The following is a 72,089-nucleotide window of genomic DNA, read 5'->3' as shown; positions in this document are numbered from 1 at the left end:
ACTCGTTCACACATTCAGGAGTCCCATTAAAGTACATTAAAGCAACAGAGGACCTGGTGCAGACCCTGGTAGGCCTTGTGCATGCTGCTTCAGTCTCTGTGAGTTCATAGGAGCTTTGTTCAGCTGGTTTAGAGGGCCATGTCCTCCTGGTGTCCTCCATTTCCTCTGGTTCCCACACTCCTTCTGCCTCCTTTTCTGATGGGTTCCCTGAGCCCTGAGGGGTCAGATTTCATGGAGACATCCCATCTAGGGCTGAGTGATCCAAAGTCTCTCTCTCTCTCTCTCTCTCTCTCTCTGCATGTCTAGTTGTGTGTCTCTGTATTTGTTCCCAGGAAGAAGCTTCTCTCATGATATCTGAGTAAGGCACCAGTCTATGAGTATAGCAGAGTATCATTAGGGGTCATTTTATTGTTACTTTTTTTTTTTTTAAGACCAGTAATATTTGGCTTTACCTTAGGTCTCTGGGCTATCTAGTCTCTAGTTCATGGCCACCCAAGCACTGCTGGGTATGGGTTCCACCTCATAAAGTGAGCCTTAAGTGAAGTCAGACATGAGTTGGTTACTTCCCACAAGCTTTGTGTTGCCATTGCTCTAGCATATTTTGCAGGCAGGACAGATTGTAGATCAAAGGTTTTATGGCTGAGTTGGTACTTATAATTCTTTTTTGGTAGCTTGCAGAGTACCTTCACACACCAAAGCCACCAGAACAAGGGGTGAAGGTTCTATGTAGGCACCAGCTCTATCCCTCCATGTTAATGAGTTGTGTGGGTGTTGTCTTCAGCAATGGGGCCCTGCTGTACGTTTGCAGACAGAAACCTATTGTCTTGGCGATAGCCTGAACTGTTTGGGGATTTCCATGAGACCCTTTTAGCCAACAACTTAACTGGATGTAACCTAGTCCTGGTACTGGAAGTTTCCTTTGGTAACAAGAGATGGTTAGTTGGGACTCATCACTCCCATTATTGGGAGACCTCATTATGATCACTTTCATATGTTTTAGGGAGTTTCCACTGGACTGGGTTTCCATACCAATCCTAAAATGTCCCTCAATTCCAGCTGTCTCTCCCCACATTACCTCTCAATTCCATTTCCCCTTCCCCTCCCTACCTGATCCTCCCATTTCCACTCCCCTAACTCCCCCAGTTCAAGTCCAACCATAAAAATCTATTCTATTTCCCCCTCCCAGGGAGATCTAAGTGTTCCCCCCTAGTCCCTTCCTCTACGCCTAACCTCTCTGGATCTATATATTGTAGCTTGGTTATCATTCATTTAGCAGCTAATATCCACATAGAAATGAATACATATTTATCTTTCTGGGTCTGGGTTACCTCACTCAGGATGGTTTGTTTTCTAGTTCCATCCATTTGCCGGCAAATTTCATTATGTCATTTTTTTTTTTAACTGCTGAGTAATACACCATTCTGTAAATGTACCACATTTTCTTTATCCATTCTTCCATTGAGGGACATCTAAGTTGCTTCTAATTTCTGGTTATTATGAATAGATCAGCCATGAGCATGGAAGAAACCAACTTGTTTTTAAACAAGACAACTTTTTGTGAAATGCTACAGATTTTTAGAAATAAAAACCCGTACTGGGCTCATCCCTTTATTACGGCAATGGCTCCTTCCTAAGGTGATCATATAGTTCCCATTGTATATTTTGTTCATCCGTGTCTTCTGCCCTCCCATGGCATATTGTCTCAAGATGAAGAACTCTGTCTATGGCAGATGCTACTACCACCCCCAAATAAAAACTCAACCTTAATCACCTAACTTCATTGTTCTCTACCTCCTGACTACACTGGCCTGGTCTTCAACTCTGCTCCTTTATTGTACTAAAGGTGTTGAGGATTCTTTAGTCGCCACCAAAAAAAGAGGTCTTCCTTTTGTATATCTTTCTCTCTCACCATGGTTCCTGGTTGGTATGATGGCCTCCTCACAGACAGGCTCTGATTCCTAGTTCAACTGTGACAGATACTTCCTGAACTCCTACTATGGTCTGATACTGTGGTAGGAGGCTCTGGATACAAGGCTAGACCAAAGCCTTGCATTTGCTCAATAAACACCTCTTAAGCACCCACAGGGACTGATCAGGTGTGCGCTGCCTTTCTATGAATTCACCCGAGATCTCTAACTCTATACTATAAATCAATCTCATATTAAAATTTTAACACAACACCAATTTCTGATGTTTTCTTTTAAAGAAAAGCAAGTCATGGCATCTAGGATGCCAAAGTTTTATAAATTTATAAATACCTGACTTCACGTTACTGTAAATGGGCAGAGTGTGCATTCACTTCCCACAAGGCACAAAATGTCACAAGCTGCAAAATCTTGTTAATTCACGGAGACTCCTCCTACTCACACCCAATTGGATTATTATAGAATTCTGGAATAAATGCCTAAGCCTTTCACAAACCTGTCAACCTGCTTTCTTCTCACCATGCTGGCACACTATCTACCAATGCACAGACAGTTGTCCAGGCAAGTCACTGGAGGTTTTCAGTCAAAGTATAATTTATGTGCCAGCTCATAATATCTATCTTGAAAATATTTAAAAAGTCAATATAGTGAAAAGCTTTCCCTTGTCTCTTTCTTGAAATTCTTCTCCTGCTTAACCCAATTTTCTAAGTCACTTAGAGGCCTTTAAACAAAATGAAATCTTAATGATGGCTCTGCCATGAATAATTAATTGTTGGTGTACAATCGTCTCAACAAAATCCATTCTCATTAGATTAGAAGTTTCCTCAAGATGCATGAGTTCATTACGGGCATTTTTACATCTTCCTTGTTTCTTCCCTTCTTTCTATTTCTAGTCTGTGTATGTGTGATCTGTGATTCCATCACCCTGACAGCTTCCAAAGAGGAATCATTATAAGGCAATTAAAGACCTTGGAGAAGTGGTAAGATGCTTTCCTGTTCTGAGTGCAGCAGCTCAGCTGGAGAGTGTAAACAACAGAGCAAAGCTTACACTTGCTGTGGTAGGAGAGGGCAGTTTGTTCCTTCAGAGGGGGCAGAGAGTGTCTCAGCAAGATGTGCCTAACTATCTCTGTACGAACTGATCTCCACACCCATGGGACTTCTGCCTCTGTGTCTTCTGTCCTCTTGATGAGCAGAAAGTTCTGGGGAGAAGAGTCAACGACAACAGGACTTCTTGAGAATTCTTCTCAGATGATGCGGTGTAAGACCCCAGACACTGTGTGAGACTGGAGGTCATTTCCCACTCACTGGGCAGACAGCTGGGATCGCCACCTGTCACAGTGACACCACCATCCCCTCCTCCTCCTTAGTCCTCACACAAGTATGTTCAAGTATTTCACTGGATTGCATAATTGAATCTCATGAAACCTGTGGTAATTTTTAAAAAATTAACCTAGAAGAAGAAAAAAATTATATATATTACTTCAAACACGTTTACATTTTTCTTTCTAAATGTGGTGCATGATTTTCCCTAGAAATATGTGAACGAGCTTTTCACTGCAAACAAGGCATCAACAACAGAACAAATAAATTATCCCACCGAGTCCAGGATGGTGAGTCTATTAATGAGTCTATTGGGCTTACGTACAGAGGCATGGGTGAGGAGTGGCCCACGGGAGCCTGGGCAGCTGCATCACTGAAAAGCCCACCCCAGCATGGGTGACAACTAAGGAAAGCTTCATCTCTGGACGTCTGTGCCCAAGCTGTAGTCAGCTCCACTCAAGCGTCTCATCTGCACAGTGTATACTGCTTACACCTCACTGGAGAGGGACTAATGAATCTTGAACTGTCCATCCTTCCTGAGTTTCATGAATCTTGTTAGCTTCCCAAGTCTTCTGAGCCTTCCATCTTGTTCCAGGAGGGAGTGATTCAATCCAGAGGAAATAGCTACAGAGCAATAAGGTATCTACACTGGAGTATAACTAGGTCACTGTTGCTGCTGTTTTCAGAGTTAGGGTCTAAAGAACAGCCAGTGTGGACTGGATGCGGCAGTGTCAAAGGCTTTGGCTTCTTTGTGGTTCTACACAGCTATGATCCTCTTACACCATTGTCTATGCTGTTCTTCTCATTGAGCCTCGCTGTCATCTGTGAGGTTACATCATCATCTCTACAACTGTCCTTTGAAAAGCTGCTGGCGCCCCGCTGAGTAGATGGACTCCAGTGCCCACCTTTCTCTCCACTTCTCACCACTATTGCTAATGTTACAGGTGAACATGCTTCTACAGGAACTTTTATCCAAGTTTACTTTCCTAAGTTCAACTACCAGAAATGAAGTGACTCTAGGAAAAGAGAATGTTTCTTGACCTAGTTTGTGAAACAGTTTCAAACATTGTCCCAGTGTGTGCTCCCACATGCTCTCAGCTGGACCAAGATAAAATAGCCAACTCTCAACTCCATGATTTAAGTGTTTGTCATGAAATGCACAAGACAAACAGAAGTATTTTAAATGTAAGAAATCCAAAGAATAGTAAAAATCAATACCCATGTATATGTTACCCAGGTTAAGAAAAAGTAGAGTGTGACTACCTCAGAAGATCCTCATGTACATGCATTACTGTATTATGGCAGTCACAGACAGGTCATACAATCTCCTTTACTTAAAACTCAAAGAACAAAGTGTTATAATGAACCCACTCCTATGTGAAAGTAATATATGCTAACAATTTAAAAGCACATGCAAACATTTATGAGGGTCTCCTTTTTATGTGGGAGATACATTCCACATACTGTAGTGGATTCCTGAAGCAGCAGATAACACAAAGCCATTTATAGCTGGGTCCTAGTGTTTGAAGATTGGCCCCCACATGAAAGGTGGAAGAGAGACAGACAGATCTGGAATTATACAGAACAAAATGCCCCAGGGAATGACCAAAGTATGGTCCTAGGTGGACCACAACAAAATCAGTTGAATTCCCAATATGTGACTCAGATAGATGTATTTATGGATTAGACAGAAGCAGCTGTATCATCTCTGGGATGTACCTGGCTTATCTTACGATAATATGAAAGGGAGAAACAGATTTCTGGAGAAAGGATCCAATGGTAAAGACCACACAGGACTCCAAGGACCTATGTGAGGTTTTATCTATTTGTGGTTTGCTGCACAGCTACATAGGAAAACAGGCTAGGACTACTCAAGGGCAGTCCTGGCAGCGATGACTCAAGAAGGCTATGGCCATGTCAAGCTGCATCCCTATGGCCAATAAAACAAAGTTTATTATCATATATGCTGCAATGGAAGTTCTGTGGCTGCGCTTGCTCAGAATGTCCTCTTGTACTGTATGTGCCCCGCCTATGTGCTGACATGTGCTGATACAGTGTCTACATGATGAGACAATGTGGGGAAGATGGATGGCAACAGGCACTGTGGGGTCCCACTAAGCCATCACACACTGGTCACCTGAACACTAGCACTGCAATAACAACACAGAGAAGTACATTTGGGGACACTTGCATTTAACACTTTCAGTATACAGTAACTGAAACCACAGAAGGTAGAACAGACTATACACAGACCACACAGGCTCGCCTTCACACACCCAGTGGTATCTAAAGACTCTGGCTCAATTCCATCTTATAATTCTACCACCTTGGAGTGTTGTTGTTTTTTTTTTTTTTTTTTAATTCTATCAAAATAGGACAAATACGAAAGAGCAGTGAGAACCTTCACCCCTCTAATTGCCCTTATCAAAGGGAATACATCTATGGTTTATTGGGAAGAACTGCTGCAGGCTGTCACCTCTACCCTGAGGAGGCTGGCAATGTGGCCCTACCCTTGCACAGGACTCCTCATCACACATAACCACTGTCACAGTGCTCCATGTCCCTAAGAGATGGCCCATGCCTGCCTCTTGTGTAAGCGCTCCCTGGATTATCTGTGCAGTTTAAATAATATGGCAAAGAAGCACATAAGTAAGAAGAAAATATTGGCAATATTATAAAAATGCTCCTCAAAGAACATAAGATGACAAGTTGTCTGAGTGACAGCCTGGCTTCAGCCTCCTGAGGATTCACAAGCCCTTTCCAGGATGTCATTAGGCAAGGCCAGGAGTGAGCCTTGGAAACCATAGGTATCTCCATGGGGCATCCAGCAGAAGAGTAATTTGGGCAATCCGCTGCATGTCCATCAGAGAGAGGAAAATACTTTGTATTTTCTTATAAATTCACAGAAATTCTCTGTAAACTCTCAGAAGCTATTCAAAATTAATCCAAGCACCAAAAAGAAAGTTGGACTTTAATAGTACGACACTGACAAGTGCTGAGAACATGAACTAGTTCCCTCAAAGCATTTCATCCTCACGTGTAAGTATGGTACTGAGGCAGCGTCTTGGAGTGGGTATGCAACTGCTACTTTCAATGTCTGCTTCTGGCAACCATCCTGGGGTCTTCCTTCACCATTACCATGGGCAGTCCCTTCAACTCTCTCTCATATAAATCTCCTGGTCCAGCCACTATGGAAATCAGTGTGGTGGTTCCTCAGGAAGCTGAGACTCAATCTACCTCAAGAACCAGCTATATCATTCTTGAACATATACCCATAGGCTCTACATCCCTTACATCTACTACCCTACAAATAACTTGTGCATCCATGCTCACTGATGCTCTACTCACAATAGCCAGAAACTGGAAATAGCCTAAATATTTATCAATTGATGAACAAGTAAAGGAAATGTGGTACATTCACACAATGGAATATTATTCATCTGTTAATAAAAATGAAATTATGAAATTCACAGACAAATGGATGGATTAAAAAAAAAAACAAAACTTCCCCAGTAAGGTAACCCAGAATCAAAAAGGTAAATATTGCCTATTTTATATGTGGATGTTAGCTTTTAAGTTTTAGATATGTGTGCTACAATCTATCTAACCACAGAAGTAGATTTCTAGTAAGAGGCCAGGAGAGAAACATCTCAAGGAAGAGGAAATAGAACACAGGGTTGTGGAGAGATAAAAGAAAACTAGAACAAGAAGACTAAATGGGAAAGTGTGTGTCTCAGTTAGGGTTTCTGTTGCTGTGACCAAACACCATGACCAAAAAGCAAGCTGGGGAGGAAAAAAACGGTTTATTAGGTTCACACTTCCACACTGCTGTTCATCACTGACGGAAGTCAGGACAGGAACTCAAACAGGGCAGGAACTTGGAAGCAGGGCTGATGCAGAGGCCATGGAAGGGCCTATTTACTGGCTTGCTTTCCATGGCTTGCTCAGCCTGCTTTCTGATAGAACCCAGGACCACCAGCCAGGGATAGCACCACCCCACAATGGCTGGGCCCTCTCCAATCAATAACTAATTAAGAAAATGCCTTATAGCTGGATCTTAAGGCTTATTTTCTCAATTAAGTTTCTCTCCTTTCAGATAATTCTAGTTTGTGTGTCAAGTTGATGCAAGACTAGACAGCACAGGATGGGAGAGCAGGGATAGAGAGGGACATTAAAGGCCTTTGAAAAACCATATTGAAGAGACTCTAGCCAACCCATACACAACAAACATGGCTCCAGCAGGCCTTGCCTTCTCCCCGATTCCTCTGCCTTGCTAAAAAACATTAGATGACATTCCTAAAGCCAGTCATCAAGGTTTATTCCCTTATTTGGCCACTTCCTCCTTCTCAGACTGACTACCAAGGTCCAGCTATCTAAGTACTGAAGTCCAGCAATCAAAAGCCCCTTTGGCTCACCTAATTAACATGCCCAATTAAAATTAAACACCTCCTTCTAATGTGGAGTTTCTCCTTTTACCTTTATAAACCGCCCTTTGCCTATGGGTCGTGTTTGTCTCCTCTCTATTCAGTGGCAGTCCTTTGTTCTGCTCTGGGATAAATACCCCTTCCTCTCTCCCTTGCTCCCTTCCCCTTCTCTCTCATCCTCTATCTCCTGTCTTTGTTTCTTATTCCCTGCCCTTTGTCCCTCTGGAGCAAATAAATCTCCTTTATGCTGAGAACTTGGTCTTCAAGGTCCTGAGCCAATACCAGTCCCTACACATATGAAAACCTACTACTATAGAAACTTCCTAAAATATATACATTCATAAAAGGAATCAAGAGAGACAATGGCCCAGTTAGACATCCTATGCCACCATGCAAAACCTTCAGTGCCAAAAATGAGTGACATCTTATAGAATCATTGGCCATAGGTGTCCCATGGAACCTCCTTACCAAACATCATAGGCTGTTGGTGGCTTTCCACAACCTGATGATAAGGCCCTATTTCTGAAGACAACACCTGTTTATGTCATTGAACATGGAGGTCAATGTGCACATTAGCAGAGAAGAAAAATAATCATCAATATCACTGAGACCTACAGCAATGACCTGCCTGCAAGATAGACTGGTGCATCAGTGGCATAAATCTTACGGGAGTAACACCTTTTTTGTTGTTACTGGACTTAAGGCCCACTCCATGAGATGAAACCCATACCTGACACTGCTAAAGTGGCCAAGAATGTGAGACTGACAGATCATACGTTTAGGGAAAGACTAATACTATTATTCTGCTAATGGAACAGAGCAGAAAAAAAAAAAAAAATGACTCCCAATGACATACTCCTGTATCCATAGATCAGGGCCTCACTCAGCCCACATCAGAGAAGCTTCCTCCAAGTAGATGGGAATTAACACAGCGACAGACATCAGGACAATGTGCAGAGAGTGAGAGACTTTGGAGAACACAGTCCTAAATGAGATGTCTTCATCAAACCTCTTCCCTCGGTGCTCAGGGATCTACGCCAAAAAAGAGGTGGAAAGATTCTAAGAGCCATGGGTTGCTGGGGGAAGTCTTTCTGTATGTTGTGAATATATGTTGTTCCCATTAGTTAATAAATGAGCTGCTTTGGCCTGTGGCAAAGTAGCTTAGAGACAGGAGGGGAAATCCAAGCAGAGAGACAGAAAGAGAAAGGAGGAGTCTGGAGAGAGGCCAACCTGCCACCCAAGGAGCAACATGCCAGCAGACCACAGAACACATGGCAAAACATAGATTAGTAGAAATGAGTTAATTCAAGAGCTAGCTAGCAAGAGTCCTGCCATAGGCGATACAGTTTGTAAATAACATTAAGCCTCTCTCTGAGTGACTATTTTATAAGCAGCTGTGGGACTGCAGGGCCTGGCGGGACCAGAGAAACCTTCTGGCTACAGTGGGTGATGGATGACTCAAAAAAAACAGTGTCTTCTAGACACATAGCACTGATGTACACATGAACTCACAGAGACTGTGCAGCATGCACAGGGCCTGCACAGGTTCAAGCTAGACAGGGTCCCAGCACTAGAGGGTGTCCCAGCTTACTGCAGAAATGGCCAATTTAGTACTGGAGGAGAAAACACACAAGATGAGCCTGAAGCACCAGGACATGAGGAAGTGTCCAGAAGATGCTTCTCAGTGGATGCAGGAGCACATTGAAAGAGGTCCTCCTCATAAGCAAAGCTTGGGGGATTTAATAACAAAACAAAGCTGGAATTGGGTTAAAATCCCAAGTATAAATAAGTAGAACCAGTCCAAGTTGACACCAATAAATAACTAGGTAAAGAGGAGACAAGCTTCCCTGTGGGAGAATGGCTAATGATTTATGTAAACACACTACTCAGAGTGCAGTGAGCTTTCCGACTCCTGAAGTAAGAGCTGCACATACAGCCTATTTCCAAAGAGGCCCTATGGAAGGAGGGCAAGAACAGCTTCCCAGGGGAGAAACTGACTCTTCAGCGAAGTAATCCAAGTCAGTGTTAATAGTGCTAAGTCATGCTGACGACATGTGTCTCAAATGTAATGAAAATGGCACTTGACTTCTGAGGTCCTGGGGAAAATGTCAGCACAATTCAAAATGAGGGACAACTCATAAAATATCTGGCCCATAGCTCCCAAAATGAACCAGGTCTTCAAAAACAAAATGGTCTGAGAGAGTTTTGAAGCTGTGAACACACTGAATAGTCAAGAGAAGGAAACTTACCAGGACATGCAAAGGATTCTGGAACAAAAATGGGACGTCCGCTTAAGAGCAAGGGTGTCTGAGAAAGAATAAGCTATAGTTTTAAAATAATGTATCAAAATGGGTTTATTAGCTGCAACAACTGTCCCAAACTAACATAAGTGAGGCTAACAGGAGTGGGTCAGCCAGGACTGTTATTTTTGTGACTTCACTGTAACTTTCCTAAAACTTCCAAAATTATAAGTTCAGATCTTAAGAGCTAAAGAATGATGTAAAAAAACAGCATTTAGCAATTAAGACCATCTTGATTCAGATATTTTCATTTTAGGCAATAATGATTAAATCCCTGTATTATGGAATTAATAAAAAGAAAAACAAAAAAAAATCTCCCTAGGGAATTGCTAAATGAGGCATAAGGCATAGGATGGAGTCTCATTAAGCAAATGTTTAGCATATGAATAGATTTGTGCTATTAGAAAGGCTGTCTGATATTTAAATGACTCTTGCCTGGAAAACAGTCATCCAGTTCCACCACCAAGAGCTGACTCTGGGTGGAGACAGATCCTCAGACAGTTGCAATGACTGGCCAACTCCTCAGAAAGCATTTTATTTCCGGTGTGCCCCATCTACAAATCCAACACCTTTGAGTCACCTGTATGAGAGTCATCTCTATTTTCTCTATGTTTTTATGTTTATTTAAAATATTCTATAGTCATGGAAAGGTAAAATTTTATGTTACTTTCAAGTTTGAAATAATTTCAGATTTACAAAACATTACAAAAAAAACTTGATTGAAAAAAACCCTGTATACCATTTACCCATCTTTTCAAAACGCTGATATTGAAGGTAGCCATCGTACAGTAGTCAAAACCGTATGAACATTAAAGCGTTAGGTGACAGGCTAAGCTGCAGGCTCTGTTCAATTGCTAACGGTTGTCCCACAAGCACCCACACCAAAGTTGCGCTTAGGAGCCCTGGCTCCTTACGGCCTCCAATATCTCTGACAGGGCAGTTTCCAGCCTTTGTCTCTCGTGACCTTGATCCTTCTGAGGAGACTAATAAACCATGGAAGCCCCCAGAGTGGTTCCATTGACACACCTCTGCAATTGTTCCCAGGGTGTCCAGGAGGAGCTGGAGGAACCAGGTTTTCTTGCAGAAAGAATCTGCAATCACCAGCAAGCCCTCAAGCAGATGGGGGCAGGTGGGAACATGGCTGGTAGGAGCAGGCAGCACCTCTCCAACCCCTCACCCCCACCCTGGCTTACAGATGGAGGAATTCTTAAATCTCTCGTCTCTGAACACCTTCGACAGCACCAAGCTTCTAGCTACCTGGTTATCCCACCTCGTTCATTCACAAAACCCTCTAAGGGGGGTGAATGCCTAAGTTGACTCATCAGACCTGATTAGAACCAGGAGTAACTAGTAACCAAGGCCTTCAACCTTCCTGGAGTTTTACATCAAGACCACATTACCAAGGTTAAGAGTTTCCTCTCTTAAGTAAATGCTTACTCATGCTAAGGTAAGGTAGTATCCTCCGTATCAGCGTCCCCAAGAGCTGAAAAACTTTGTCAATAGCATAGATCTATGTGGTGCTACATCACCACCTAGTGTTCAGAGTAACACAGTGCAGCCATCTGCCCCTGCGGTTCCTGCCCATCACTGGGGGTGCAGCAATACACAAAGACTTGGCAAGTGTGCTCTCATTTCCGGTGTGACAAACCAGGTTCACCAGGGGAAAGCTCTGGAGTCTGACAATCCCTCCTTTCCTTTTACACACTCTCTCTCTCTCTCTCTCTCTCTCTCTCTCTCTCTCTCTCTCTCTCTCTCTCTGTGTGTGTGTGTGTGTGTGTGTGTGTGTGTGTTGTGTGTGTGTGTCTGTGTGTGTGTGTTTCGGCTACTGACCATTTCTAATACTTTTCTTTTCCTATATATGCATGAGTGCTGAATCCATAGCAGGTCCCAAAAAGCATGTGTGTTCCTTCTTCTCTGTACTAGCAGTCCTCAACCTGTGGGGTCACACATCAGATATACTTCCTATCAGATAGTTACAATTCACAACAGCAGCAAAATCAGTTGTGAAGTAGCATTGAAATAATTTTATGGTCAGGGGTCACCAAAACATGAGGAACTGTTCAAAGGGTCACAGCATTAGGAAGGGTGAGAACCACTGGTTTATATTCTTTTCTAAACTAAAATCTTCCATGTCAATCTGAAATGATCAGAGGACACTTCATGAAAGGCATGAGATCTGACAGAAATAGCTGCACTGTAACTTCTGGGAGCCACTTGTGAGTGGAAGAAGGGACTCTGACAACCAATCGCCTTGTTTTGGACACCAGTTCCTTTGCCCTCACCCTCTTCTTTCTCCCACATCCTGAGTCTGGCTCCTCTGAGCAGCTCGAGGCCAGACAGGGCCCTAAGGCCCTTCCTGTGCTTTCAAAGTAGCCCAGCTGCCTAACAGGCCGTGTTCTTCCCTAGTCCCCACGTGTGTGCTGCACACACCAGCTTCCGCTCAGTTCTCCCTTGCTTCCTGGGTCTTTCCTCGTGCCCATTTCCGTACTCTCACACTGGCGGTGCTCTTTATCCAGACTGACGCCGTCTTTAGACTGCAATGCTTAGTTCACATGCACTTGACATAGGTTGGCATTGCTGTTTGGAGCAATCAAACGTCTCCTCTCTGCTTCTATTTGATCTAGTTTCCTATTTCTCACTTTCAGCTGTTCTTTTGGATTATTTTCTATTATTCTTCCATTCTTGTGAACACACTATAGACATTGAAACATGCCACTGTTGTCATTAGTGTATTCTTTCATGTTTGTGTGCAGGTGTATGCACACATGCATGTGGAGACTAGAAGTTAACCTTGAGGATTGTCTACCTTGTTTTTAAGGCAGGGTCTCTCACTCGGGACCTTGGGTTCACTAATTAGTCTTAGCTAGCTATCAAGTGGGCCCCAGGAATCCATTTGTCTCCACCTCCACACCACTAGGATTACAGGAACCTACTACAGGTTTTTTATGTGGGTGCTGGGCATCAACCTCAGGTCCCTTTGTTTGCATAGCAAGTACTTGACTGAGTTATCTTCAATGTATCATTAATTTTTTACTAAATTATTGAAAATATTATTCTCTCACACAATACATTCCAACCAGTTTCCCCTCCCTCCACTTTTCCTAGCCCACCCCTGCATCATTAATTTCTAATGCAAGTTAGCATCTTTAATGGTTTCAAGACAATTCAAGAATTAAGATTAGTACATGGTTCCTGAACTCTTATTTTTGTTCTAATAAGTCTTCTAAAATTTCTACTCAGTATCCCAGTCCTTACACCAGCAAGTGCCAATCACTGTTCCCAGCTCTTGAACACTTACTTGTCTTTCTTTCTTGACAGCCCTGGGAACATGGTAATAGATGATTATACTAGGACTTTTCTTGTTTTCTCCACAGAAGGGTTGGTGTGAGACAAGCTCATCACAATTTTCTCAGAGCTAAGAACCCCCACAGGCCTTGTTTGCGTAACTGGCTAATTGAAAAGAGTGCAAGGTCTGAAGCAGAACAGAATGCTGGGGTATACTACCTTCATGATTTGGGGCAAGTTGTTTAACTAGATGTGTTCTCATGTAGAAAACAGAAATAACAATAAACATTACCTTGAGTTGTTTTAAACATTTTAAAACGAAGGTACACTTAGCACAGAGCAGGTGTGCTGGTTAGTGTCTTGTCGACTTGACAGGAGAAACCTCAACTGAGAAAATGTCTCCATCAGACTACCTTTAGGCAAATCCGTAGATTATTCTCTTGATTAGTGATTTGGAAGCACCCAGCCAAATGTGGGTGGTGCCACCCCTAGGCAGGTGATCCTGTGTGGTATAAAGCAAGCTGAGCAAGCCACAGGGAGCAAGCCAGTAGGCAGGCATCCTCTACAGCCTGTCAGTTCCTGCTTCCAGTTTCCGGCCTTGAGTTCATGCCCTGACTTCCCTTCATGATAGACTAAGTTTATCCTCTCCAAGTTGCTTTTGCTCATGGTGCTCATCACAACAATGAAAACATAACTAGGCAGCAGGAATATGGCATATGTTTGAACACCAGCAATAGTTTTGAAACATTCTAGCTGGTCATTTTTATCATTGTGTAACTGGCCAGGATGGCCCAACAGCAGCTTTTCTGTGTGTCTTCCATGAGAACAACAGTTGGTGAAGACCATCCATATTCAGTTTGCCCACCTGCCTCTTGTGTAGCCTTGGCTTACTCAGACACGAGCTGCTGCACATACTCGGTGAACAGTGTGTGCAGGAAGTGGCATGCTCATTTTGTAAAGTAGGTCAGTAAGAGGAAGAGTCAGAACTCAGCAGTAGGATTGGGAAGTAAGCTTTGACAAGGTAACTTCCAAACTGGTCTCCAAGACTGGGACCTCTGGGACATACCCGTAAGTGTAGAGAAAGGACAGCTGCACCCATGGAGGTTTGCTATAGACAGGTCTTCAGGGGGCTGCAGCCCCGCTGTGCTGGGCAAAGAGTTCTTCCCAAGAGTCCTGGCTAGGAAACAAGCCCAAAAGCCAGGAACAGAACAATGAGTGATGGCTCTGTGCTCTCTTTAAGAGGCCAACTCTTATAGGCTCCACAGAGGCCTTGAAGAAAAGGCTTGCACTACTCCATAACGGATGCATTCAGGAAGCATTGTCATGGAATTCTGTTCTGTATAAATGTTTCTCAATGTCTAAATATTGGCACACCCAAGTATAATGTATGTGTGAGAAATGAGACACAATGAATATGCTTTGTACCCACCACATAGAAGTTGCCACCACCTTGAATCTGCAAGGCTAGCCCTTTCACCTGTGGAGATGAGCTGGCCCTACTGACTTCCCAGACAACTTGCTAGTGAAGAACCCACTTGCCAGAGCCTGGTCCAGTTCTGCAGCTCCAGTGCCAACCGTTCAAGATTCAACAGATGAGAAGCTGCCTCACCATAGTCTACTAAAATGTGAGGTGGAAATCCAGTCTTAACTATGAGACAAAAACAAAAACAAAAACAAAACAACAATTAAAAAAAAAAAAACTGTCACTGAACTACACAACTGTGGCCCCAAAAATGGTTTATCTCCCACTAACTTAAACAATTTCAGTAGTGTTGGTGGAGAGAGCCAGAGAAACTAGTTAGTACACTGAGCTGTGGGTCAAACTATGGAGCAAAGATCTTCACCTCTCCAGCCCTCGGGCCTCTCTTTCCTGTTGCCCACACATAGACCCTTTCACTGGAGAAAGTTAATCCCTCTGTCAAGTGTAGAGAATATAAAGGCCTTGGAAGCACTCTAGAAAACATATCCTAGTTATCACTGGTCATGACTTGGCTTCAGACCAGTCTCTGGGCTTCCACATAGCCTCTTCTGCTATCTAAAAACCATCTTCAAGCACCATATAGGCTTCTCCAAAACACAGCTGACACTTGACTAGTTTTTTGGAGTTTTTTTGTTTGTTTTTGTTTTTTTACCAAGACTTATTGAAAGTAAGGCTGATATGAAGAAATTAACAACATGGAGAAAATTATTAAAAATAGTAACATATTTACCATTCCTAGAACCCACAGTTGTACCTCTCTCAAGGCAAATCTGAGCAGCAGTCTCCTCCTGAGGCTCTGCCTGGCCTGAGACACAAGAAAGAGGCTCATTTCCCCCTGCAGGGTCCTCTGTAACTACAACACCTGACAACAGTAGCCCCAAAATGCTGGACCCTCGACAGATTCCACAGCTCTTTTCTCTAGCTCCCAACAGAAGGAAATAAACTTATCAAGAGTTTCAATAGCTCTCCATTCTTCTGCCACTACCCTGTAGGTCCTCAGGTTCAAACCCAAGGAGCATTTCTGTCAGTGTTAGACTGCCTAGAAACTAAGAAGTGCCCTTTAGAATGGCAGAAGGCCAAACTGACCCGGAAGACATTAACCCTTCCAAACACTTGTAAAATTTAAATATATTTTTGCAGGTCAATTAGTATTGAAGAACTTGAATAAATATCCCATAAGGCTATTTATCATAATTGACTTTTTATTTAAAAAATTACAGGGAGCAATTTCCAGCATATTTTATAAAAGTTCTGCCATATCAAACATTTTATATCACTTAATTCCAATGAAGAGCTGCCTTTTGTTTCTTTTAAGATACTAATTCCAACTGATGCGACATGTGTCCTTAAAATAGAAAGTTTCCATCATTTATTCAAATGTCAAAATTAAGATTTTTGAGAAGTTTATTGCTTTATGGGTGGGCAAGATGCTACTAGCACATTTTAGGTAAATAAACTTCTTTATTAAAAACTATGAGGTCATTTCTGTTTAAAACTTTCAGGATAATTCACAGAAAATAGATATATTTTTCAAAGGATACATTGAAGGGCTGGCCATCTAGCTATGGACATTTAAAGGTGTAGCAGCTCTTTAAAGAAACAACACACAGTGGTTCTGCTTGGCGCACTACACATAATTGAAATGAATAAAACTGGAAGACCAGTACTGTTATGCTATGTTCTGTTAGGATCTTTAAACAAACAAAAAAAATCACACGCTTAGTAGTCCATTTGTGCTTAAAATATTCATATGCGTGAGAAGCTTAAAGAAAAGACCTCTGTACATGATCATCAAAAGAAAGTTATACATTTTTTTTTTTTTTTTGAAATTGCACTGTTATTTAAACCACTTTTCTAAAGTCAAACCCTCCTTTGCAGCTGGCACAGTTTTTCAGGTCTAATTGGCAACTTGGGGAGGCCCCTCTGGTATTAGTGAAGTAAAAAAAGTGGTGATAAAGGACCACGCTGAAGCCATTAAGCCGGGCCTGTGGACTGCACTGGCATCTTCACCTGCATCTTCTCCACTCTCGTCTTCAAGTCCATCATCCATAAGACGCTCCTTTCGAACGACATAAACACAGTCCTGAGTAACCGGTACCACAAACGCCAACTTACAGTAGCACAGGGGAGAGCTAAATATTTTCTATAGCAAGAAAAAATCTAAGTGTGCAGGAAAAAAGTTAGATCTGGGGCAATTAGAAGTCACTGTGAAGTCTAAAATTAATCATTTCTGTAGTGTGTAAACAACTGCCAATATAATGAATTCTTACTCAGGCATAGTATCTCTCAAGACTATTTTTAGAAAGATACTAATCCTTCCCACTTATTCTAACAGAGGATATGACTGACTCAGCATTACATGCTAAATTCCCCAGATGAAACCACCACCAGTTTCTACATCAGCTTTTCTTTGTGTGCCTTGGGTATCTGCAAAGCATCCAAGAGTCTATCGCCATTTCTGTCCCACATAGGACTAAGGACTATCTACATGTAAAATCCACACAAATGCCAATAACCTACCATTTCTTCAAGTTCTAGATTGTTTGCATTCTGCCCTTCGTTGTTAACGTCAACATTGTTAGGAACCTGTTGCTGACCGCCTTCTTGCCTGAAAGGGAACCATCCAGCCTGGTGTCTGTTCAGCAAAATAGAGAAAATAAGCCACAATTACTTGTGTTTTCAATACTATAAAACAGAGTCCCTCAGGGAAAAACTACTGGAGGCATTGTAATAAATGATAAAAACAAGTATCTTACTTCAAGTCAGTGGATTTCAAGTCAGGTAATAACAGCAGAACAAAATTCAATTCAAATCCACAAGCCTATCTTGGATATAACTGGCTCAAAGTGACACATTAAATCACAAAATCTTTTGGAGCTTTTTTCAAAATGAAATATAACTAGATACATTTCTTTGCCACTTGACTTAGTATTAATAAATATAACTTAAAAGTACATCCTTATGATAACATTTATCATATATTTGAGTTCTAAATAACTGAAAGTCTATGAATCATTGAATTAATAATTTACATAAAATACAAGAAACAAATACTCTGCTTTTAAACAATTCTGATAAATATTCTTACACAATACCTCTGCAATTACTTTTGACTAGCATCAACATGCTGGATAGCTGAAGGCCAATATTAAAAACCCTTCATTCTAACTAACTACATTATGCTAGACTCTGTGATAAACTGTTTTAGAAAGCATTAAAAGAAACCACAAACAGTTAATACCCATCACTCACAAATAAACCAGCAGCATGGCTCCCATTACCATGATAAACCGACTAAAAGAGGAGTAGAAGTATACGATGCTGAGCAGCACTGCAGCCCGAGAGAATGTGTACACCCAGTCTAGCCAGTCACGGTTGAAGTCCTCCTCGTTCAGCACTGGTCCCCCCTGCGCGTTCATTTGGACATTCTCATTCATGGGCCCGTTGTCTTGGGCTACTAGGTTGGGAGCTGGTGGAGGCTCTTCTCCAGGAACATGTGCCAAGTTTAGAGGTGGTGATGCAGTAGGCTGGGCTGGGCTGGCACTTGATGTGGCCTGAGCTGTAACTGCAGCTTGACTGAAATATTCACCAAAATATTAAAAGAAAAAAAAAAAAACTTTACCATACTATGCATTTTTAAAATGTCTTAGGTATTGTAAAATTTTTATAACCCTAATCTTGAGTATCACACTCTTGCTCTGTTTCTTAGGAAGCAGTTTCCAGTGGAATAGTGGGGCTAAGATTAGGACATTCTCTTAGCCTGGTCGCCTAAGACTACAGCAGAGAAGAGAAAGAAATAATAATGGCCACGTTCATGTTCTGGTAAATCGGCTTACAAGCTGATGGTAACTATAAAACTTTCAGTTAATGGCTCTTTTTATTATTCTACATGGGGTGAACACCTCAAAGCCACACTGTGACATACTTGTCTAAATATGGGTTTAAACATTAAATGAATCTTGGATAACCACTCAACTCCAATCCTAGTTTTCTGGCAACTCCATTTGAGGATTATTGGATTCTGTCACCTGAGAAAGAACCGTGTCCTCTACAGTGCTGACAACGTGACTGTGCAAGTCAGAACAGGGCTAGCAAGATGGCTCAGTCGGTTATGGCTCCTGCCACTGAGCCTGACCACCAACGTGTGATCCTGGAACTCACACAGTGGAAGAAGAGAAATAACTCTCATAAGCTGCCCTCTGCTTCTACGTGTGACACAGTATGCATGCGGGTACACACATGCATGCACACACTCACACACCACACACACACACAGCACGCACACACACAATAAAAATATGTAATTTTAAGAAATTTCATATTTTAAGAAAGAAAAAGGACTGGGGTTTGTAATTCAGTGAATACAGTACCAACCTACCATACACAAAAGTAAGTCCTGGGCTCCATGCCTAGCACCACATAACACTCGTATGGTGGCATGCATGTGCCTATAGTCCAGGATTAGGGAGGTGGAGGCTCTAGGAGCAACAGTTCAAGGTCATCTTTGGCTAAATAGCCATTTTGAGGCCAACCTGGGCTATATGAGACCCTGTCTCACAAAGAAAAATAAGGTCAGAATAAATTGTTTATTACAGGTTTCCCAAAACACAAAACATGGCTAGGATTTGTTTTTAAAATATAACAAGGAAAAGGAAAAGTTGTAGACTAAGATTGACATGATTTTGTAACTACTGAAGCTGAAACACAGGTACACGGGGATTTGTTTTACTATTTTGTATTTTGTTTTACTATTAAGTATTTTTAAATGCTTAAATTAATAAAGTTAGTCAACATAGCTAGTGAAAATTAAGGAAATGTTCCATGGGCTATAAATTCCTATTTAAACCAATGTGCTAATACCTTGTTTCTAAAGAAGCATTTTGTTTCTAAAACATTTCTTATGTCATGACTGTTCTGATACACAGGCGAGCTATTTTAAAGCTAAGAACCTGAGACTCAAAAGTTAAATGATGTACACAAGGTAATGACTCAGCAGTAAGCTACAGCAGAGTCCTACTCCTTTTATGCGGTTCTCATGGAGGTCACAAACAGAACAAAAGGTGTAAGGCAGAGTACTAAACACAGAGTCATCCCTGAAAGACAGCTGTCACCATGACACTGTAAAAATACAGTCTCCCGGAACCAGTAAAGTTTATGAACGAACATTAGCATAAGAGGTTCATTGAGCAGGTGCGCTTAGTACAGGGATATTTATATATCCTTCAGGCTGGAGGCAAGAAAGTCAGTAGACATTTGGAGCAAAAAAATAAAATAAAATGCCTGATGCAATACTGTTTGAAATAGGATAAGGTTATAGTATGGGATAGAAAAGAAGGCTAATGTGAAGTAGATCTAGCTGAAATTTTGGAAGCAGGATTCAAAGAAAGAGCAGTTCAATTATATCATTTTTTGTAGGGTACTGGGTTCAGGATAGCAGAAGCTAGAATCTAAATGGTTAAGGCCAAGAGCGCTCTTGACAACTAACAAGAGAAGTCAGAATGAAAAAGCATTTAAAGACTGGAGGAGCCAAAGTTGATATGTTCTGAACTTAGAACAAAAGCAATTACTCCACAGTCTCGCAAGTAAGCAGCAGCGACACAGGAAGCGGAGAAGGTAAAGAGTGAGAGTCCGCAACTGCAGCCCAGAAGACAGACATCTAAGAGCACTGCCCATGGCAGATTCCGGGGTCAGCAGGCACACAGCAGCCAGGTCAACCTGCCAAACTGAGCCAAGACTGTTACTGCTAAAAAGAAGGGGAGAAAATGATGGTAAGAGAAAGAGAAGGAGAAGGAAAACAGGAGCAAACACACCAGCAGAGGACAGGAAACGGCAGCAGCTGGACAGTGTGGGTGAGTGCACAGAATGAGGAAGAACGGGAGAACACAGCAGAGACATGACTCAGTATGGGACAGACGCCTAGTTCCTCTGCACAGTCCGGAATGAGGGCAGTGGCCATCCGTGCCACACTGGGCCCGACACTTCCTATGGCCCCTTTTCCTTTGACGTTTTGTCTCCTTGTAGAGCTGCAGCCTTTCAGGGAAACTCTCTTCTTAGACATCTATATTATGTTTAAAAAGTATCTGAATATTGCTAAATAAAATCAGGGCCAAGAAGAAGGGGCTAAGAACAGGCTTACTGATGTAAAATGGAGGGAAATGCCAAGTAATTTGAAATAAGTATCTTCTGAGAAGTTTATAAATTCCTTCTCAGTAATTCTAAAGTAACCGAGTAATGACAGCAGCAGATGCAACCCCAAAGCAACTTCGTTAGGGTCAGAGAACATTAAGTCATTAACAGAGTAGCTAAAACAATGACTCAGACAGACTTACTATTGCATATAATACTGATGAGCATACATCTGCTGCCACCACAGCATCTGCAGTGGGCTGAGAGCAGGGTACACTGGGATCCCCGGTGGCACAGCTTGCCCAGGAAACTGGTGGTCCACATTTCTGCAATAAAAAATAAACAAAGCCTTTTAATGTGTCAAAAGCTAAACAGCATTCCTCTGAATTATTTATGGACCATAAGTCAATCACTGACAGGGCATTTTTAAATCTTACTATAAAACACTGGTTTTCAACATTCTTCAAATAACACAATATGCCTTACCTAAGTTGGCCCTGGACCCAGGTATATAGACAAAATAAGTCATCCACAAAATATGGAGCAAGCATGAACAAAGCCAAAAATACTTTGACTTTTAAGTACATTCTCTTTAAGAATCAAAGCTATAGCTCGGCAGTGTTGGCGCACACCTTTATTGCCAGCACTAGGGAGGCGGAAGCAGGGAGATCTCTGTGAGTTCAAAACCAGCCTGATCTACAGAGTGAGTTCCAGGACTGCCCAGGCTGTTACATAGAGAAACCCTATCTCAGGAAAAAAAAAAAGATCAAAGCTATAAAATAAACTTTAGGTCACAACCAAGTAGTAAAATGTTATTAAAGATACAGTAGGCAATTTAAAATACAAAATTTTCAAATATAAACTGTCCTTTAAAGAGCCAAAAGTGAATAATATACTTCTGAATTTTTAAAAATAAGTTAAAATTCTATTAATTCAGTAAAACTTTTGGAAAGTCATCATTAACTTCCTTATGCTTCAGATTCCATCATTTTTAAATGGATTCTTCTTCAAAATGTTGTTACTCTATTCAGCAAACACTAGTGTTATGGTTTAAATATAAAGTGTCCCAGGCAGTTTTTGGGGTTAGGGAGAAACCTGGTGCCAGGGAAACTGCCAGGAATTCACAAGGATGATCCCAGCTAAGACTCCTAGCAATAGTGGAGAGGGTGCCTGACTGGCTTTCTCCTATAATCAGATTGGTGACTATCCTAATTGTCATCATAGAGCCATCATCCAGTAACTGATGGAAGCAGATGCAGAGATTCACAGCCAAGCACTGGACTGAGCTCCTGAGTCCTCCTGAAGAAAGGGAGGAGGGACAAGCCAGGGGTGTCAAAGTGGTGATACAGGAACCCACAAAGACGGCTGACCTGAGCTTGTGGGAGCACAGACTCTGGACCAACAGTTAGGGAGCCTACTGGGACTGACCTTGGGCCCCTGCATGTATGTGACAGTTTGGTCTGTTTGTAAGGCTCCTAGCAGTGTCCCTGGCGCTTAGCTGGCTTTTGGGAACCTGTTCCTCAAGCTGGATTACCTCAACCCAGCCTTTATGCAGGAGGAGGGCTTTGGTCCTACCTCAACTTAATGTGCCATGCTTTGTTCAAGCCCATGGGAGGTCTGCCCCTTTCTGAATGGAGATGGAGAAGTGGATGGGAAGGGGGGTAGATGGAAGTGGGGGCAGAGGGAATGAGAGAAGAGGAGGGAGGGTGCAGGGAAAAGGGGCCAGCCAAAGAAACCCACCCATGCCCTGATTCTGAAACCAGTGCCAAAGAAACTCCCAGAATCAGAGTCAGTGAAAGAAATATGCCCTGGCCTTAGAAGCCAAAAAGCTGAAAAGGGCCAGTGAAAGAAACATGGTTTGGTCCTGAAATCAGAGCCATCTCTTGATGAACCAATGAAACCAATCAATCCCTGAGCAGGAATACTAACCAATCCCTGAGCAGAAAATCTCCCTGGAGAAACTCTGTCCCTAAGAAGCCCTATATTAGCCTTTCTGCCTGTTCAGTTGTAGGCTGTGCTTTCCTACCCTGGCAGAGGCAGCCACTCTCCTGGACTCCTCCTTCCCAAATCTCTTTCTCAAAAGAGTCTTGGGTGAAGACTATTGCAGCTCCAGGTATAGCCTGACTTCCCGAACAGTCAGTATACCATCTCCTCCAGAGCTGTAACACTCACAGAGGAGAAACTGTGGTCAATATGTAAAATAAATGAAAAAATGTAATTAAATATAATAAAGTTTTTAAAAAATGTCCCAGGCAGGCTCATGTGTTTGAACACTTGGTCCCCTGCTGGTGGCACTGTTTTAGAAAGTTATGGACCCCTTAGAAGATGCAGTCTTGCAGAAGAAAGTGAGTTGGGGTGGGGGGGTGAGACCTTGAAGTTGAATAGCCCAGCCCCACTTCCTGTACTTCCTGTGTTTCCTGACCCACTGCAACCAGCTAACCCACACTTCTGAAACCGTGCTTTCCCTGCCATGATGGGCTGTATCCCTTCAACTGCGAGCCAAGCTAAACTCCTCCTCCCATAAACTGTTTGTCCAATATTTGGTCATAACAAAGAAGAAAGTTACAGTGAGCCAGCTTTGCTTTTATTAACCATCCCTTAAATAAGACTATGACCCCAAAATACAATGTAATATAAGACAGCAATAAAATGGCTCCTAATGACATTCTGCTATACTCATAGATCAGTGCCTTGTTCAGCCATCTCCAGAGAAACTTCCTCCAGCAGTAGATGGGAACAAACACAGAGAGAGACCCACAACAAACTGCAGAAAGGGAGACCATGGCACTCAGTCCTAAATGGGATGTCTTCATCAAATCCCTCCCTTCAGGGCTCAGGGAACCCTGCAGAAGAGGAGGTAGGAAGAGTGTGAGAGCAGAGGTGATGGAGAACACCATGGAAACAAGGCTTTACAAACACCAGGACTGACACACACGAGAACTCACACAGTCCCTACATGGTTCTAACCCAAATGAGGTCCAGTGCTGGGAGGGAAAGTGGACACAAGCCCCCACTCCTAACCCAGAAGTTGTCTTCTACAACTGAAAATCACTCAGTGAAAACTTAGTTTTCTCCACTGGAGCCCACTGGGTGTTCAAACAACTCTTAATGCCGGGCCCTATGCCCAGCAATAGAGTGCCAACACAAAGAGAACCCAATGGTATTTTGGAGGTTCCCTGTTTCACAATGCTTTGTCTGAGCATTGTATTTAATTTTTTCTTTCTTTTTTTCCTACATATTGCAGTTTCTAGTGTTGTGTTTTTATAGAATTTGTATGTGTGTGAATGCATGAGTCTCTGCATCTCTATGTGCTTCTTATAGTTTTTCTTTGGTAGTTTTCCTGGTAGTTTGTTTGCTTCATCCTATTCCAGTTTGCTTGTTGTTGTTGTTATTATTATTATTATTATTATTTAGATGCCCGTTTGTATTACTATGTCACACAAAAAGAAAGATGTGTAGATTTGGGTGGGTGGGAAGTAGAAGAGGACCAGGGAAGAGTTGGAGGAAGAGAAATTGTGATAAGAATATATTGCATGAAAATTGTAAATCTATTTTCAATTTTCAAAAAGACTCAAAGATATATACACAAATCAAAACAACTATGGGGTACATATACAAGTAAACACAACATTTGTAAATATGTTGTCTTTTGTTTGTGCATGTGTGTATATGTGTGTGCACATTTGTTCATGTAGCATGTACATATGTGTAGGTGCACAAGCATATGTGTATGTCTGAATGTAGAGGCCAAAGGTCAATGTTGGGTGCCTTCCCCTATTGCTCTCTACCTCACTTTTTTGAAAAGGGACTTTCACTGAGCCTGGAGCTCACCAATTCATCCAGAGTAGCTGAGTAGCCAGCTCCGGGGATCTACTCATCTCTACCACCACCTTTCCTAGCCGCACTCCCAAAGCTGGGCTTATAGATGTGTAGCGCTGTGCCTGGCTTTTATGTAGGTGCAAGGGATCTAATCCAATTTTCTCAGTCCTGAAAACTACAGGTGGCTACTTTTTCTTTTTCTTTTTTTTTTTTTTTAACCTTTTCTTCCCTTGATCTTGGAGAGAAAAAAATCCAGTGTTCTCATTGTGAAATTGATATAATAAATATGTTTAAAATTATATTTCTTATTAATGGTAGAAGTTTATGAAGCTCTATTTCCAGGTGGATGCCCCCTACAACTGGAATACTAATACTAATAAAATTTAAAATATGCCTATAACACTTTAGCCTTCCCAAACTGTTCTAAACTGTCTCTACAATCAACAATTCCTAACGTATGTGTAGTCTTTATTTAGAATATAAATGTGTTATATTTAATGTTATATTTAGAATATAACATGTTAGTTATTCTTATCTCAGTCTGGGATGACCAAACTAATGCCAGCCTAAAGCAAAATTCAATATGGAGAAAAGGAGACTTAAGAGCTGGAAGGATGCATTACTGGTTAAGTGCTTGCTGCACAGGTATGAGGATTTTGATCCCTAGCACCCACATCAAACATTGGGAATGAGCTGGGTGGTGGAGGCACATGCCTTTGGAGAGGCAGAGGCAAGTGGGATTGCTTTATTTATCCTTGAACTCTGTGAATTCAAGGTCAGATCTACAGAGTAAGTTCTAGGACAGCCAGGGCTACAACCCTGTCTTGGGGAAGTTGGAGAGTTGAGAACAGTGGTGAATCTGTGTCAGAATCAGAAGCAGAGACAAGTGGATCCCTGGCTTTCTCTGGTCAGCCTTAGGACACACTGAGAGATCCTATCTGAAAATTCAAGGTGGATGGCTCCTGACGAGCAACACCTGAAGTTGACCTCTAGCCTCCACATTGTATACAAACACACTTTCAGTGAGGACCAAAGGCTCTCTCCTCTATCGGGTACTCTGTAATATATTGAGATTGCATGGGTGCAGCTTCCCTGTTAGACACAGACGACACTATCTCAAAGCAGATGCCCTGGGCCTCTGGCTCTTACAGTCTTCCTGCCCCTCTTCCACAGTATTTCCTGGGCCTTAGCCATGGGGGCTGTATTACAGAAATATCAACTGGGGCTGAGAAACTCAGGTTAGTTTCTCTGCATACTGACTAGTTGTAGATTTCTGTAATGGTCTCCATCTGATGAAAAAAAAAAACAAAAAACAAAAAACAAAAGCAGCTCTTTTGAGGAGAGTTGAGTGCTAAATTTATCTGTGGATGTAAGCATAAGTATTTAGAATACAGTTAGAAATTACATTGGTTTAAGAAAGTAACAGTAATAGGTTCTCCTTTAGGGTCCATGTTTTCACCAGTCACAGGTAATGGGCTAGGTTTATGTACCAGGCATGAATAGTTCAATGAGACAGTTGGTGGTCACCCCTAAGCTATAAGTGCCATTCATTATCGCACCTTTAGAGACAGCCTGCCATTCTGATCACTGTCATGGTTCAGAGGCATTAAGGCCGGTTAGACTACTGACTGCCATTCTTCCTTGACAATTTGCATTGCACAGCTCCTCTGATTCTCTGAAAACTAGTCCTCAAGGAGGAGGCTTCCAGGTCTGATCCAGCTCAATTCCACCAAGTCCTATGTGCAAAGCCTGTGCTATCTTCAACATTAGCCTATTACCTTCAGTTCTAGAAGGCAAGCAAGGGCAAATGGCAATAGCCTATATTGTTTTGAGTCTTGGGTTCCTCTAATAAATAATGAATGGGGGGTTATGCCTTGCACTGGGCTCTTTGTTAGACAGACTCTATAGCTTTTAGGGGTTGGGAAGACTGTCAAGTAGCATACCTTCATTTTAAAAACAGAGATATGCTCTTCACATTTTTTTTGTTTTTGTTTTTGTTTTTGTTTTTGTTTTTCAAGACAGGGTTTCTCTGTGTAGCTGTGCACCTTTCCTGGGACTCACTTTGTAGCCCAGGTTGGCCTCAAACTCACAGAGATCCACCTGCCTCTGCCTCACAACTGCTAGGATTAAAGACATGCACCACCACCTCCCGGCCTGCCCTTCACATCTTGAAATCAGTCATGGTAGGAGTTTTTATGTCATAGGAATGAGAAAATTGAGGGCCTTAATTTTCCTTTTAGTGAACAGCTGTTAAGCATTTTCCTATGTAGCATTGGTTATAACTGGAATACTTCACCACCCTGGGGCTATTAAGAGATCAAGAGATCATGTGACTTTTTCTTTAGTCAAATAATAATAAATGTGACATGCACAAGGCTTTAAATGATTTTAGGTCTTAGCCTATCCTCTGACATCCCAGGGAATTACTGATCCACCAACAAGAAACATGAAACAGACCTAAACTCAACTACAGCCTCAATTCGGCAGAGCTGTCCTAGGTGACTAACAGACCTGTGAGCAAGAAAATAAAATGTCTTATTGAACACTACTAAGACTTGGGAATAATATGCAGCAAAAACAAATAATACAATTTGCCTCCATAGAGGAGTAAACAAATTAATACAACCAAATAATGAAAAAACAGACAAACCAAATGTGAACTTACATAGATCTAAAAATATTTCCAACCTGTTTTGTTTAAAAAAAAGTTTGCAAGATAGAACAAAATTTATGATCTTCCAATTTTAAATGCACACATAGAAAAATATGGAAATATAATTACAAAAACTTCGGTAAGGCTTATTGCTGAGTGGTGGGCTACAGGTGGGTTTTCAGTTGAAATACAAAACAAAGCTGTTACTAATTCAGACAGAAACTGAATCTCTGAAAGTGAGTGTCTAACAAAGTAGTCAGCATTTTTTCAAGTTAAATAAATGTAATGGCACAACAGATGAGTCTAAAAACCGTCTAATGGTTACTGTAAATAGGACTTTGTAAACCACTGTAGTGAGAGCATGTTCTTCTGTGTCCCCAAGTTTCCCTAAGAGCAAAGCGAGCTCTAACTATCGGCCTCAGGATTCCTACAAGTCAAGTTCACCATGTATGGTGAAGGTGTCGGGCTCTTGAGAATCATTCAAAAACCAGAAGTTTCAGAGAGTAAGACACAGAAAGCAGTAACATTAACAAGCACACTATAGCTAGAGAATCCTTGCCTATGTGGTGGACAACTGTAGTCTAGCTATGCATTTGTAGTACTAGGGTTTGGAAAAGGAGAGCAGAGCTTTTATTTTGGTATTAAATTTCCCAAAGTCACTAAATCATTGCTCTTGCAGGTTTAAGGAAAGAGCTATGTTAAAGTTGACCAAAAGTAAAGTAAAGTCTTTATAAGTAAAAAATGACAGTATATCCAAAAGCTAGAGCATAATTAATGGTAATGCATTTGTATAGCATGCTTCAGGCCCTGGGTTTAATATGCACACACCCAAAAAGGGCACTGCTACATTAGATAATCTACTCATTGAACTTCTCTATCAGTTGCTTTGTGAATCACAAAGTACTCTCTCCAAACAGAAAGTCTTGTTTTTGAACACTGGCATTTGCTGTGGGATGTTTTTCTGTACACTGTGAATATGTGTTACTCTAACTGGTTGATAAATAAAGCTGCACTGGCCTATGGCAAGGCAGCTTAGAGGGAGGTGGGAAAGCCAAGCAGATATATAGAGATACATGGGAGACACCAGCCACTGTCAAAGAGCAACAAGATGACAGCAGACCTGTAACGCCATGGTGATGTGGCAAAACATAGATTAATAGAAATGGGTTAATTTAAGATGAAAGAGTTAGCTAACAAAAGCCTGCCATAGGCCAATCAGTTTGTAAATAATATTAAGCCTCTGAGTGATTATTTTATAAGTGGCTGCAGGACCACAGGCGGGACCGAGGGACTGGGCAGGACCAGAGAAAGTTTCCAGCTACAGGCATTCATTCATTTGAGTGTTTTAGAATAATAGGCAAACTTGCTGAATATGCAAAATTCACCTAAAACAATGAATTTGCAAGTTATTGCTAGTATATCACTATGTGCATAAACATTTTACATGCATTATTAGTCCACACAAAAATAGTCTACCAGAGTAAATGTAAACGTAAAACTCTACCAGGCCTTCAAAGGCCTCCAAAGAAGAATTAATTAACACCAATGCTACTCAAATTATTCCATCAAATAGAAAAGGCCCTAAAATATTTTTATGAAATCAATATTACCCTGATATCAAACCAGATAAAGATACCACAATAAACAAACAAATAAATAAGATTACAGACAGATCTTTCAGATGACCACAGATGCAGAATTTCTCATTAAAATAGTGGCAGGACAAATTCAGGCTCATAAGAAAAAGATCATTAATCAGTATCTCTTTATGATAAAAGTCAAAGAGAGTCTAGAGACTGAGGAAGCAAAGCTAAATATAACAAAGGCTATACAACAGTCAACATCAAATGTTCCAACTAAGAACAGGACTAAGGCAGGAGTGTCCACTCTCTCATTCCTACTCAATATAGTACTTGAAGTCTTAGCTAGAGCAAAAAGACAAGAGAAGGAGATAAAAGAGATGAAAATGAGAAATGATAGTATGGTAATCACAATAGGATCCCCAAAAGAAGAAATCCTAATTTAAACAAAGTGGCAGCATACAAAAATAACACACAAAGATCATTAGCCGTCCTATATACCCATGACAAACAGAGTGTAAAAAAAAAAATCAGGGAACTAATCCTGTTCACACTAGTCATAAAGGGGCAGGAGAAAAAACCTAAACAAGGCAAGTAAGGGCCTCTACAATGAAAATTCTTAAGACACTGAAGAAAGAAACTGAAGCAGATAATATAGAAAGATATCTCATGCTCATGGATTCAAAGAATTAACATTGTGAAAATAACCACCCTACCAAAGCTTATTTAAGAATCATTGATCCAAATTGAAATTCCAACATCATTTTTCAAACAGAAAAACAATCTGAAATATTATAGAGGCACAGGAGACCAAGGACAGACAAAGCAATCATGAATAAAAAGAATAATACAGGAAATATCATATCAGATTCCAAATTCTACTACAGAGCTATAGTAAAAAATAGCATGGTACTGGCACAAAGACACAGATCAGAGGAATAGAACTGAAATTCCCTGATAGAAGTCTACAAAACTAAGTTACCTGGAGGAGATGCCAAAGATACACATTAGAAAACAAGACAGCATCTTCAACAGTGCTAGGAAAGCTGGATTTCAACATACAGAGAAATAAAATTAGACCATTATGTCTCGCCAAGCACAAAACTCAACTCCAAATAGATGAAGGACTTCTACCTGAAACTGCTGAAAAGTAGGGGGCATACTTCAACTCACAGGCATAGGCACACACTTTCTAAAAGAGACCTCAGTATCACAGGAAACAAGACCAACAAGCAACAGATGGAATATCATCAGACATAAAGCTTCATTACAGCGAAGAAAACTTAAAGCAAACAAATATGCAGCACACAGAATAGGAGAAAATCTTTCCCAGCTATTCATCAACAGAGAATTGGTGTCTAGAATATACAAAAAAAAAAAAAAAAGCCTTTAAACATTAAGAAAATAAACAATCCAGTTTTTAAAAATCAGCCATACAACTAAACAAAAAACTCTCAAAAGAAATATATCTAGGAAACACAAGAATGCTCAACTTCTTTAGACATCAGGGAAATGAAGATTAAAAAAGAATCCACCTCACCCTAGTGAGAATGGCCAACATCAGGAACACAGTATGAAAATAAATGCTGGAATGACTTGGTGAAAGGAACTCTTATAGTTAGTGGGAACAGAAACCAGTGCAGCCACTTTGGAAATCAGTCTAGAGATCCCTCAAAAAAAGTTGAAATTGCCCTATGACCCAGCTACACTACTCTGGGCTAATACTCAAAAGAATTTCATAGCCTACTACAGAGACATTTACACCACTGCTCCATTCACAGCAGATAAGAAATGGAAAGAATTTAGATGACTATCAACAGATAAATGAATAAGGAAAATCTGGAACTTACACACAATGGAAACTACTCAGCTGTAAGAAAAATGGAAAGCATGCAATTTGTAGGTAAATGTATGGAATTAGAAAAATTATACTGAATGAGGAAACTCAGGCCCAGAAAAACAATGCCACATGTTCTCTCTCATTTGGAGATCTCTCTGTTTGTGTACTTATTTGGAACACGAGTGAGAACAAGGGAGGTATAAAGAAGCCTTGGGGGGGGGTCGGGGGAGGGGAGGCACAATAAGAAAGGAGGGATAATGGAATACAGGTGAGTCGAGGTAGTGAGGGAGAACTAGGGGTGGGAGGGCTTCAGCAAAGAGAGGTGTGGGAGTATGGAGAAAATCAGGGCTGATCCAAAGAAAAGGGATGTCAAAGCCAGAGAGGAGCCCACTATCACAAACCCAGCATGTAGGACACATGTGAAGGGAAATGAGGAATAATGAGTGAAAAGATGAAGCAGGGATGGGGAGGGGAATGGGAAAGGAGAGACAGTAGGTGGCTAACTAGATCTAAGGATGTCTGAAAAAGTATTAGGGAAAGCCACGAGTTAGTGAGCTAATTACAACTTTAAAAAATAAGAATTCAAATGGAACTACTCTGCATGGACGGACAATAGCACTCCCAGAAGACATGGGTTATTAAATGAAAATTTCAATACAAAGCATGGGATACCTCCCTACAAGTTACTGGTCAAGAAGGACTAAGTGGTTCCAAAACAACACAAGTTATAGTCATTGCTCCTAACTATCTACCACAACTACATGGTAAGATCCTATTGTTGAAGATACCACATAATTTGGTTGCAGGACATATGGAAATCAATTGTAAACTAACCAGGAAACTTCCTCCTTGCTTGGCTAGCTTTCATAGTGCCAGAAGATACTATGTAGGCTGCTGGGGGTGGAAAGATATCAATGGTCTTTTGAATCCTGGACCATGGACCTGCATGCTATAATATGGACCTGCCAGACAAGCTGTGTATATTGGCACAAGAAAAGCATGACTGCTATGGGGAACTAATTGCTTTCTTAATGGATTTGAGGCCTGTTCCACATGAGAGAGTCCCTGGTCAGAAGCCCATGGCTGGGGAGCTCACGGGCCCTAGAGTAGAACTTGCTATTGGTATTTTGCTAAATGACCACACTGTCAAATTGCCTTCTAAATACTCCTGTTTGTACCCATAGTCCTAGGCTGCTCTTAACCTTGGTCAAAGAAACTTCTCAGTGCCCAGCAGTCAACAGAGAGACGCACCCCTGCTCAGAGTGCTGAGAGTAAAGTCTGACTGCTCACTCTAACTGGAACATCTATATTAACACCACGAGAACAGCAAGGTTAAAGCAATATCTCAAAGAGGAGGAAGAAGGAATGGAAGAGCTGGGGTGGGAGCTGAGGGCTGCTAGAAAACAGTCTTCTGGACATGACATAGCAGTTGTGGTTACCTGCATGAGACTTACACAAGATCACCCCAACCAAAAGATCTCTAGGCAAAAGCCCTTAGGAGCTACTGACAGTGGATAGTTGCTGGGGTGTGGAGAACCATTCTTTATTGATGAGGATGTGGCCGCTACCAGGTTTCTCATGCTGCAATGAATGGCCCCACACCCATGCATATATGGGCAGCACTAACTGGACATAATGAATTTTTCAAGAGGCAAAACAAGTAAATACATGAAGTTTGGGAGGAGGGCATGTTGGGGAACATGAGGGTAAATTATAGATGGCAAATATTTCATTGTGTTTGAAATAAACACAATGCATAAAGTTTTGAAAAAAAATTTTAAAACAACTTGTCTATTCATTCAGCCAACCTACCAGTTATTGTTGTTACATATACACTTAGGTGTTTGTTACATTTCTTTTAGCTTCTCACTTTCACTAATGGTCTGATTTTATTTGTTTCATCTGTTTGTGAATAAAGCATATGAAAGTACTTGAAAAGAAAGTAAATAAGTTTCAAATGTACTTTAATAATCAAAAAGATACTACAGTGAAAAAAATCTAAAGTAAATGGTTTTTTTTGTGTGTGATTTTTGGAAGGCCCTAATTATGATCCATACTTTCACTTACCCTTGGATTACATATGGAAACTGATGACTCTGGGCTGGGTCAGTTTGTGCTTGTGGAAGGATGCGCTGCCTCAATCCTTCTGAAGAACCAGCAACTAATGACGAACTCTCTTGACTGGGGGATGGAGTTGTTGAATCTGAGTGATCTGAATTCTACAACAAACAAACAAAAACGTAAGAATGTCTTGCTAAACATGTATTTATAAAATCCCTCTGGGAAAAAAAATTAGAAACTGATTTGAATCTCATATCCAATAAAACATACCTTGATTTTAATGAAACTAAAGGGTCAGAAATCCAAGACTGTGATAGTAACACTGTATTTATCAGCTAGACAACAGAACAACCTACAAAAAAATGACATAACTATGCACATAAAATTACAGCAAAGCTCCTTTCTCAATGCCTAGCACATAGAAAGTGTCTAATAATGCCACTAATGTCTGGTCATTTAAACTGTTACTATATGCCAGACATCTTGTAACATACATTGGTAACACTGTCTAACAGAATGATGAAAATTAGGTATCTAAAATCCCTGCTGGATTGGACATTAACAAAGAAAATAATTTGAGTCATTTACAGTCTCCATCCCTGCTTTCTTGGAAAAAACAAGACTGCCCTTAGATTTTCAGACTTTTCAATTCTAAACTTTTATCAGTTTATAAATGCCATAAATAATTTTGTAACCAACAAGATACCAATCAGGATTTTAGTGCTCATGCTCAAATGATCCAGTAAGCATAGCTTGGTAAGATTCCTCAATGAGTAATGATCAGAAAACAGTTTCAAGTGTTGTACATATTTAAAACATAATTACATTTTACATAAATTATAGTACTCTAGTTGTGAAAAGTTAGATACAAGTTATTTTTAAATCCTCTTAAGTTTGTTAAAATTGCCACAGCCTCTTGATAGGCAGTGTGTCTTTTAACATGTCTGTCTTCCCAAGTTCTGCCCAGTGGAAAAGCACTTCTCTTTATAAGAAGTTACTTCATGAAAAACAGATACCAAATATTTTATTAAGGAATCTGGCTCTCTATGACATAACCACAAAAGGCTTTTTTTAAAAAAAAATTCATTAAATGGAACATTAAGATATGGTATTCATAGCTGGGTGATGGTGGTGGCACATGCCTTTAGTCCCAGCACTTGGGAAGCAGAGGCAGGCAGATCTCTGTGAGTCCAAGACCAGCTGGGTCTACAGAGTGAGTTCCAGGACAGCCAGGACTACAGAGAGAAACCCTGTCTTGACAAAAACGGGAAGAAAAAAAAAAGACATGGTATTCATCAGTATAATTAATAGTAAAGCCTAGCTATATGTCAACACAGCCAAATTTCTCTAAAACTAATTACTTCTCTTATTAGGTAATTCTTTTATGAATAGATCTTTATTATTTTTGAACCTCTTTGAAATCTTTAAGCCATGAAAACTTAGGGGAAATTAACTTATCTTTCCTTTGATACTTTTTATATTTCCATAACACTTTGAAAAAAACATACACGTTAATGACATAAAATTATGGCCAAGAAACCACTGGCTCAGTCAACAAAAACTAGAATATACTTGCATCCAAAACTACATTTAAAAAAAAAATCTCTGTGCTAGTCTGGAATTTGTCCCTTTTCATGCCAAGGTAGGAAACATATTCAATATTATATAAGCTCAATTCTCATGGCTGGTACCACAGAAGACACACTGAATAAATATGGCAATTTCAGATTTATTTCTTAAAGAATCAGTTATTTAATATATATCAGAAGATCTCTCAGTTAATTTACCCTATTGATCATGCCTGCCTTAAAATTTTGACTGAATGCTTTATCTTTTTTTGGTTTTTCAAGGCCCCTGTTTTTTCAAGGTCTCTGTGTAGCCTTGGCCATCCTGGCCTCAAAACTCACAGCGATTCACCTGCCTCTTCCTTCCAAATGCTGAGATTAAAGTTATGAGCCACCACTGCCTGACTGAAATCTAACAAGGGAAATACTTTTAACATAATCAATGTTCCCTGCCTAGCCAAGAAGTCAGTAAAGAAAGTAAGTTTCTATAATCTCCATCCTCTCACCCTCAAAGCTGAATTCTTACAAGTTCCCAAAACAATTTCAGGCAGAAATGAATATTTACTTATGTTAAGAGGTAAATATATTAAGTAATTCTCCTCCCCCTTCACTGTGAATGTATGCCTGAATCCAGTGATTAAAAAACAAAACAAACAACAACAAACCCCACAAAGTCTTTTGCCAAGTAATCTACTTTAATAAAAGTTTAGGCCACTTAAACTTAAATAATTTAATGTACTTTGAATAAAATATACTACATTTGATACCTTAATATTTCTTAAACTTCACTAGCCTAAAATCTGTATTATATAACCACATGAATTCTGTTTCCTGAGTATTTCAGTAACTAAATCTGTAAAGATTGGCTCCAGTTGCTGACCTGTCCATTCATCAAATTATAACTCATGGTGAACAGCGCTTGGAAGTAAAGTAACATTATGATCAAAAACGAATGTTAAATTTCACTTCTTAACTTTTCCAAACCATTTTACTGAGTGTGTGGTGGCAAAGGCTTCTGATCCCAGGAATTGGGAAGTAGAAGCAAATGGATCAGCAGTTCAAGGCCAGCCTCAGCTACACAGTGAATTCAAGACCAGCAGGGTTACACGAGACCCTCTCTCAAAACATCCAATGACGATCAGAAATAAAACAAAACAAAGCTGCCAACTCCAAGTGTTCTGTTTTATTCAGGTTAGCTTGTTTTGTTTACTTTTGTTCTTTGCTGTACATACGCTAGACCACTGCTGTACTGTGGAACTACCCCAGCCCTCCATTTAGTTGTTAGAGGCAGAAAAAGAAAATCAGAAAAGTTCAATGTTTACTCCTCTCAAAATATATAACTCACAGAATTGGTGCTGGATGCCAGTGCTTCGTGACTTTCTCTATTGGTGCTGGATTTTGGAGAACTTGGAGGACTCCGAGAAGTACAGACTAGATGAACCATATGATACTCATCTTGCTAAAATTAAAGAAGATCATATTTAAAGGAAAATTTACAGTTCAAAAAAGCCACTGGCTAAGCTGAAATACTGAAATTAAGACTTAAATTCCTTTCCTTTCTAGCCTAGCCATTTTGTTAATAATTGTTCAGTATTTGGAGATACCTTTGCCATTTTAACACTTTGCGGCCTTCTGAATTCAGTATTTTCTCTCCCTGCTTGAAGAATGGTTCAAATATTCAATAATTATTATGTTAATAGTACTTGGCATACACAAAGCATATTTGAAGCAATACTACAAAATTTATCAATATAAACTATTATTTCAATATAAAAACATATGATGTTTTAATAACAATATAAGAGCCACCTCGAAGTTTTTGACCCACAAATTTTAAATAGTGGACATACTTCAGTTACTTGAATATACTGATAAAAGAAACTCAATCTCATTTGCCTTAATTCTAGCAAGGTGAAGTATAGCTTTTTACTACTTTCCAAATTAAGCCAACTTTTTTTTATGTGTAACACTTATACACAGATGTAGAGCACATATTTGAACTGTATTCTATAAATATCCCACATTATTTGCACAAATTTACAACTATGGCTGAGAGAAGGCATTTCCAACCATGACTAGGCTGGTCTTTATGCTTTAGTGAGCTCACACACAAATTTACACAAGACATGGAGCTGGTAAGCTGGAAAATCTGATGGCACCAGACAACAATGAAGCAGAGTGACAAGTCAGTGTTTTTAAAGAACTAGGAGAACAGCAGCATGGGGAAGGGTGGATGGGCAAGAGTCAAGAAAGATGCCTGAGGTGAGAAAAGGAACCCAGACCTGTGCTCAGTTCCAAGGTGAATTCAAGAAAGTCAAAGGTAGCCTCAAAGGAACTTACAATATTGTTAACAGCCAAACTAGTGCATTGGGGCACGACAGACAAATCAGTGCAACGGGGTACAATGACAGACATACGTGAAAATAACTTTGCAGAAAACTGAAAAGCCTGAACTACAGTCGCTTTAGGAGTCTAGAGGATGAAGTTCTTGGGGTTATGCTGTTTAAGGAAAGGCTTCAGACAGACAGCATGAGATAGGTGGTTTCTCTGCACAAATTGGACTCAGCTTCTGAACAGCAAACAATAAAGAGTAGTCAATGTGTAGCCCCATAAACCCAGGGCCAAGAGGTCATACTAATAACATTTATCACAACATCCATTCACTTTCAGGAAATACTTCTATGGAACATTTTATAACTAAAGTTTGTAGAGCCAATAACAATATTTTACTAAAAAGAAACCAACTTAAGAAAAACAGTTCAAAGAACTATTTAAAGTGTAACACTGCCTGAAGTGCTTGACATAAGATCTCCAACAGCTTTTGAGAGTGTGCAGATTCCAGGCTGTTCTTCAGAAAACAATGAACAACAAATGCATCTGTATTTCAAAAAGCAGATAGCATAACAGTTTTTAAACAGGAAAATAAAACAATGGTCAGGATAGCTCACTGATAGAGCTCTTAGTGCAAAGTCCTGGGAATCATCCCAGCACCACAAAAAGTAAAGAAAAAAAAATGAATAGGTGAGCACATCTTTAGGACTATGTTATATGATACTATAATGGTGGAAACATGCAATTATACATTTGTCAAAATCCACAGAGTATGCATCACCTATAATGATAACTTGGATGGAGTATGTATAATTTTAGTGGTAATGTTCACTGATCACAACAGATGTGCCACTAAAGCAGTTATGACAGCTGGGGTAGCATATACATTAGCGGGAAAGTGTATGAGAAATCTTTGTGCTATACCCTGCAATATGTTTTAGGTGGGCATATGGTAAAACACTACAGCCATTTGAAATCATACAACTGAACAGTCAGAAGCCACACTGGCAAAGCTAAAATGTCACTTAAGTAGAAGAAATGCATTGCCATTACATTTTGTTTCCCACAGGTTATCATAAACAGAATAAAACAGATCAGGAATATCTGAATTAAAAGTTAAGTTAAAAAGCCAAACACAAAGTATAAAGCTATCCAATCTTGCTGTATTCACAAACAAAAAAGCAGCATAGCAAGAATAAAAAGTTCTAACAGTAAAAACTTCACAAAGGACAATGAGCTAAAAGGTGCCATTAAAATAATTAGCATTCAAGTTGCCTGTCAAAAAGCTACCTTGAAACAGCACTGTCTGAGCATCAGCATTTAAATTCTGATAACAGGTATCCACCTAGGCACCATCCTATTTCCTTTCTTGAAATTAAACTCCTAACTTAAACCATTTTTATTAAAAATGTTATACATCCTGATTAAAAATGGGTTTAAAGAGAGGTTATCACTCTTTCACCACTGTGAATACTCTACTCTTGGAGTACTGATAAGTCAGTGTTTTCTTCTCAAAGATGAGAAACATCTGAACACAAATAACTTCAGATTTAGCTCAGATGGGCATACCAAACTGTTAGCCAAACGACCTCTGTGCTCTGCCCTGTTGTTACCTTCTGACTTATTGTATCTGTTCTGCTACCCACAGTGGTTGATGAACTCAACTGGCTAGACAAAACTTGAGAAAGACAGGTTCTCCCACTCTTCTAAGGAAGAAGGAGAGCTTACTTTTCTGAGAATGTCTTTCAGCTGCAGATGGTCAGGAAGCAGTCTGCCTGAATACACCAACCTCTGGTCCTTCGTCAACTAGAAATGGGATAGAAGAAAGAATTCAGCTTTTTAATTATACATATTTAAGGTTGGGGGAAACATGACTAAATATGAATAAAACTAAACTCTCTTTGAGGACAAATAAGCAGAAAAGCAGATATTTTAAGGACTTTTGTGTCCCAAGTTCTGCTTAAGGCATTTAAGAGCTGAGCAAACAGCAGCGTATCTATAATACAACAAAAATTTTAAAAAAAAAAATGCAGATCATCACCATTAAACTTGACAAAAAGATAAACCAGAAGTTTGCTTTATCAACTATAATGTAGTGGTCTTAATTAAAAGTTTTCAAGTTCAAATAAATGGAAAAGCAAAGGGCCTTCTATCAATAGTCAATAGATCAATTTTCAAGATCACCAGTGATTTTGAACTATTTTGTAGTATTTTTTAATATAAAGTATATAAAGATTTATTTTCTTCCTTCCAAACATAACACAGAAGAATTTATTGCTCTTAATTTGAAAGCTGTAGTGATATATTGTGTACCCTAATAAACTTGCCTGGAGATCGGAGGACAGAGCCAGCCACTAGATTAGACATAGAGGCCGACAGTGGTAGCACACACCCTTAATCCTATCAAATGGGGATCCATCCGGATCTCTGTGAGTTCAAGGCTGCACTGGAAACAGAGCCAGGCAGTGGTGGCACACACCTTTAATCCCATTCAGTACTGGGAAGCACACTCGCCTTTAATCCCAGGAAGTGACATGGCTGGGCGGAGAAAGGTATGTAAGGCGTGAAGAACTAACTTAGTTCAGCTGAGACCCTTTCGGGTGAGGACTCAGCATTTCAGTCAGAGGAGTCATGGAACTGGTGAGGTGAGGTTGGCTGTGACTTGCTCTGCTTCTCTGATCTTTCAGCTTTCACCTCAATATATGGCTCTGTGTTTTCTATTAATAAGACCTCTAAGATTCGAACAAAAAATTCGAACAACAGAAAGTCATTTAGATTTAAGGGAAGTTTCCATAACTATTCTAGCTTTAACTGTTTCTTCCACTTAGAAATATCTACACATGTTCAAAACAGCAAAACCAAAGAAAAATCAACACAAACACATGGAGATTCGGCTGTCAGCTCTATTGTAACCTATAATAGAAAGTATGTTCTGGTTGGCTCTGTTACATTTTAGTACTTCATGATAAATCTGCTAACGTTCACATTGCTAGCATTACTTAAAATTAGTGTGGTTTTGTTAGTCCCCATTAGGCCTATTTGCAAACGTCCCTTGAATTCCATGAAAATCATCTATTAGTTATGCCAAATGTTAAACCCAAAATCCAACCCAAGCCATAAATACAATTCTAAACAAACTGTACTTTCAGCATGGCTATGACAAGAGTCATATACCTGAAAATCATAATAGAAATTGTTATGCCGAGTGAGATCTACAGTTCAGGCATTCTTCGACACCAAAAGACACTATAGAAACGCAGTTATTCTTCCAAGATGCTTAACTGACAGACATGATTTTAATGTACCATTTCTAAAATGCAAAGTGTAAATTCCTATATTTAAAAAAAGCAAATATAAAGTTTTTTTTAAATGCCACGTCTTGAAAACTCTAACCAGCACATAAAAACTGAATAGAGCTCTGTATACATCTGGTATTCGTCTTATTTCCTGCCATTTAACATCCTTCCCTCCATTCCTTAAACTCTAGATTTTGTTTGTTAATGAGATAACTAGTATCTAGAGAGCAGAAGTCTTGGGATGGGGGCAATTTAGAGTCTGTTGGTCAGAATCACATGCTACAACCTGGTAAAACCCATCTGAAGAAGGAGAGAGAAGGGCAGACCTGCAGTTCTTAGATATGGGATCTGACAGTACATTTTCAGAAGTGAATTCAATTAGATGACACTCAGCTGGTGTCTTCAGAGCAAAAATTTTCACACATTTTGGTGAGCAGAAGTCACAGAAGTATTCTGTATTGAATGCTGTGATATAGGAGAAAGCAAGTTTCTTAATCTGTAGCCAACAGGCAGTGAATGGAAAATATATAGGCACAAGTTAATACTAAGTAAAGAATGAGTCAACACCTGGCCAAATTCTAAAGTTCATTTTATAAGTCTTATAGCATCGTAAACCATCATTTTTTCACTAGACCAAACATTTAATTAGCAGACACTTGTGTTGTACCATCACTCGGCCTAAAGAACAGCTCTTCTGCATGATTTTTTTTCTTTACTTCAATATAAAAATTCTCTAACATGCAGAGTGGATAAAATAAAAAGAATCACTACCATGTTAAAGAACTCTCTCAAGTACTCATCATCAACTGCCATTCTACAATTCTTAATCTATCCTTTTCCTTCCTACTCCTGGAAACTTCACCTCTCGAGGAGATTACAGAAGAGCAAATGCATCTCTCTTTTCACTTGATTTGGTACAAACTTTAGGGTTTAGGTTTTGGTTTTTAATAACTACAAGACTGCAACATTCAACCATGCAGCTCAAATTTTCTCTTTTTTTTTTTTTTTTTTTTTTTTTTTTTTTTTTTGGTTTTTCGAGACAGGGTTTCTCTGTGTAGCTTTGCGCCTCTCCTGGAACTCACTTGGTAGCCCAGGCTGGCCTCGAACTCACAGAGATCCACCTGGCTCTGCCTCCCAAGTGCTGGGATTAAAGGCGTGCGCCACCACCGCCCGGCAAATTTTCTCATTTTTGATATAGTTTAAATCAAAATTCAAACAAGAGTTACATGCAAGACTGAATTATGTCTCAATCTTTTTATTTATGTTCTGAGACAATGGCTCATGTAACCTAGGTAGGTTCCAAGCTTGCTATACAGTTGCAGATGACCTTATCTTCTCATGTATTGCAGCCCTATACAGCTGCAAAGGAGCTGGAACTTCCGGTCCCCTTGCCTGCACTTGCTAAGCACTGGGATTACAAGTGTGTGACAGCATGTCTAGTTATGTGATGCTAGGGAACAACAAACACAGGGCTTCATTTTACCACCTAAACTACATCCTCAAACATCTATACTTTGTTTTCATTTTTCCTGTGTATTTCTGAAAAAAGTCATCTCATCTGTTTTACAGTTACACTCTGTCCTGTTTGGGTCAGCTGTATCCTCCTGGTACTCCATCTGTAGTAGTTAAGTGTGGAGGGCTAAGTAGGCTCAGATGAAGGTCAGTGACAGGAGTACTTTGTGACAGAGCTAGGTACTTCCTGCACCATCAGCACATGTAGATTAGGATGGTGACTTTTAGTGATACTGAGCTTGATCAGTGGTTGATGTTGCCAGACTGATCTGTCCCTTACATACTTCCTACCTACCTTGTTAACTAGCTACTGAGTTGCTCCATTCTTTCACTAGGAATAGCAAACTCATTTTTCTAATTCCAGAATTCCTTTTGTTTTCAGTATGATCATTCTAGATCTTTATCTTGTCCACTATCTGGTTACTCAGTCTATGAGGAAAACAAGCACAATGTATAACTACTTCCCTTTGTCAGTTTTTAGGGTGACTGCCCAAGCAACCCCCAGAGTGACCAGTGAGGTGCTGATAATCCTTTTCGTTTAGTGTCATTGAGAGTTCATAGAATTTTATGCTTTTGAACACTACCATTTTCTTTTTCCATTTACTCCTCAGACTGTACCATCTTTGAACATTGGGAATCCCTTAAAGTTTACTCTAGTGCCATTTGACGTGATCTTTGTCTGCTCTAACAGTCTTCTTGCTTACAGATACAAAGTGTCCCAGGTTCCGCTTCAACATTTTCTACAGAGGCCTAGAACTGCCACCGATCAGGTGCCCAATTCTTTTTAATTGAAATGGTACCTAAGACAAAAATCTGAGAATTCGTAGTACTTACTTTTGTCTTTAGTGGGCAAAGCTACAAAATAAGTTCTTATTTTTTAGAAAAAAACAAAAACAAAAACTCAAAACCCCTGAATTCAGACTGGTATTTTCCATTTCAAGTTTTTACTTATTTATATCTTCTCTCACCTTTAAAACTAACCTTGTTGATGGAATTCATATGCTCTTTGAAAATTGTTTTACATTACTTATAATCTCAAAATAATAATCACAAGATTGTTACTAATGATTTGAATGAAATCTATGACTTCTAGTAGTTTTTCCCTCCCTGTCCTAAGATACATACTACTAGGAACACACAGTCAAAACAATGAGCTCCCTGGAAGCTGCAATGCCAACCTGACAGGCAAAATGGCCACTGGTGCAATAGTGGCCTGTCTGCTATAGGTTCTGATTGGATGTGGGGGTGCTGTGGGATGTTCTGTATGGCAAATGTGATGCTCTGATTGGTCAATAAATAAAATACTGATTGGCCAGTGGCTAGGCAGGAAGTATAGGCGGGACTAACAGAGAAGAGAAAAGAAAGAACAGGAAGGCAGAAGGAGTCACTGCCAGCCGCCACCATGACAAGCAGCATGTGAAGATGCCGGTAAGCCATGAGCCACGTGGCAAGGTATAGATTTATAGAAATGGATTAATTTAAGCTATAAGTACAGTTAACAAGAAGCCTGTCACGGCCATACAGTTTGTAAGCAATATAAGTCTCTGTGTTTACTTGGTTGGGTCTGAGTGGCTGTGGGGCTGGCGGGTGAAAGATTTGTCCTGACTGTGGGCCAGGCAGAAAAACTCTAGCTATAGTGGGGTCCACTCCATAATAATAATAATAATTCATGCCTGACACTGCAAACCTGATGAAAGACTCATAGCTAAGGTCATGACTATGGTTGTTCTGCTAAATGTATATGGTGTCAAACTGCCCTTTAAATATTTGTTTACAATCATAAATTAGTGCTGTTCTCAGCCTTGGTCAGAGAAGCTTGTGTGCAGCGGAAAACAGTTAATTTAGACTCATAACTGGTCAAAGGGTTGAGCGAACACAAGATTGCTGAGAATTCTGTCTGAAATAAGACATCGTATCTCCTCCAAAGGCTCAGGAACACACTGTGGAAGAAGGGGCGCAAGAATGCAGGAGCCAGAGAATGGCAAGAAATGTGACATGATATGGCCATCAACCACAAAAGTCACAGCAACAGAGGCTACCTGCACAAGATGGGGCCCATCAACATTCCTCAAGGATGGGGAGGGGCTCACAGGCCCAGCCCTCCCTGAGGAGCTATGGGCAGCTAATGGCTGCTGGAGAGGGGGGTCATATTCCTCAGTGGTGCAAGCATTTGTAAGTGCCCTTTGTCAAGCCAGTAACCCCCTGTTCCCTTCCCCCTGTAATTTTATATTCCTTCTCATTATAGAAATACAAAATTCTCCTTCCCTTCTTACATAAATGGCAAGAAACTATGCTTGTTCTCTGATGCCATGCTTTCTCAGTACATCGTGTAGATAACACCTTAGCAGTACACAAATAGATTCTTAATTCTTTCTGACAAATGCAAAATACTCTATTGTACTTAAGTACTACATTTATTTATTTTTATTCAAATGTTTCCAGGCTTCTGAAATACAGGAACCTTCTCTCACATTGTTCTATTTATCTCTGCATTCCCCCACAAAGCATCCTACAAAAAGTTTACTAATATGCTAGTGAAAACAATCTTGCCAGAGCAACAGCTACAAAAAAAAACAAACCTAACTGGAAAAGACTCAAGAGAAAAGGACAGCAATGTAGTGAGAAAGAGTAAATATATAAAAACTAACAAGGCATTCTGCCCCACAGGAGAGTAAGAGGACAAGAGAAGTAGGATCTAGAGAAGGTCTAGTATCTTTGTTTCTTGAATATTTCTTTTGTGGATTGGGTCTTTTTTTTTTTTTTTTTTTTAAGAAATAACATCTGTATGCCAAAAGGAAGAATCTAATAGAAAAAACTGACATTGTAGGATAGAAAAATAGATTATCAAGAGCAACATCACTGATTTGCTACAAGTGGGGTCTTGCATATAGGAATCGGACTCACAGATAGGGCAGTATTATAGATAGCTGAAGAGGAGTCAGGAAATGTGTACAAGATCCTACAGCCATTACATTTCTCATCTACAAAAGAGGATAACAACAGTATTTACTGCACAGGCTGGAGTCTAAGAAGAGAATGCACATCAACCTCCTAAAGCAGAACACATTTAAGGATGACAGATATTAATTTCTGGTATCTATATTATGTGGTTTCACGAAGACCTAACAGGACTATGTGAAACCATTGGAAAGTGATACATCTTTCCAGCGTGTTGCTTTGCAACTTCAAAGCAACACTCAGGATGCTCAAGAGTATGAGTGGTACAAAAACAAACTTGGCTAAGGCTACAGAAGGCTGGACAAGAAAGCCTTGACTCATACTAAAATAACTTTCAAGTCTCTATTTCAAAAGGTAACAATGGGAGTCTTTAACCTTCTCTGTACAGAAATACATCTTGATGTTGGCAGAAAGTCCATGTCCAAAGCTTAAGTCATTTAACCTCAGATTTTTAGTAGAAGAACGCAATGTTTACCAACTACTTCTAAGGAGTGACCTACCTGTACATTATCTACTTTCTTTCTTATATAGACTTTCTCTACTTTCTTATTAAACTGTAACAGCAATAGAATTAATCAGAAACTATCACTTCTGAGCAAGAAATAAAAATGTTAGAAAATGCAGTATTAAAGACTACTGATCCACACACACTTCCAGTATAAGCCTATAAGTCTATACAATATAGTAATAATAATATATATAAAGTACACTAGAAAAACAATTTTGTAATTCATTTTGAGACTAACTTTTCCCAGAAGCAATAGCTTCAGACACTTCAGTCTCCAGAAGCATATGCTTGAAAAACCTACATCATAACATATTTTGTAATATTACTCAGTTTAAAACACAAGAACTAGGACTGGGTTTCAAAGTAGTTCAATCAGTAAAATGCCTGCCATTCAAGAAGACCTGAGTCTGGATCCCCAGCACCAACATAAAAATCCAGGCACAGCAATGAACATTTGCAATCCTTGTGCTCAGGAGGCAAAGACAGGTAGATCCCTGGAGCTCACTGATGAATCCGGGAGTTCTAGGTTCAATGAGAGAGCCTGTCTCACAGACTGGGCAAGTGGCTCAGCAGCTGAGTGTACATACAGCTTGTGTTTGATTGCTCTTCTGTTACTATGACAAAACATTGACCAAAACAACCTGAGGAAACAAGGGTTTAATTTATCTTACAAACACAGGTTACAATCCACCACTGAAAGTCAGAGCAGGAGCTCAAGCAGGAACCTGGAGGCAGGAACTGAAGCAGAGATCATTATAGGTGGATGTTGCTCACTGGGCTTGTGCTCCATAGCTCATTTTGCTTGTTTCTATACAAGCCAGGACCACCTGCTCAGAAGTGGCACTGCTCACAGCTGGCCGGGCCTTTCCACATTGATCATTAACCAAGAAAATGTCCAGGGACTTGCCTACAGGCCAAATGTCTCTGATGGAAGACATTTTCTCAGTGGAAGTTACTTCTACCCAAATGATTCCAGCTTGTGTCAAGATGACAAACAAACAAACCCAGAACATAAGCTTTTGCACAGGACCCAAGTTCAGTTTCCAGAACTCAGAACAATCACTTATAACTCTAGCTCTACATAACTGCTTATAACTTCAGCTCTACAAACACCCCAAAAATTTAAATAAAAAAATTAAAATTCCAAAGTACTGAAATCTCATAACTATATATAGAGTGACCACCTAGACTTTTACATCAAAGATAAAATTTCAAAATCAAGTATTTTGAGAACTCCTAGCTCTCAAACTATGGGTCTTTCATTTGAACGTATGCATAATTATTAAATTTTAGAACTAACCAGTCATGGTGGCACACACCATTAATTCCAAGTACTTGGGAGGCAGAGCAGGCAGATCTCTCAGTCTGAGGCCAGCCCCGTCTACAAAGTGAGTTCAAGACAGCCAGGGCTACACGGAGAAACCCTATCTCAAAAAGTAACAAGTAAACAACAGCATATTCCATTAACCTAAAAAAAAAAAAAAAAAAAAATGCCATCTAAATGACTAAGCTAATAGCCTAGAGAGAATCCCTTTCCCCCAAAATTCTTCCTTAAAGCTTTACCTACTAATCAGAAACATGGGACAATGGCTAACCAGTCTCTAACCCAACAAAAGACTGTGACATTTACAAGATGACATCAGGCTTCCACTTGCATCACTGCAATGGAGTAAAGGGTTCATTCTCATTCAGCAGTATCACTGGTCTTTGACCCTCATGGCCTTTTGCTCAGTTGTCCATCCAATTCCAAAAGACATGTTTCTTGTATCTTTCCATCTAAGTGCTTTGTTTCTCTCAGTCAGAGACCCATATATCCAATGGCTATGACATGTGACATGGTCTAATGTTTAACAGGTAACTCACAGGCAAAAAACTAACAATGGACGCCAAATGCTAGATCCCCATTCCTTCTTCTTTCCTATGCTTATCCCACCTGCCCTTGGTTGTTAAAGCGAAATACCTGGGCATAATCAACCCCTTTCATCTCGCCTCCTATACATAACTGGCATTAAATCTGTTAAGAGTATCCACTCAGATCTACCCACTTTTTCCTACCTCTACTGGCTAAGGCCCTAACATACATCATTATCTCCTGCCTAGGCTTTTGCAGCAGCCTCTCAGCTAGTTTTCTTGCTTCCACTCTGAAGTCAGGACCTACAGTGATCTTTTTAAAATGCCAACCAATCCTGACCTATTCTAAAATACATGGGATTTAATACTAACTAAGTGAATTTTTTTTTTTCCAAGGCAGGGTTTCTCTGTATGTAGCCCTGGCTGTCCTGGAGCTTACTCGGGAGACCAGGCTGGCCTCAAACTCACAAAGATCCACCTGCCACCTGACTCTGAGTGCTGGAATTAATGGCGTGCATTGCCACCACCTGGCTCCAAAATTTTTTTTTTTATTTTATTATTATGTGTGAGTGTATGGGGGAGGAGGCAAGAGAAGTGCCTTTACCCACGAGCCATCCCATGGGCCTATCTACTCTAACTCCTTCACTGCGGCCAATCCTGACCTTGATTTCTTTCCTATCTCCTCTAGTCTTCTTTCTCCCTCAACCTTCTAAACAAGCTATCATTCACTTAGATTCCCAGTTCCTTCCCAACTAGAACTTCTTGCTTGTGGTCTTCCCTGCTTGTGGTCTTCCCTACCAGCTGCTGCAGCTTTTAATCATCCTTTCAGATCTTGACTTGAACATGGCCTCAGGCAGGCCTTGCTGACTGACCAACTTAGTACAGTTTCTCCTGCCACTCATCCTGCTTCTTTCCATCCTGAAACAAACCACAATCGCCAATTACATGTACAAGTTTGTGTCCCTAAAAGAAATACCAATGCTAAGACTTAAAGGGTGCATTATCCCTTTTGCTCATTATTTTGTCCCCTGAGCCTGGCACTGTGCCTAAGTAGATGCTAAATGCAATGTTAAATGAAATATGGAAAGTTCAGAATAGTTTGCATATATTTTGGGGAAAAACTCATTTAGCACTATTTTATAAGTTATTATTAAGGAATAAAATGAGATATTCTATTAATCACAATAGCTTGAAACACTTGCTAGGACAAAATTCATCTGGTTAATTTCCACAAATGATGCACTGATATTAACAGATTATGAAGGAACAATTGTGCAATAGTATTTTAGCATTTCCCCCCATAAATTGTGGTTCACAAAGAAAAAAATTAAAAAATAAAAAATAAATTATGGTTCACAGCATACACAAAAATGCAACAAAATTACAGGTAACCTTCTAGAACATGTGGACCAAAAACAAATACAGACAAAGGTGTAGGGAAATTAGAACTCTCACACATAACTAATGGTGTAAACAGGGTTGCTACTGTTGACAATTTTTACAATTGCTCAGAAGTGAGAAATAGCCACCCTCAGACACAGAACTAAATCCAATTATACCCCTAGGTATATGCCACAAAGAGCTGAAATCAATGTCTACTCCAACACTTTTATAAGAATGTTTATAACTTCATTGTTAATAAAGGCCAAAAAGTGGAAGGAAGCCAAATGTCCATCAACTACTGAATGAAAACATAAAGTACGGCATTCACATACAATGACATATTCAGCCATAAGAAGAAATGGGGTTCAGATACACATTATAGAATAATGACTATTATGGTAAGTGAGAGATATCAGATATAAAGGCCATCTATCTATGTTCCCTTTATATGAAATGTCCTAAATAGGAAAATCCAGAGACAGAGAAGATTAGTGGTTACCAACAGCTTAGAGACAAATAATAGGGAGTAACTACTAATTGGGAGGTGATGAAAATGTGCTACAGGTAGGCAAGTGATAACTATGAAAATACAAAATGCCAGAGATGTATAATTTAAATGACAAACTTTACAGTATGTGAATTATAATTTAGTAATACATTGTTGGTCTCATCTAAAATATTCAAATGCATTCAGATCATCCAATGTTTTAAAAAGAAAAATGAATTGTTTGATTTGAAAACAGAAAAAAAAAATGAGTTTTTCATACGCCTAAATTGAGACAAAATTTTTTCCTTGTTAAAAAAAAATCACTTTGCCGGGCCGTGGTGGCGCACGCCTTTAATCCCAGCACTCGGGAAGCAGAGGCAGGCGGATCTCTGTGAGTTCGAGCCAGCCTGGCTACCAAGTGAGCTCCAGAAAAGGCGCAAGCTACACAGAGAACCTGTTCGAAAACCAAAAAAAAAAAAAAAAAAAAAATCACTTCAACTTAAGTACCAACAATCTGAAATCTAAAGCAAGCCAGATGACAATAACTTTTACACAACTAGTTGCTTTGACATAATCTATAGCATTAGAGAAAGTACAGAATTTGAGCTCTCAAAGTTTAAGTTGAACATGTGATATGACTTCATTTCTTCACTATTCTTTTCCTTGATTGAAAACCCACTTCTCTGGAGAGTGAGTGACTATGATCAAAACACACTATTTGAAACCCTCAAGGAACAAACTGAAAAATGGAAGAGGGGAGAAAATCCACTTCTCTATCGAGACGATGCTGGTGTCTATAGCAAACCCCCAGAGCTCAGTAACTTCACACACTAAAAATGAATTTTTTGCTGAATAAATTACATGGTATCTTTAAATATAAGAATTACAAAGACTCAGTATTAGCTAGTCAGAAGTACTAAACCATTTCTGTGGCTCTCTAGCACAAAATCAATAAAATTAACTGTTAACACTATTCTTCTTGGTGTTCACTCCTCCAACCAAAAGTCAGCCAATCCCATTAGTACAGTTCCTCCATAGATAAAGTGTGGTCATGTACAGTGGGGCAGGCTTTGCTAACTAACAAACAAAGAAGATCCAGATGGATCTCTCAGGAACCTAGAGGCAAAGCTAGTCTATTCAACCATCTGTTTACGCAGCTGGCCAGAAAAACTCTGCTACCCACTTAAGATACAAAAGCCAAAGCAAGAAACCTGACAGAATATAAAAGAATAAATAAATACTATTCCTGAGAATAAATATTAAGAAGTTTGAACAGAAAAGATCTGGCTGGGCAGTGGTGTCGCACGCCTTTAATCCCAGGCAAGGCAGCCAGATCTCCGAGTTCCTGAGTTCGAGGCACCCTGGTCTACAAAGCTAGTTCCAGGACAGCCAGGGATGTTATAAACCTCATCTGGGCTCACAATGAACCTGGCTAGACAGCCTGGCCAGTAAACCCTAGGAATCCTCCTACCTTTTCCTCCCCACAGCTAAAATTATAGGCATGAGCAACTCTCTGCCTAGCTTTTATGAATGTCACGGCTTGAATCTGAAATGTCCCCTGTAGATCCATGCACTGGACTGGTTGTCAGCCGATGGAGTTTTTAAGAAGTAACTAGATTGTGCAGACTCTAATAGAGTAGTCCACTGATAGATTCACATTTGATGGCTTTATTGGGACATGAAGGAAAGCTGGATGCAGGACCTCATCTGGACTTAGGTTTCTCAGGTGTGTGTCCTGGAATGGTGAGTATCTGATGGTCTTTTCTGACCTTCTTGGGCACCAGGTACACATTTGGTGCACATACATACATAAGGGAAAACACTCATACACAACGATCTAGAAAAACAATTTAAATATTCACAACAGTCTGACATATGAATTTACAAAATCAACTATATTTTCTTACTTCAAAAGATTCACTAGTATGAAAAGATTAAAGTTTGTTTGTTTGTTTGTTTTGTGTGTGTGTGTGTGTGTGTGTGTGTGTGTGTGTGTGTAGACAGGTAGATAAAAGACTAAATAAGTCTCTCATATATGACTTAAGAAAATCATGTCAAACTCAGAAACAAAACCCCTACATGTTCTCCCTCATATGTGGATCCTAGCCTATAACATATATGTGTATATATGTCAATAAGTATTACTGTGGATGTATTATAAAATTTAAAAAGGAGACCAAGAAAGGGTAACAGCAGGTAATAAGGAATGATAAAATGTAGGAAAAGAATGGCCATTTTAACTGTATAGAAGTTTACAGAGATGTATAGAGCTTGTGCCTGGGCAAGTGTTTAAGTAAGTCCTTAAACTCACTATGTGATGTTTCTATTTGTAAGTTAATAAGAATAAAGTGATTAGAGAAAAAATCTCAAAAAAATGGAAAACAAAGAGACAAAAAAAACCCTCTGTCCTAAAAGTCATGACCCTATCTATTATGCCCAACTTTATTAGCATAATCAAATTCCACGTAATTTCAAAATATTAATTTTGAACTTTTTTTTTTTTTTTTGGTTTTTCAACACAGGGTTTCTCTGTGTAGCTTTGGAGCCTGTCCTGGAACTCAGCATGTAGACCAGGCTGGCCTCATGCCTCTGCCTCCCGAGTGCTGGGATTAAAGGCATGAGCCACCACCGTCTGCCCTAATTTTGAGCTTTATGTGGATTTTTAAAATTTATGATAATGATTCAATAAAAGTAATCTTCAACTAACTGGTAAGTTCTAATAACTAGTATACATGTACTTTGAAAATAGAAACTATTACATTTCAGTTCCCATACACAGCTCAATCACAAATATCAAATAGCCTTAAAGAGCTAAATACAAGGAGGCCACAAAATATGAATTCTGGGAAAAATGAATTCTGTGAATTTTTAAACATGTCTCTAATTAAATTCACTCAGTCCAAAGCTCCAAGAGATTCAGAAGTACTATAAATGGAAGCATGGTTACCTAAACAGCCTCTAGTCACTATCTCCTTACAACAATAACCAGCACAAAGAGGTTTCCACTCACAGACCATTCAGTCACATGCCAGATGTATGTGCAATAGAGACTGCCAAAGTATAGAAATTAATACACTGACAGAACAAAGCAACATACTCTGCAATCTTAAAATATTATGTTCCCACATTTTCTCTATAGTTTATCAGAATAAACAGTAATAACCACACAGTAAGCTGATTAGGTGCTAGCACATTAATAAGGATATGTTACTCAACTATGTAGTTTCTAAGTATCATAGCATCCAAATGCATATCTTTTTTTTATTAAAGAAAATTACTTAACATGTATGGGTATTTTGCCTTCATATATGCCTATGCACCTAGTGTGTGTCTGATGCCCATAGAGGCCAGAAGACGGCATTAGATCCCCTGGAATTGTAGTTTAAGACATTTGTGAACTGCCATGTTGGTGCTGGCAAATGAACCCAATCCTCTGCAAGAGCAACAAGAGCTCTTAAATTCCTGAGTCATCTCTCCAGCCCCAAACATCTTTTAATAGTTCAATTTATTGTTTTCTGTTTATAGGTGTATAATTGATACAGTCAAGTCTACAAGGCAGCCTTCATCTCATTGTATATAGCCGAGTGTGTGTCTATGTGTATGTGTGCATATATAGATATGGCTAAAGGCCTTGACTTTCAAGTCAAACCAGCTTGGGTTCAAATCCCAATTCTACTTAAGAGTTTTATGACTTTAAGCAAAAGACTCATCAAGTCTCTGTGTCCTCATCTATAAAAGAGTTAACATCACAAGGTGTCTACCACAAGTAAACATTACAGAGTATATCACATATTTAGTAGAATGCCTGGCTTAAATGGCAGTTTAAAATCAAAGCAATTAAATAAAAGCATTTTAGACAATCAGTATTACATAAAGAGAAATTTAAACTAAAAACTCTAGAACCCCCTAAAGCATTAATGCATTATTAAACAAAACTTTACATTTTTTCCAAAAAAAAGGCATAAGGATAAGACTACAAAATACTTGAGTAAATTTTAGTCAGCAGTCATTAAAAAGTTCAAATTTCTTTTTTTTTCATCATCTTCACATTAAATTCAACAGTATCATTTGTTCACAAAGTGTTTTTTTAAAATCTGAGCCATACTGCTAGGTGACATGAAGCCCTCTTAAATTTGTTAAAATTATATAAGACAACTGTCTTATCAAGTAAAAAGTATTCATGTATATGGATTCTATCACCTTGAAATCAACAGTCCTGAAGTGGTCAAGTTACTACATTTTTTTTAATGACCTAAATAAGGTAATAGGGAATTACAAAAAAAAAAACAAACAAAAAAGTTCCAAAAGCTACAAGACAAACTACTTCCACTGAAGAAAAGGAGAACTTCCTTCTGGACTGCAGAATGTTATATTCTCAGAACAGAACCTATATACAATTGGTCCTACTCTTGCTTCTTGAATTCCAATTGAATGTCAAAGTAAAGGAAGAGCTTGGAAAGCTAGCACAAGCCTCCCTGGCCATCAGGGAAGACAGAAGACCTAAGCACTGGAAGTGACTGCTGTAGTTTTACCACCATAAAATAAACAGCAAAGGCAGAGGAGATGTATCCAGAAGGAAGACACACATCACAAGGAATTTGGACCCCAAGCACTGGAAAGGTTTGCCCTCAACATCAAATTCAGGGTAAGTCAACTCTATCTCTAACTACCTACCGTTTGCAAGTAAGAAATTAAGTAAGAGAGATGGAAAAGTACCTAACTAGACAGGTGAATTTTATATATTTTTAATTTCTATTGGATAGTACATTCTATTGAACAATTCGATATTCAACCATTTGGGTATTTACATCTCTGATAACTAAGTCCAAGTTCAGACTAGAATCCAACACTCAAGGAAAAGTGGCCTTCCGACAGGGTTCTTCAACATCCTGTAGCAATTACTGAAATTTAAGAATGATTATTTCATACTTCAGGCCAATTTCAGGAGTGAAAAACTAAATCCATCAATAACAGCAAATGTCCTTTTAGAATAGGCTTTATAATGATCTAAAACACTACCAACCTGAACTGTTACTGGTGAACTTTCCAGTTTCTAAACCAATTACCAGTATCTTTGGAAGTTAGTTGAATTCCAAGAGCTCATCTCCACATACACTTTTCATATATATATGACAAATATCTTCCCCTTCTGCCCATTAAGTATCTAGTCTTTTTACTTAGAACTGTATTGCTTATTATTACAGTAATGTAAGGTTTAGGGTCATCAGTGCAACATTAACTCTGAAAGAATGGTACTTGTTAAAGGGGAGCGGGGAGAAAAGAAGAGCTAGAAGACCTATAGTTCCATAACTTGGGAAGCTGAGATGGGAGAATCACTTGAGCCAAGAATCTGAGATCATGCTGTGCAAACCAGTAAGACCTTGTCTCACAAGAAAGGTGAAGCGTGAACACATGAATACACACATAGGATACACTTAAAACACTGGAAGAGCCAATGTGAGTCACTGTGGGCAGTCACAAGGATCTCAACTCTTGCTATAATCTTGCTTCATTACAAAACATTTCGACTTCTAAATAACCTCAAAAAGAAAATATTTATGACTCCCAATTCCAAGAGCTGATGTCTTCTCTAGCTACAGGGTACCACTAACTGCAGTTACTCAGCAACTGTGATATTCCAAAATTAATTCCAGTTAACAAGTCAGAGCAGAGACCTGTAAAGTCTAATAATTACACAAAATTTTCAACCTAGAAATGAACTTGACAAGGCATTACAATTCACTCAGAAAACTTGCTAGAAAAATGTTACAAGGTTAAGTCATTAATTAGAGTATGTGGTGCAGCCTCCAAAAGACTCTCCAGAGTGTCTATGAGTTGGGCAAGTCAGGAAAAACAGTTTTGCAAGTGATCTCTTCAGGCATTAACATCCAGCTGCACCAACAGTCCTTCGCTAGTGATTAGCTGTGCAAGGGCAAACCTCCAGCCTCAAGTAGGCTTATCCCTGGGCAGAGAAGGAAAACAGGCTTCACATTTCTATCTCACATAGTTTCTTTTTTTTTTATTTTTAAGAGAAATGTTTTAGAACAGTACTAAATTTGTTTTGGTTTGGGGGACAGGATCATACTAGCTTCAAGCTCACTATGCAGCTAATGACCCTGAACTGCTGATCCTCCAGCTTCCACCTCAGGTGCTAAGATTATACCACAAGGGGTTTAATGCAAACTTCTGATCCACATATTGCAGATCAAGTCCCTTAACGGTGAAATAGTATAACACATGGCTCTCACCTTAGTACACACCATACAGGTATGTACTAAGAATGTACTTAAGACTTAAGAATGTACAAACAGTATTTTGGACTGTTACAAAATCTATGTCTTTCAATTATGACTATTCTCACACGGTGCTTTCTATTTCAAAAATATGGGAAAACAATAATATGCAACAGAAAAAATTTATAAACCTCAATTTCTTAGCGAATTGTTATCCTGGTGTAAATCTTCACTTTCAAACCTAAGCTTTGAATAAGCCAAAGTTCTAACTTTTTTAGTTTGCTCCCACTACTTAAGTAACTCAGTGTTCCCCCGCATACTAAAAATATTTGTGTCACAAATACAGCTAATGCCAAATGAGTTTAAAACAAACAAACAACAAAATATACACCCTCCTGCTTTGCAATAAAATAATTCAGTGGTTATTCCAGAAGTCTAAATCTTAAACAATACTGCAATAGACACGGTTGTAACTCATAAATATCTTAACACAGACCAACATCTTCCATACTTAGGAGCACAAAACAGGCCTAAAAAGCAGTTGTTTTCCAACTAGCTGATGGTAAATATGCCAAAATATTTCCCACCCTAAAAAACAAGCCTCTTTATTACATTTAATTATAAGATTTAGTAGTTGAATACTAGGTATTCAAGAATGAAAAAGTTATACAATAGAGAATATGAAAGCCTCAAATATACTCTAATGGTATACTTCTCTCAACTATTCAAAGACTTACCAACTACGTACCTTCAAATCAGACTGTGGTGACAAATGGCGACATTCTGCTTATCTTTCCAATACCAAGATATAGTTAAGAATGGAAAACAAAGCCACACTGATTTGAGCAAAACAGATGACACAACCAAATAATAAAACGGGCATCAAATGACGTGTGTGTGAAGAACTGCTCGTCTCAATGTATCTTCAGGAGAAATGTGAGGTGGGAAGTGGGGAAACAAAGTGAGTCTGCAACTTACAACATGTGCAATGGAGTGATGGTTAAAGCATAATTTTCGCTAATTCACATACTTATTCCAGAAGAGAAAAACATTCTCTTCACTATCATGAACATATTCCTGACCCAGGAATTTAAAATTAAAATGGAATTTTGGCCTAGAAAGCAATGAAAGTTCTAATATGGGCTGTGATTCTTTATCTCAAAAACAAACAAAATAGCATCGGACATTCACATGAGATGGATGACTTTAAGGTCCATGGAAGATGGTCCCTTTTCCATAACTGCAAATTCTTGTCTCTTGGTATTTCTGTATACTCGCTAATTAACTGAACCTCATTAGGCAGATAACAACGATGGTTCACTCAGGAGACACCCGCAACCTCAGAACCAAAAGTATTTCGAATGGAGACCTATTTGACTGGCGAGGAGGGGGCAGGCTGGGAGAAGGGAAGTACCAGGCACACGGGTGGGGGCTGCAGGTCAGAGCAGCTGCGTCCAGTTTTACACTTACTGGTTTGCTAGGGTACACGTTAGATAGATGCGTTTTTAGTTTCCCCACGGTCCAGTTCAAGAAGCAGCTAATAGTCTGGTCACTGTATTTCTGATTCGGTGCTTTAATGACGAGAGTCACAGGAATCTCCATCCCACTCTGGTCCATGGTGCTCTCCAAGTCGGGCAGTCTAGCGGCGCTGCAGCTAAGCCCTCACGGGGCGGGCACGGCTGGGATGGTGGGGACAGACGTGAGTCCTCAATATTCTGGGTCCAAATCAGTCACAAGCACATCGGGCGATACATAGGCCATTGCCGATACCAACGATGGACGGTGGCGGTGGTGGCGGCAGGCTCTGGGTGCCGGGCCGGGGGTGCGGCTGTCCCCGCCAGGTCTGGGCTCCGCCTGGCTCCGGACTGCGGAGGAAGGCGGGCGGGCAGGCGACCTGGGGAGGACGCGAAGGAGAAGCCCCGGGGGACCGCTCAGCGCCCCGCCCCTGCCTCCGCGACCCCCGAGATGAAACGCAACAAGGCCCTACGCGAGCCGCCGCGCGGCCTGAGCGGCTGAAGGCGGCGGCCGGAGGGCGAGCCTCAGAGAAGCGGGGCGGCGGCCGGAGGGCGAGCCTCAGAGAAGGAAGGCGGCGGCCGGGGTGCGAGCCTGGAAGAAGGCAGCGGCCGGGGTGCGAGCCTGGGGGGGGGCAAGCAAGGCCGCGGCCGAGGGCGAGCCTGAGGAAGCAAGGCTGTGGCTCACAGCGAGCCTGGAGGAAGGCAGGCCGCCCCTGCTGCTCCGCGGCTCCGCGGCGCTCGCCCTCCCGGTGTCCGGGGCGGGGCGGCGCGGTGGCGGTGGACTACTCCGGCCCTCCTGATCGCGGCCGGGCGGCAGGTGGCAGGGGGAGGGCGGGGACAGGGCCGCGGCGCCGCGCGAGCGAGAGCCCGGAACTGTTGTTGTCAGGAGGGCCGGGGTCCCGGGTAAGCCGGAAGGCGCGAGGCGGAAGTGCGTCACGTCGCGGCACTCCCTTTGACCCGGCCCGGTTAGCCCCGCCCCTCCGGGCCAGCCGGGCCTCCGAGTGGGCCGGTGAGCTCCCCGGTCCCCCCGCCGCGAGGCGCCACCCCTGGCGTGTGGCTGGCACTGGTGCACCCCGCCTTCACCACACCCCCGGAAGTGGTGGAAGGGCTCCGTCCCGCGAGCTGGCTCGGCAGAGTTAATAATACCATATCCTTCCTGAGGCTGAGTCCAAACTTAGGCTCTGGTTTTTCCTCTATGTCAGCTGCCTGCCCAGCCAGTGCCACGTCGCGCAGGGAGCTCCGACTCCAACCTGCGCTCACCTCGGCTCTGTGCAGCTCTGGTTAACCATTTCTGAGCCTGGGCATGGGAGCCGAGGCTGCCGTCCTACTGCATGACAATGCGTAAGTGGGCTGTGAGTGGAGAAAAGCCAGACGTGTCTCTAGCCTGGCTGTCTCGCAAACCTCCGCCTGCCACGGTTCCTCTTAATTCTCACAAAATGTGTCAAGTTCTTGCATCAGCCGTGTATTCAGGGACAGCGGAACGTGAAGACGGATGGTAGTGCTCGGCTTCTGTCTTGCAGTTTAGACAGGGCAATGCGAGGATGAGTCCATTGTTGCACCCTGCCCTGTTCATGTTTGCAGTGGTTTAGGGAGTCCACACAGTAAAGTTTGTTCGATGTGCATTTTCACAGCTCCAGGGTTCCACTTGAAGGGAGGGGTTTTCCGGAGCTGGTCTCTTCCTTTGCCCTTAGGAAGGACTTCAAGTTACCACTGGATTAGTGACCAAGGGGAAATTCTTCTCCTACACCAGCAGTTTTCAACTTGTGAGTCGTGACGCCCTTCACAGGGGTCGTATCAGACATTTACATTAAGATTCATAACTAGCAAAGTTACAGTTATGAAACAGCAATGAAAATAATTTTATGGTTGGGGGTAACAACATGAGGAACTGTATTAAAGGCTTGAAGCATTAGGAAGGGTGAGAACGACTGCCCTACATCTTCCTTCCCCATACTACCTTGCATTTATGTTAGGACACCCTTGATACTGTAGCTGTACTGTCTCAAATTCTATTCTCTAGTAAGAGTGAAACCTCCATTCCCAGTCACTGTGACCATAGCCCCCTAGACTCCAAGTTTTCTATAAGACTGTTCTTTATTTACCGAGTCACCCCCGTGGGACTTTAATTCTAGCTAAAAACAGTTTTTCAGATTTCCTTAAAGCTAGTGGCTATTTGACTTTGAATCACTTATATCTTCATGAGGGACATGAAAAAACAAAAACAAACAAAAACCCACAAAGAGGGAAATGAAAAAATGTCAGAACGACTATTGGAGGCTGGGTCCTTAATGACATTGTGATCTGTCTTTATAAGATTTATGTCAGAATCCTGTTGAATCCAGGAACTCCCTACAACCCCCACCAACCAATTCTGCAGCTCCTGTCATGTAGGCTTGTGACTTGGGCTTCTAGGAATCCTTTAGAGTTGATGTAACCATCTCATGCAGCATTATAAGATACATATCAGCCACAAAATGTTCATAATTACTAAGACAGTAAGGCATTTCACAGTGGTAAGAAGAGTCCATCAAAGGTTTACTAGCATAGACAAAAACATTAAAACAAAATCAAGAAATTAAAATATATGTTATATGAGATGATTTTAAACTTTATAAACTTGTATTAAGAGGTTTCCTAAAACTAGTTTTGCTCTTGTTGAACTGGATTAAATGAGGCACGTCACATAAATATTCCATTTTTTTAAATGTGTAGGTATAGAATAACATTGGAAATGGTGGTCCCAGAATATTGGTACTGTGACTTGGAGTTTGGGATGACCAAATGGTAGCACTAACATGCCACTTAAAATTCTCTTTACATGTGGTAGATAAAATTTGGAAATACAAAAGAACAATTATATGTGTCACTTATACTTGGTTACTAAAGACAAATTCTAAGACAAACACTTGGTTTTTGTTCACTTATTTGGTCTTGGTGGGTTTCGTTTTGTTGTCCCCATCGTTTGTTAAGAGTACAGTGTTAACAGATAATGAAAAATTTGTTATTGTTGATTAATGTTCTTCAACAATATTAACTTTTCTGTTATACATCAGCTAGTGGTTAAGGTTTATTTTTGAAGTCCATGGAGTAGCACTACTGAAAATAAAAGTAAAAGAGAGATTTAAGGAAAATTAGTTTTAAATAGCAAAGAGTGATTTCCAGTATTTATGGAATGCTTACTTCTGATTTCTTTTAATCATCAAGGTAACGGGCAAAGATAGCTAAAAGGGCATAATTGATTCATTCTATGAGAGTCTAGTTTCTTCTTAAAATTCAAGGAAAATCAAGGCTTTGTATCTGAAATTTGAAGTACCTTCTGGGAACCTAAAATACTCTGAGGATGTTGGTTGGTATATGTTGGGTGGGTGGCTGGTAGATTGATTGCCATCTTGGGATAAACGGCTCTGGTCAAGTTATCTTGCAGTTGCTGATTTCAAAGGTGACATTGACAATCTGGCTTCTGATTTCTTCCATTTCCTCTTTCACCATCCTTGGCATTTTTTTTATGATGCTGTGCCACAAAATATCTAATCAAGTCTCAATCAAATGCAATGCTATTTAAAACACACACACACACACACACACACACACACACACACACACACACACACACACACCTGTACTGGAAGCCTATCAAATTTAGTTCATTTCAGCGCTATTTTTAAAAATCCTAATTGGTCTCAGATGTTTGATTATAAACCATCTTGTAGAAAATGGAAAAGAGCTGGCCCAGTGGTACATACCCACAGTCCCAGCTGTGGAGCCGAGGATCTATAGAGCTCAAGAGTTCAAGACCCTGTCCCCCACCCACATCGACAACTGAGGCAAATGGGAGAGCTGTCCCTGAGGTTAGAAAAGCAGAGCGGGACAGCTGCCCCTGTCCCTCATCAGCTGCAGCACTGGGGAGAATGGCCCTTACACCTCCCTGACAACACAGCAGAGCTGGAGGTGTAGGTATAGGAGAACCAACCTGGTTGTGAAAGCCTGAGAACGGCCCCGCCCCTTGCTCATCGATGCTAAGGGTGAACTAGCCAGGGCAAAGCTGGAGAGCCCATCCTGGCAGCTAAGACAGGGAAGAACTGGCAGCTGACCAACGCTGCAACTATCCAGGCCCAGATCCACCCCATCTGTGATCTGCTGGAGCAGGAGGTGGGAGGAGGACGAGGGGGGCGTGCCAGTCCTGTGGACCCAGGGCTGCAGGATCTCCATGACACAGGGCAGCAACAGGATGTCCAGGAAGAGTCCCAGTGAGGGTCCAGAGTCCATGGTGTAGCAGAGATCAAGGGCCTTGAACCAGCTCAATGATTCTTTTCAATAAATGCCTGCAGGCAAAAATCTATGGCTAAAGAGGTTTGCTGCATGACTCACTGTGTCACACTGCAGCTTCCATGACAGCTTTTCCCTTTCTTCTCCCCCACCCCCTGCCTTTTTCTCTTAAATTTTATTTTGGGGTAGGGAGGGGGAGTGGTGGGATCAGGAGGCATGATGTGAAAGACAAAGAATAAATAAAAATAAATTAATTTAAAACAAAGAGTTCAAGACCAGGGCAATTTAACAAGGCACCATCTCAAAAAAAAAAAAAAAAAAAAAAGTCATGGATAACAAGGCACATCATCATAAAAGCTTTTCGAAAACATTTTAGAGGCAGCTAGATCAGCATTCCAAATACCACAGGCACTCAGGCATTCTTCCCACATTTCTGAAGGGCTGGGAAACATTTGCAGAGAAAGGAGAATCCTAGTTTTCAGTGTAGCACGGCCAGTCGCATAAACATCCACAGCTGTTATAAGTGAGCTAAAATCTGCAGTATTAGCATCCGTTGTTAGGCCTACTCTTCCCCTTTGATTAATCCAAAATATGTTTGTTTATTCCTGCTTTTTATCGGTGCTATGGACTGAAAGCAGGTCTCCTGCAAGCTGGGCAAGCACTCTGCCACTGAAATGTGGCACAAAAATGTGTTTATTCCTTTTAAATTCTTTTCACATTCTTTATTCTTTATTTATGATGTGGGGAGGGACAGATTCTACTCTCTGAGAATATTATCTATGAGCATGTATTAGTTATAAAATAAATTGGCTCCAAACACTGTGGGTTAGAAAGTTGTGAGCTATTTTGTGCTGCTGGTTTGAGACTCTTACTGGCATTGTATCCGCTGATCCCCAGTCATCTCCAAACTCAGTAAACAGAGGAGGGCCAGCTTTGCAAGTACATGATTCACATGGCTTGTGCAACGGTACTGATTATTGGTTAATGTCTAAGTTCTTCTCTGGTTAGGTCTCTTTACAGGACTGCTTGAGTGTCCCACACATGACAGCTAGGTTTCTCTAGAAGAAGATGTCCAAGAGACCAGTGCAAAAGCCATAATGCCTGTTATGACAACCATGGAGATCATTTGGTCACCTCTGTTGTGCTGTGCTGGTCATATTAGCTCGCCCTGATAAGATGTGGGAAGAAGGGTATAGACTCCAGGCAGTGGGGTGTATTGGTCTCTTTTCAGGAAAGCTACCATAATGGACTCACTGAAGCACAGCAGGTCTCTTCCCCTTCTGTCAGTGACTGCCCAAGAGCAAACCCCAGTGGCTCACAGCTACTCTCCCTTCTGCTCATAGGCTTTCGGGTGTTTCTTTCCTTGATTTCTTAGTCCTACAGTTGACTGTTTCTCAAATGCCTGAAAAGCAACATTCAAATGAAATTGAGACTATGACATTAAATTTAAACAAGAAAAGAGTTATCAGCCTAACCAGCAGAGGGAAGGTAGTTCTAGTCTTCCTTCAGAGATAGGCATGCAGGGTGCACATGCTCCTGAATCTTCTAAGGTTTGTATCTGTATATACAGATATCCATTTATATACAGGAGAGTATCTGGCTCACTTGCAATGCTTTTCAGAGGCCAATGAGATACAGTTCTCATTAGGAGATTTTTTTTTTCAATTAAAAAAGTGGCCAGTTAACATTATTACTGTAAGATTCCAAATATACCCTCCTTTGTTTGCTGTAAGAAATAGTCAAGTCCTGTGAACACTTGCAGGAACTTAAGCTGTCAGTGGAGAGCATTGGAGAGATCTCTACCTGTAGTATGTTTTCTTTCTTTTACTTTTCTCTTTTTCTTTCTTTTTTTAGGATTTATTTTTATATGTATGAGTGTTCTGCTTGCATTTGTGTGTGTGTGCGCGTGTGCGTGTATGTGTGTGTGTGTTGTATGTCACATGGGTGTCTGAGGAGTTTAGACGATAGATCCCCTGGAACTGGAGTTCTGGATGGTTGTGAGCCACCGTGTGGGTTCTGGGAATTGAGCCTCCTGCAAGAGACTCTGACAGGTTCGCTCGCTCTTTCTTCCTTTCCTTTTTTTTTTTTTTTTTTTGGTTGTTGTTTTGTTTTATTTTTCAAGACTGGAACTCACTCTGCAGACCAGGCTGGCCTCAAACTCACATTGATCTGCCTGCCACTACCTCCCAAGTACTGGGATTAAAGGCATGCACCCCCACACCGGGCTTAGACTGGCTCTTTCAGTACATGAAATCTACAACTCTTTTAGCACCAGATTCCAGCAGTGGCAGTGACCAGTGATACACTGTACCCCTCACCCTCGGCAAACTTTCAGGCAGCTCCACTGGTGGCTTCCTAGTGGAACACCATGGGTGCCCCTCTTAGAACCTTGGATATCCAGTGGGCCACACTCGCTGGAGTTCTGTATGACTGAGTCATGGTCCTGAGGAGAGGGACCCATCCCTATATATTATTCCTATATTCTTTAGGGTTTTGCATGTTCCTTTCTAGCCATCCCCTTGCTGACCCTTGTCCTTGTGGTAAGTAGAAATTCTTTGAATTGAACCCTTGTATTCAAAATGGTGTATGATTTGTCTTTTTTTTTTTTTTTTTTTTTTTTTTTTTATTAAACACGAACTAAAACAGAATTGGTTTCAGGGATGACCCCAGGAGATGGACACACAGAGACAAACTGAGAATCAGCTTGGTCATATCCTTTCACTGTGGCCTTTCTCAGTAAGATGTCCTGCTGGGGACCTCTGGGATACAGGGGTGCTGCAATTAGATTTCTTCTGAGTTTGAAGGTAAGATAATGAAGCAACTGGTCACTCGGCCGGGTGTTGCACTTGACATTTTCACCATTACAATAGCTGTAGGATGGCAGGACAGAGACGCTTGTTCTCTTGAGTAGCTCTAGAAAGAAAACAAGTCCCAGCACCAGCCACAGCCTAAGGCCAGAAACGTCTGTTATAACTGAAAGGAATGTTTTAGTGCTTGCAGACATGGAGTAAGAGGTGCTATTGAAAACCAAACACAGATTTTATTTTTGGTCTATGTATGGTTTACTGTGTTCCTGAGCTGGTCTCAGATCTTGAATTCAAGCAATCCTCCTACTTTGGCCTCCACAGTACTGGAAATAAGTGTTACCACCCCTAGTTTCAATTTTTAAGAGTTGCTGACGCAGTAATTGGGTGCAGAGTTATATCCAAGTTTTGGGTTGAAATTTAGGGCTTGACTATTAGAAGAGAGATGTCTGCTTGGAGCCGGACCAAATTATCAGTCTCAAAACTCCAAGTCACTCGAAGCTTCTAAGATTTTTTACTAGCAAAAGTGGCTTTCCCACTGGGTGAGCTTGAAGTCAGCAGCAGCTCACATTCACAACAGTTTTCCCAGCACGGCAGGGCTAACAGAAATACTGCTGAGCTGCACTGTATCTCAGCTGTAGAGTAAGGGGCTGCCTTCTGCAAGAACAGGAGGGGTGTCAGTGAGAGGACCCACACTGGGGAAGCTCTGGTCACTCTCCCTTCTAGACCAGGTATACTGCAAGGTGACGGCACTGAAATGAACCTGCTGATGTGGCTGAAGTTGGGGAACAGCACATCAAAAACAGAGAAGAGGACCTCTTTTACAGGATGTTGTAAAATGAATCAGAGAGGCTTGCCGCTCTAATCAACGCTAGTGTTTACCCCAGTCACTGTTACAGAGAATGTAAGGATAACACAATCCACTTCCTCTCCAGGAGTTTACAATCCAGTAGGAGAAAATGAGACAAACATCCAGTGACTATAAAAACAAAACAGAGGGAGGGAGGTGCCCAGGCCTTTCTGCATTGCCAGCTAAGAGCAGAATAAAGTGAGGAAAAGCACACAATCTAGTATATATTAAAGTGAGCTGGAGCAATTTTCAAAATGCAAACAATAGTTTGACATAGTTTTTCCTCCCCACACTCTTTTCCTCAATATCTCCTACATTTTATGTTAACATCTATCCAGTGCCTTCCTCCAACTCAGACAAGACTCCATTTGCCCTGTAGGGAAACTGACCCTGTAAGACCCAAGAACTAGGAGCAGACCCAAACTCTCAGCTGTCTGTTTCATACCTGCTAACCCCTCCTTGTCCACTGGGTCATGTTCTCCTTCCTTTGCAGAGCTTTGGCTGGCACGCGCACACATCCTCAGGCCTGTGCCATCCCAGCCCCACTGCCACTCCGGAGGACAGGCTCAGCCTTTCCCTCACACTCTCCACTGCTGCCTCCTATTCTACTTCTGATCTCCATTGCAATTTCCTTACCATGGTGGTAGTTTCCTAACTAAATGTTTTTAAAGTCTAAGGCTAGACCACGCACAATGCCACAAGCCTCTGAGTGCTCAAGAGGCAGAGGCAGGAGACTCAGCAAATGTTCAAAGGCACCCTGGTACACATACTGAATTCTAGGCCAGCCAAGGGCTGCAGAGCAAGACACTGTCTCAAAAACAAAATCCAAACTCTAAGGCCAGCTGTAGAATCAGGACAATATTGATTAGTGTGACTGACAAAAGTAAAAAAAAGGGAACTGGCAGGTCAAGTGCTTCAAGTACTGTATATTCCAAGCCTATTTCATTTATTCATTCTGACCATTCAGTAATCCAAACACACTCTTTGCTTTCTATCTCATCTTGAAAACATTTCTAAAACCATACAAACCACTTAAATATTTATATAACTAGTCAAGAGAAAATGCCAATTTTTTCCGAGAACAGTCTCGGCTGGGTTCACATATTTTGCCTTCGTAGTCTCCTTTGTATATTGCTCTTCATGACTTCCTGGGGTTTGTCAACTAAAAGAGTCTTTGAAAATGCAAGTTAGTGAAAATGTGCTGAATTCCAAGTGTTACAAGATGCTGGAACAGCCTCTTGAGCATAGCCTTTGCAATAGTCATTCTTCAAAAATGCAGACGTTTATCCCCAAAGGGCTTTGTGTTTAACGACTTTGATGTCGGTGGGAGAATGCTCAGTTCTGCTGTAGGAATGCATAGCCAAAATCACTGCCACACGTAGAGAAATGTATTACAGGAGCCCTTCCGGACGTGGAGTGTGGGGGTGTTAGGACAGGAGGATCTCTTTGAATCCCTTCAAGATGACCCTGGATGCCACTTTCAGACCTACACTTGCCACAGCCTCAGAGGCCTCCATGTGAAATGGAGTTTCATGTTAACTGTATGGTAGCTCGTTAATATGCTAATAACCTACCAGGCTTTGGTTAAATGTTGAACTTTAACCATTTTCATATCACCATTGCTCCCACATAACCCCTTTTTGCATAGTAATAAATACTATCAATTAAATGATAATTTTTATTTTACGTGAGCTGTAGAGAAATGAGTAATTCATTAAGGATCAACCACTTAGTAATTAATAGAACACTTGCTACAAAAAGCCTTATAATTATAGGCTAACTTCTCATTTATTTATATTTAACATCACTCTAGGTACAGTCATAAAGAGCTTTTGTACAACCATTTCATGTCCTCTATCCTGTGTGATGGTAAACATAGTGTGTGTGGAAACATCTTGAGTGTGTTGAGATTAGGATACAGAGTTAAGCAGAAAGACCACAAAATTGCCACATGGACAAAGTTCCAAAGCATGTTGTAACACATTACTCTTCAGACAGCTGCTAGGAGTCTCTTGCTGCTGAAAACAACATCCTGATTAACTACCAATGTGCTTTTTTTTTTTTTTTTTTTTTTGGTTTTTCCAAACAGGGTTTTTCTGTGTAGTTTTGTACCTTTCCTGGAACTCACTTTGTAGACCAGGCTGGCCTCGAACTCACAGAACAGAGATCCACCATAGCCGGGTGGTGGTGGCGGCGGCGGCGCACATCTTTAATCCCAGCACTCGGGACTCAGGCAGACCAATGTGCTTCTTAAACACCCCAAAAATAAGGAAAAACAACCACAAGATTCAGCATTCTGTCTGATTCTTATCTTTTATACACCTTCTCATTTAAGACTGGCCTTAACAGAGCCAACTTCTTGAAGCTCCTTTGGCAAACAGTAATTAATCTGGTAACAGTTATTGTACATATGTCTGGGATCTTCTAAAAGTGTTACATGCTTGAAACATTTGTATCTATGAAAGTCATTCTTTGTCTAACATAGACCTTTGATTCATTTCTACAGTAGATCACAGCTTATAACATAATACTCAAAGAAGAAGAAACCTTGAAGCATCCTTCTTATGAACCACATATATTTATAAGGATGCCAAAGAAGCTATAGCAGTGGGTAAGTTTACAGAAAGTCAAAACCAGTTCCCGTGGGATGGTATTCTTTGAGCATTACCATTTCTAAATTGTTTCTCAAGTTGTCATTGAAATTCCTTTGAAGAGCTAGAGAAGTGGCTCAGCCGTTAAGAACACTTGCTGCTCTTCCAGAGGACCAGAGTTCAGTTCCCAGCACCCACTTTAGGTAGCACACAATAGCCTGTAACTCCATCTGAAAGGAATCTGACACGTCTGGCCTCCATAGGCACCCACACATACATGGCTTGCATACCTGTGGACACACACACACATATACAAATACATATCTATATACGTGTATATATAGATATATATCTTTAAATTTTTTTTCCTTTAGACATCTTCATTCTGGAGCTATGGTCTTATGTTATAGAAGTCATCTTCTATAAGGGTTTTGGTATTGGCTACAATTTTACTTGGTTTGAAAGCCTTTTGTAACTTTATAAAATATTTAATTTAATATATGATCTCATCACTCTAAAGCAGCAGCTCTTATTTCTTCATGTCTTCTAGGTTTTATATATATATAATATATATATATATATAATTTATCTATAAGTAATTCATGTACATACAGAGTTTTTTAAGTAATAATTGTACATACAGAATTTTATGAATTTATTTTTTACCCTAAAAGTATATTTGTGGAGTCTGAAGGGATGGCTTAGTGGTTAAGAGCACTTGGTGCTCTTGCAGATGACCTGGGTTCAGTTCCCAGCAGCCATATTAGTCTATAACTCCAGCCCCAAGGTATCTAGCACCCTCTTTTGGTCTCCATGAGTACTGCATGCATGTGGTGTATATAAGTACATGCAGGCAGAACACTCATACATATGAAAGAAAAGTTTAAAAATTTGCCAGGTGGTGATGGCACATGCCTTTAATCCCAGCACTCTGGAGGCAGAAGCAAGCCCACTGTGAGTTCGGGGTCAGCCTGGTCTACAGAGATAGTTCCAGGACAGCCAAGGACACATGAAACCCTGTCTCAAAAAGAAAATTTTAATTGTTAAGTATATTTGCAAATTTTTATTCTATATGGCCATACTCATCTACAGATACATACGCATCTAGGCCATAGTTTTATAGCTATACATAGTTTGGAAATGGATGTCGTGTACCAATAAAAGAACTGCTCTTTGACACTAGGACACCTTTCCTCTTAAGCCCTCACCAAGCTCAGAATCAATCTGACATTGGGAAATAAGCAGCTCACCAAAAAAAATGAGAGGCTGATTAAACAGTCTGAACTAGATTCCATTCCTATACTGAGATGCAAACACTGTCGCTAGGTTTGACCCACTTGCATTAGCCTTTCTGGGCTAGAGGAGTTTCCCTAACAGGTCAGTATATGGCCTCTTTTCCTAGAAAATCATCGCTGTATGGGGAAATGCATGTAGACACATGTGTATGTGTGTCTATACGTACATGTATACATATAAGACAGGAATGAGTGGGCTTCTTGTTTTCAATGTTTCTCCATCTTCTAAATGAATTGATGTAACTTTTTATGATAAAAGCTATTTTAAAAACTAAGCCCATTTAATTCTTCACTCAGCAGCAGTTCTTTAGCTCCTATTAATCTTTTAGTGTCTATATGTGTGTGTGATATACATGTGTGGACATGTGTGAACATGTGTGTAGGTCAGAGGACAACCCTCAGAATTTAGTTTTCCTTTTACTATGAGATATGGAGATCAAATTTAGGTTGCGAGCTTGTGCATCAAGAGCTTTTACCAGCTGGGCAGTGGTGGCGTACGCCTTTAATCCCAGCACTCGGGAGGCAGAGCCAGGCGGATCTCTGTGAGTTCGAGGACAGCCTGGATTACCAAGTGAGCTCCAGGAAAGGCGCAAAACTACACAGAGTAACCCTGTCTCGAAAAACCAAAAAAAAAAAAAAAATAAAAATAAAAGAGAGAGAGAGAGAGAGAGAGAGAGAGAGCTTTTACCAATGAGCCTTCTTACTGGCCCTCTTTTTTCTTTTTTTAAAAAAATGTACTTTACAAATAAATAAAATCAATGTACTTTATAAAAAAGTTTTTTCACAATCTTTACATTTTGATATATTAATATGTTTTATGTGTGGACAATTTCAGTGAAGTTACAGAAACATTATCAAGTTTTAAATATTTTGTGTCTGTATATGTATTAGGGGTATGTATATATGTTCATTAATGTATATGGTGTATAGGTACACATGTGTATGCAGGTGAACCTGTACATGTGTGCATGCATGCAGGTGGACGCCAGAGGTCAACTTCAGGTGTCATTTCTCAGAGCCGTCCACCTTGGGGGATGTATGAGTGTTTTACCTGCATGTATGTATGTATGTGCAACACATGCATGCCTGTCACCTGCAGAAATGAGAAGACATTGACTGAGCTCCTGGAACTAGAGTCCCAGATGGTTGTGAGCCATTATGTGGGTCCTGGGAACTGAATCCAGGCCCAGATCCTCTCTAAGAGCAACAAACGCTTTAACCCACTGAGCTCTAATTAGCTGGCCACACCTCATTTTTTGAAACAGAGACTGGGACGTAAGGCTTGCCAGTCAGAGTAGCTGGCTGGCCAGCAGACCCCATGGACCTTCCTCTCCCAGCACTGCGATATCAGAGTTCCCACCCTGCTGGCTTGTGTGGTGGTCTTAGGGACCAAGCTCAGGTCCTCTTGCTGGCGTGGCGAGCACTTTACCAGCTGAACCACCTCGTCAACCCTCCAGTTTTAAGTTTCAATTTCAAGTTTCAAATATTAATCTCTTTAAAGAATTCTTCCCTAAATCACAGCTAATGATGAAAAAGGACTCTTCATGTCTAAAAGACATTTTTCCCATCTTTCAAGTGAAGGCCTAGTCTTTTAGTGACATTGAAATCATAGATTTATTACTTATTCTTATGCCATTGAAATTCTACGTAAGTATACTTAATGTCTATTTTCAGGAGGAAATGTACACCCAGAAAACAGGAAGCCAACACGGTGAAATGTGGTTGCTGCATTAACCACACCAGCCACTGGGTGTCTCCATTGCATCACCCCACTCTATCTCTGACAGAAGTTTCCAGTCAAAGAGATGGAGAGCAAAGCTTTATTCACAGTTTTCTTTCTTTATATTTAAAAATATTTTTCACACGTATGAGTGTTTTGATCACATATATTTGCATCGTGTGCATGCCTTGTGTCCGGGGAGGTCAGAAGAAAACATCAGCTCCTCTGGAGCTCAAATTAGGGACCTTGGTGAGCCTCCATAAGGGTGCTGAGACTCAAACCCAGAACTCTGCAAGAACAAGTGCTCTGAACTGGTGAACTATCTCCAGTAGCTTCACAGAATTCTTAGTTATGAAGACCCAGCATTTTCCTGTCAGATAGCCTATTGAGAAACAGTTCTTCCTATGTGTGTCATATTTTCTTTCATTTTTTGATAACTGGACACTTCATTTGCCAAGGAGAGAAGACCTTTATTGCATCCATTTGTAAATTTGTAAATGTATTTTAATAGCCCAATAATCAAATAAAAACATGAGACCACATGCAGTTCTTTTATACAAGTGGAATTCTACATTGCCTCTCACAGTAAACTGTCATCCACGTAGCAGCGTTATGCACAAGAAGAAAGCACCATCACTTACAGATGCCTTCAAAGCACACAGGAAGCACCTGGTGACCGTCTACTGCCTGGAAAAGCTCCCTTCTCTGTTTTTATCTTTCCTTTGCTGCCCTGTCTAAGCTAGGTTGGGCAGACAAGTTTTGAAGAAAGATCATTGTTTAATACAGCTGTACTTTAACCCTGAATCATTCCATTAGTAAAAGGGCATTCTAGAAATTACATAAATGGTACGGTTTGAAGTACCCTTAAATATGAACTATAATTTAGTGTTGGCTGCAAGCTGATTTACCTGTCTGCTCATGGAAACTAATGGATGGTAAAGTCAGATGAAAAGAATTTGAATTCCAAAAGCAATGAAAGCAGAATTCATTTTTCATTCTATAAACTATAAATAGAGGAACTAAACACAGAATTTGGTGATGACAGAACTCCAAGTGAGAAATTGGAATTTAAATATCAAGTTACCTTCTCAGAGAAAGACAGAGTTCCAAGCTGGATAATATGTAGCTTTAGATAAACTCAAACAGATGAAGAAGTAATGTAGGATCCTAAGCACTAGGATTGGGAATTATTTAATACCATGCAGCTCACAGAATTATCTGCAAAAGAGTGGAATAAGGAATCTGATAGGCTGGCCATAGATAGAAGGTGATTACAACCACCATCTTACCCAAAGAGAAAGCCACATGTAAACTTGAAGCTCTGGTCACATAGGCCAGCCTTAGAGTGGATTGAGTCACTTATATGGATAATACATATGGCAATAGTATTACAATTCCTGCCCCCCCCCAATCAATGTGGCCAGAATGTGGGAGCCAAGTGGCAACAGGCACATCCACCCATTAGCTTCACTATCTTCAGTGGCTTCTGGGATCTTTCTGTGTTTTTGAATGTCTTATTGAATCAGATTCTTTGCTAGACTCCTTAGAATATCATTTGCATTTAGGTTATTGAAGTCTTGAATGGGGCTAAATTTTATAATTTTTTTGACCATAAGCAGAATTATATTAATAAAACTAGGATTCAAATGTTTATATGTTCTTAAATGTCTAATGTATTTTTGTGAAGATTCAATTCCAAGGGCTGGGAGTGTTTCTCAGAGGCAGAGTGCTTGTCTAGCAAATATTCAATCCCTCCTATAGCAACTTGATTCTCTCATTCTTTTTTAAATCATGAAATGTTCCAAGGATACTGTCTTAGTTAGGGTTTCTATTGCTGTGAAGAGACACCATGACCACAGCAACTCTTATGAAGGAAAACATTTAATTGTGGTGGCTTACTTATAGTTCAGAGTCCCATTATCGTCATGGTGGGATATGGCAGCATGCAGACAGACATGATGCTGGAGAAGGAGCTGAGAGTTCTTACATCTTGATTCACAGATATCAAGAAGTGGTCTGTCTCACTAGGCATGACTTGAGCATATATGAGATCTCAAAGCTCACCTCCACAGTGACACACTTTCTCCAACAAGACCACACCTACTCCAACAA

At 40.5% G+C, this 72,089-nt stretch overlaps 1 protein-coding gene and 1 long non-coding RNA gene across 3 annotated transcripts; one reads left to right on the top strand and one right to left on the bottom strand.

Annotated features, from left to right (window-relative positions):
- Nucleotides 1–15,916: 15,916 nt before the first annotated feature.
- Nucleotides 15,917–57,084, bottom strand: Herpud2 (HERPUD family member 2). Of its 2 annotated transcripts, XM_028872569.2 has the most exons (8): nt 56,408–57,084; nt 38,438–38,515; nt 35,724–35,837; nt 32,820–32,971; nt 21,064–21,186; nt 17,987–18,310; nt 17,255–17,369; nt 15,917–16,793 (listed from the first exon to the last, which is right to left on the bottom strand). In XM_028872569.2, exons 1-8 carry the CDS (start codon nt 56,552–56,554, stop codon nt 16,632–16,634), a joined length of 1,215 nt encoding a protein of 404 aa, XP_028728402.1. In that variant the 5' UTR covers nt 56,555–57,084; the 3' UTR covers nt 15,917–16,631. The 2 variants fall into 2 exon arrangements, with proteins under 2 accessions (XP_028728402.1, XP_037063558.1); XM_037207663.1 differs by lacking the exon at nt 35,724–35,837 and having other exon boundaries at nt 56,408–56,843.
- Nucleotides 57,085–66,536: 9,452 nt separating this feature from the next.
- LOC119088340 lies at nt 66,537–70,523 on the top strand. The gene is made up of 2 exons (XR_005091989.1): nt 66,537–66,982; nt 69,932–70,523. It is a non-coding gene; the product is annotated as an uncharacterized LOC119088340 (long non-coding RNA).
- Nucleotides 70,524–72,089: the final 1,566 nt, after the last annotated feature.

This window comes from Peromyscus leucopus, chromosome 7, assembly GCF_004664715.2.
Source record: "Peromyscus leucopus breed LL Stock chromosome 7, UCI_PerLeu_2.1, whole genome shotgun sequence".
NCBI classification, from domain to species: Eukaryota; Metazoa; Chordata; class Mammalia; order Rodentia; family Cricetidae; genus Peromyscus; species Peromyscus leucopus.
The sequence above is the reverse complement of the archived record's forward strand: the minus strand, read 5'-3'. Positions and strand labels throughout refer to the sequence as shown.

Bases quoted from the DNA above. Each gene is read 5' to 3' on its own strand.
- Herpud2 (XM_028872569.2), bottom strand. From the start codon at position 56,554: ATGGACCAGAGTGGGATGGAGATTCCTGTGACTCTCGTCATTAAAGCA. The intron at 21,187-32,819 runs GTAAGTGAAAGT...TTTTTATTGCAG, and splicing joins TTTCCATATGTAATCCAAGG to AAATGTGGACCACCAGTTTC. The intron at 16,794-17,254 runs GTAGGTTATTGG...GTCGTTCGAAAG, and splicing joins ATCTAGAACTTGAAGAAATG to GAGCGTCTTATGGATGATGG.